Source organism: Antechinus flavipes, chromosome 3, assembly GCF_016432865.1.
Source record: "Antechinus flavipes isolate AdamAnt ecotype Samford, QLD, Australia chromosome 3, AdamAnt_v2, whole genome shotgun sequence".
Classification (NCBI taxonomy): Eukaryota; Metazoa; Chordata; class Mammalia; order Dasyuromorphia; family Dasyuridae; genus Antechinus; species Antechinus flavipes.
In genome coordinates, this window is record NC_067400.1 from 58,621,744 (window position 1) to 58,675,809 (window position 54,066).

At 36.1% G+C, this 54,066-nt stretch overlaps 1 protein-coding gene across 1 annotated transcript; it reads left to right on the plus strand.

The window, feature by feature from the left end:
- Window positions 1–346: 346 nt before the first annotated feature.
- On the plus strand, window positions 347–50,641 carry WDFY1 (WD repeat and FYVE domain containing 1). Its single transcript, XM_051983450.1, has 12 exons — window positions 347–866; window positions 22,829–22,896; window positions 28,033–28,106; window positions 29,720–29,774; window positions 31,660–31,810; window positions 32,894–33,006; window positions 34,621–34,747; window positions 36,927–37,032; window positions 41,094–41,195; window positions 43,332–43,462; window positions 45,679–45,787; window positions 47,335–50,641. The coding sequence occupies exons 1-12, from the start codon at window positions 730–732 to the stop codon at window positions 47,392–47,394; spliced, it is 1,233 nt and encodes a 410-aa protein (XP_051839410.1). The 5' UTR covers window positions 347–729; the 3' UTR covers window positions 47,395–50,641.
- The last annotated feature ends 3,425 nt before the right edge of the window (window positions 50,642–54,066 follow it).

Here is a 54,066-nt window from a genome sequence, read left to right on the forward strand (position 1 = left end):
ATATTATATAGACTTTCTAAAAATGGAAATTCGTTTTGAATCCTTTCATGTTCTGCTGTGCACAGGCAATTTTTTTTTCTGTTTCTATTTTGCTTTTAGGTTTATTTAAGTAAATAAAGGAAAAAAAACCACTAGTTTTCTTAAGAACCTAGTTTGAGAATCTAGAGGAAAGTACAGTTTACTTTAAAAGGGTATATTAAATGTACTAAGTTAGTTATAAAATTGCTCTACTTGTGTCTCCTTCTGAATTACAAAGAACATTGCGTACTTATCAAGCAATTCAGCCCCTCTAACTGCAACAAATACTCGTTTTCTTAACCTAGATTGGGGGGTTTGGGGAAAATATTCGGCTTGTTACTTTAAAAGGGCATGGACGAAGTAGTAACAAAGTTGCCCTATTTGGAATGCCTGGATTTTTATTTTATGTATCAATTTTTTGGGGTGTGGAGGGCATACCCGGTAACTGACTAGCCATTGCCACAAGATCCCTCCAAGAATAGGGTTTTCTAAATATTGTGCCTTGGGCCCCAAGCGCTTCTGGCTCAACCTCCTTTTATCGGAGGCGCGGCTTCCTCAGACAATACGGCGAGGGTGCGGCGGCGCTATTCGCAGATATACGGCCTGAGGATCTCCGGCTGTCAGCTGACGGGCGGTCCGGTTGGGGGGAGGGGAGCTCGCCACCGTGACGCTCCCGTCGCTCCCGACGCTGCTGCCGCCGCCGCTGCGAAGATGGCGGCGGAAATCCACTCACGGCCGCAGAGCAGCCGTCCGGTTTTGCTCAACAAGATCGAGGGCCACCAGGACGCCGTCACTGCGGCGCTCCTCATCCCCAAAGAGGACGGCGTGATCACGGCCAGCGAGGACAGGTCGGGGAGCACGGGGCGGGGGGCGAGGAGCGCGGCGGGGCCGCCCGGCTTCCGGCTCCCGGCTCCCGTTAGCTCTGAGCCCCCAGTCTGGGGCCGCACTCTCGGCGTCCAAGCGCGAGCCTCTTCCCCTCTTATTTGCTTACGCCTCGGTCCTCCAACTTCTCCCTCCTGGGGCCCCCGAGTTCGAGCTGGGCCGGGCGCGTTCTACCGTCCCCTTCCAATTCTCTCGGGTACTTGCCCGCTGGCGGGTGCCCTCCCCTAGAGTCATCTTCTTTCCTTCTCCACTTGCTCCCAGTTGTATCTTCTCCCTCGGCATTTCCCTCCCCTCTCTGTGCCCCCAGCTGAATTTCTTACCCATATTCATTCCATTTTAAAGGTAGATCGTGATAACAATAGCGCGTGTTAGATTTGCCAAGCGCTTTACATTATCCTATTTATCTTGTTTGCAAAGAGCTTATTTTGGATCCTCGCCACAATTCTAGGAGATTGATTGACGGATCCGAAGTAATTTCTCTTATTAATCCCCATTTTACAAATAAAGAACCTGTGGCAGAGGACCTGCCCTGCTAGTGAGGATGAAGCAAGATTTGTCTTCCTGATTCCAGCTCTATCTTCCTCTGTGTAACAGTGTGCAATTAACGAAGTGGCACCTTTTGCTCTCAAGTTTGAGAAGTTCGCTTTTCAAATGCTGTATGAAATGGCCTCCTTTCCAGTTCAAGGGCCAAACTCTGAGGGTTGTCATTGGCTTGGATGTCCTGTGTAATCCCGAGAAAGAAATTAAGGAGAAATAGTAAGGAGGTATGAGATAATACATAGGTAAAGCTCTTTGCAAATCTTAAAAGTAAGAAATGAGATGACATGTTCAGGAAAAAGTAAAGAGTAATGAGATAATATCATTAAAGCTCTCTCCAAAGCGTAAGAGACCAATATAAATGGAAGCTGTTTTAAATATTTCTTTGATGAAGTTTTCGTATAGCCTACAGATGGTGTTTTTTGAAAACAGCAGCAACAGGCTAAACACTTAAAAAAAAAAACCTTTTAAGGTTTCTGAAAGATCAGGAAAAGTAGTGCTCCTCTTAAGACTATTAACAAACCACAACTTTCCAAGTCAGTAACTTGGTACCTGATCTGGATCAAAAAAGTAAAAATAATCAATTCAGTTCCTATTTAATTTCTTGTATTTTTGCTTTGTCTTGTCTTTGTTAATAAGCTAATTAGGGCAGTATGTTAACCTCATAGTCGCACTCTGTAGGAACCCTCTGAGTTTTTGTTGATTGATTTGGAAGTCTATGTAGGAACCCATTGAGTTTTTGTTGATTGATTTGGAGGAGGTCTGTTTGGGGAGAAAAGGGACAGGAAGAGAAAGAAGATAAAAATGATATAATTGAATGTTGATGTCCAAATTGTAGCTGCCTAATTTAGGCACGAGCTGTACTTTGACAATATTTGTTCATTGAAATGTCTTGTTCATAGTTCCTGCCTGTGGGCAAATTTTTAAATATTTGACATTACTAGCTGGCTGCAATAGTGAGAAATGTTTTATGGTGATTGTTTAGTTGAAAAGGAGGGCAGGATATAATTTTCAGGGACATTTATATAAACATTTGACATAAGTGTTTATTTCTTAGCCCAACAACAACAGTGACTTCATGGATTCTGATGTTCTCTCTTTTGTTTTAAATGGCCATCACTTTTTTGGGACAAAAGACAGTCTTTTAATGAACTCTACACATTGGGGATTTGTAACTTGTATCTTGGTGCTCTTTTTCTTTTTAATCTCATTGTCATTGATTTTAGTGCTACTCTTGTTTCATTGACTAATGGTGACATTGGTGAACCACTGACTTTGATCCTCCTTTTAAAACTAGAGAAGATAAATCTGAGAGTAATTGATGTCTAGGCCTCTAAACTTTTTTGTCTTGGACTTTCTTCATTTGCCTCGTCTTCCTTCCCATTCACTTTCTATTTTCTTCAAAACTATATAGCTTTTTTGGATACAACTTCTGTTTCATTGCCCAGAAACCTAATTTATTTATCAAGAAGAATTTTTTTTTTTAAACAAATGCTGAAGGACTTAAGTTATTTGGAAAAAAGGTAAAAGATAATTGTGTTGAGCTTAAAGGCTACACCTTGAACTCTGAAATTAAAATACTTATAGCAATTAAGAAGTGGAAGGGACTTTAGGTCATCAGATAAAACACCCTCATTTTCCAGATGAGTAGAGTGAGGCCTAGAGATATTCACTTGATTAAAGTCACAAGTTTGGTAGTAGAAAAATTAGGATTTGAACTCATATCTGACTACCAGTGCAGTGGTCTTTTGTTTTTCCCTTTTTAAAAAGAAGATCATTTATTAACTTTTCATTAAGGCCCTATTATTTATATATAAAGATGTTAACTAAGATTTGTAACCCATTGTCAGTAGGTTATTCTTTTGAAGTTGTCTTTAAAGCTTATGAAATCAGTTTGGCATTTATCCCTAGGCATTCACCTGTTTCCTATTATGATCACTGGGCTAATCAACTTAGCTAAAACAAAAATACCCTTTTTTTACCCCAGCTCAAACTGAGCAGTGTTCATTCACAGTAGATTATAGGAATTAAATTCTTTTGTACTTGAGGGGGTCATTGGTCATTGTTACCTTGGAAAATGAGACTTATGGGTCCATTAAAAAAATTCTAGGTATAATTAAGCTGATAAGATGTTTGGCTTCAGACAATGGAGTTTTCCTTACATAGCTTTCATTTATATTTTGCCAAGGAAATGTGCTAAACACTTTAGTGTTTATTCTCATAACATGTAGCCACATAATAAGCGCCACATCCTCTCCACCTACCCTCATTTACCTTTTTTTAAAATCTTAAATCAGATTAAAAAAAAAAAAGCTAATTGAAAAGTTCTGCAGTTGACTATAAAAAGAAACCCAAGTAGGAGTTGAATTTTTTTAAAAAATAAGTTAACAATAACTTTACTAATTTAAGTATCTCTATATAACAATTAACCTGGTGCTTATAACAATTAACTTAAGTAGTTGGACTTAGGAATTTAATTGGCTGCTAGATTTTTCTTTTTGTGGAAGATAGTAAACTAGACAGCTCATGCAAAAGTTGGGAAATTTACAAGAATTTACTCCTTGAGTAGCTTTATTTTTTATTTTTTAGAATCTTTTTGTGGTATAATGAGAGATGTCTCTCGAGTTCAGACACTTGGATTCCAGTCCTGCTTCTAACACATTCTGATGTGACCTATGGCAAGTCATTTAACCTCCAGGTGATGGGTGAAAGAGACAGTAAATTAAAATTTGGCGCATCTGAACATATTGATTTATTAAGCAGTGCATGCCAATTGCACAACAAACTGGGACATCTGGGCTAGATTTCAGAAAAGACATGGATTGCTTGAGATGTGTACTCGTGAAAAAACCCTTTGCATCAATCTTTGGGTCTGACTGGGTTTCTGATCAGCATTTACCTGGGGCCTTAATTAAAGGTCTCTAAATAGCAGGTAGAGATGGGTTAGCTTCCCAGCCACCTGGAGCTAAGTGAAAACAGTATACTAAAGTTTTCTCACAAGATAGGAATTGAATTAGACTCATGATTGAATAGAAAGGGAACTGAGCTAACTCTACACTGGAGTCACAAGATGGTCGCTCAATTCCCACAGTTAACCACTTCATTGTCCTAATCCCCTCAATTCTCTTATCTCTTATGTTTGAAATGGATCCCTAGGACTACATGTTATTTTAGAAACTCACAAATTAACAATATCTGTGTTCTGTTTTATTTTTATTTTATTAATGTTAAACATTTCCCAATTACATTTTAATCTGGTTCCCCTAGGGAATATGACACCACTACTTTAGACAACTTCTTGAGACTCAAGTAATAAAATTTACCCTCATCTTCAGTTCCTTATATTAATGAAATTAACAGGTCCTAGAACGAGATAAAATAGATTGCTGTTCATTTAAAAAATATAATAAGAACAGAGGTCTTTTTATGAGGTTTCTGTCAAAGATCTGTAATGTAATCTGTAAATGTAAGCAATCAAATATTAACATCAATAATACTGAAAGTTAAAAAAAATGAAGTAAGCATTCAGGTATTCATTTTCAGTAAGTAGGTAAAGACTTTGTAAGGGAGTATAAGGAAGTTTAAACTGTAGGCCTGTTATTTTGATTAAAAAGAAAAAACAGATTGCAGAAAAAATATCATTCTCGCTGATACTGAAATTGCTGTTGGGGTGTACAGCATGGGCCTAAATTGGTCTCTCTGTAGGAAAGCCAGTTTTGTTTGGCATTAGAGAAATAAAGATTCCATTTGGCTGCAAAATATAAGTGATTACTATATAGAGATATCTTTGAAAATTTTGCAGTTAAAAAACCTCCAGTGGAAACAATGTTAAGAAAAATTAAGAAAAAAAATTGGAATCTCTAACAATGTGATGGTCTGGGAAACATACAGATGTCTTAGTTGTTAGTTTATAATCAGATCCTGATGATTGCTAATATTTTTTGTTTCTCTTGAAACGAATGAAAATGGTATTCAAATTTGATTTAGAAATCTACCAAAAAAAAAAAATTAGGAAAGCAGGAAACCTATAAGAAAATGAGTTCATTTCACCCGTATTTACTTGTAGCCATTTTGTTTTTCCTTTCACTACTTCCTTTCAGGCAAAGCTCAAGATGATTCTGTTCTTGTTTGTTACATAGATCTCTCATAATTTCTCCTTTTCTCTGTCACTGGTTCCTAGTCACCCAAATGCCAAACTCCATAGTCAGTCTCATATTTAGAATCTTGCCAGTTTTTCCTTAGAAATAGATTATGATTTGTCCCTTCTATCATTACCATTACACTTAGGTCTTTAAATGGGTCCAGATGACTCCAGAAACCTAGAAAATATCATGGAGTTTATAGTCTTTTCTCCATTCTAACCTAACCTTCCTGAATGAACTTGATTATATTTATCATGCCCCACCTTCATATACCTTCAATGAATTCCGATTTCTCTCATGTCAAGTATAACCTTTTTTTCCCTCTTCTTTTCAAGGGCTTCTATAATCTCTCTCCTATCCCTATCCTTAGTTCAGATTATTGTCTAGCATATTTCTGATGTGATGCTTCAGTCAAGATAGTTTTGTCTTTCTCCTGAAATCTGCTGTGTTAATTCCTGTTTGTACGTTCCTTTTCTTAGTATGTTCATCTTTGCCAGGACTTCCTTTTTCCACCTATCCAGATCTTCTGGTCTTTCAAGGTCCATTCATATGTTAATATGATTAGTTCTGCAAATACTTATTAAATCCACACTCTACAGATGGCATTCCCTTGAATTTTCCCAAACCACTCAGTCCCTATTCCATCTCCCTCTCCTCTAGGGTTCTATAGCATTCAGTACCTAAATCCTGGATTCTTAAGGTGTGATCTATGGATCCCTAAGAGTCTGAGACGGTTTCAGGTGATTTGAAAGGTCAAATTTTTTCATAGTAATATTAAGATGTTTTAATTTCTAATAAGACAGATATCAGCGATATAATCTTCATCAATAAAAGTTTTGTGTGTGAGACAGAAGTCTTCAGGATATTTAGTGTATTGAGGTCCTAAGACCACAAAATTGAAAACTTATGGCCTATAACATACACTAATTCTCAGATTTACCTTTTCTCAGTTTTAAAATTTCTATATCTATACTGATAGAGCTTCTATCTGATAGGCTGATAGACATGTATAAACATCTGTACTGATAGAGCTTGTGTTGTCCTTTCTAGCGAGCTTGATCCTTTGCCACTATCCATGTTTCTTTCTTGACTGTCAAATGATTATTTAACCCATGTTTTATTCCAATTAGTATTATTCAGTTTAGTATGACTTCATAGAGGTAATGATTATTTTAGTTATATTTGTCTATTAATATATATTTAGTCAGTTGTTGTTTTAGTCAACTTGTATTTAGAAATAATTAGATATAGTTGGCTTCCTTTTGGTTAAACAAATGAACTTATTTAAATTATAGATTATATGGTAACTTGCTTGACCACAGGAAGTTAATTAAAAAATTTCCCTTTTTACTTGATGAGTAAATGATTAAGCCTAGTATGACTGAGATGGCCTAATAATAAAAGTCCCTCAGCTTCTTTTTGTCTCTCTGTCCTGCATCCTCTTTGTCTCTTTTTCCTTCTGTGTGTTTTTCTCCCTCTTTCTCGATCTTCCTCCTTAACATGGGGAAATAATCATGAGCACTTGGCCAGCACTTGGACCTTACCTTGCCCATCCTTGACCATCAGCCCCACCCATTTTTCTCCCCATGTTAGCCATTTTCTACCAGCCATTCTGAAGAGTCAAAGTGTAGCTTTAGCCAATGAGATCCTGTATTTTACTCTGCATCAGCTGTATCATCTTGCCAAATACTATAAAACTAAGGCTCTGGACAAGGGGCATCTCAGATCATGAGGAAGATCCAAGGGCCTATTCATTAAAGGCTGGTTGGCCCCAAGGCTTTCGTGACATCGTGCTGATTTTACCTTGGACAGCCTCTGTCTGAAGGACTGGATGGATCTGCAACAGAGGTTATTCATTTCTGACAACTTTTAATTTGAAGTTGTCATGGCTTTATTCCTCTTCCCTCCCTCCCCAACATTAGTTTGATTTTGCTGTGTATAGAGTATGGGAGGTGGTCCCTTTTTTTCTTTGATCTCTGGGGCATTAACAGCTATTCATCTATCTTTTCCCCTTTAAGATTGTGAGCTTCATGAATCTGGATGTATTATAGCTATCTCCAATTCCCATTTCCTATTACAATGCCTTGCAAATAGCAAGTGCTTAATAAATGTTGAAATGGAATTGACTGATAATAGTGAAGCTATAGAAGCAGGAGGTGATCTTTTAAATGAAAAAAAAAACAAAAAACAAAACTTTTCTGGTAGAAAATTAATTATCCAAGTTTCCTAGAGATATTACAGGAACCTGGGTCACCCACTAATTATTGCTGAGATCATTTAAATATATTTAGCCTTAGAATAATTTAAAGCCAAATATAGGAATGACTCATATTTTTAGGGTGAGTGATTGAAAACCTACATGCAGTGAAATCAGTGACTTCATATTAACTTATTTTTTACCTTTTTGAACTACCTATTTTCTTCTCTTCAACAAAATATAACAGAGAATAGAAATTGAGTTGAGTTTCTTTATTTTCCATTAGAGCATTTGAACTTCCTCTTTCAAAATGAATTTTTTTCTTTTCTTTTTTAAGCATATAGAATCACTAGTTTTTTACTTGATATAAGTCGGGAAGAAAAATCTTGAAAGAAATTGGTGTTTCATGAATTGCACTTGCATGGATGAGCACAGCAGTTTCTATCATTGTATAGCACTGTTTAAGATGACATGTTAAAGAAACCATGAAACTGATGGGTTTGTACAGTCTCCTCTGTGTCCCTGGGAGATAGTGACAGAGTGAGAAAGATCATTTTTTCCTGGTGCAGAAGAGGAAAAAATGTTTGACTAATCAAGATAATTTATAAACAGTACTAAAGATACTAAGAAGAAACCTTATAGAGTAGCACTGAAATAAAAATATGTGCCCAAAGTTTCAAATAAATAAGGCATTGTTCCAGAGATAAATTATATACTTATTTATTATTTCCTTTCTGTTTAGAATTTGCAGGAGGATGTGGAGTGCATATGCTATTAGAAAAAGACTGAATTGTCTTATTTTTTTATCTTAGAATTTGTAGGAAAAGAAATAAAATGTATTGACCCCAAAGAAGATAATTTGATAATTTTTCAGAACTATTTGTGGATCCTTTCAGTTTAACTTCAGCAATCATCTATTAGTCATGGCACGCAAAGCCTTGGGAAATAAAAGAAGACAACTCTTACTCTCAGCTTGGAGGCAATGACATGTCCATTAGTAACTGTGCTACTGCAGAGTTACTGTACATGCTGCTATAGAAAGTGCTCTTCTGGGAGTCTGTAAAGCTGTGTTGCCCCCCGCTCCAGCTCCACTCTGGGATACTGGGCTTCAGCCACTTGATGTGTAAAATGATGGAGTTGGATGCAAAGGCTCTTCAAACCTCTTCTAGCTCTCAATCTTTGACTCTTGAGATACCTTATAATTTGTTGTTTTTCTTCATTATCTTCTCCCCAAATCTGCTCAGATGTGGGCTAGAACAGATGGCCTCTGGGGTCTCTTAGAAGATGATATATTCATTCTGAAAGTTACCCATCTAGACAAACAGAGTACAGCTGATTTAAATGGGAAGTAGTCCCCATTAGTACTTTCCTACTTTTGGCCTGTGATCTCACCGATAAAGGGACAGCCTCCAATATTTGAGTCTGCAGTCCACTAATGCCTTCTCTTTCTCTCTTATTCTTGTTTTTCTATATATTCTCAAGGGTTTGTTCGAGGTTTTCCTATCTCTTAATGTTTTGAAGATATTTTTGGAGCATATGAACTGGTAATTATGTTTTTTATATTACTGGTCTTTCTCCTTTTCCTTTTGTAGATTTTATTTTCTGAAAATAACTTTTTAGGTAATCGTGTGATGGCCTACTGAGGTCTGCCATATAATTCTCTATTGCCCTTTGGGTAATCAGAATTGGGTAATCCAATTTCTAATGCTCATCTAGTAGCACCTGTCCAAGTTGTATTATTGACAAATCTCATATGAACCAGTTATTCATATAATCAATCAATCAGCAAACCTTTATTTGCATTTTCTTTATTTGAAAGGCAGTGCTGTAAAATGAACACAGCTGGTCTTGAAGCCAGGTTTGAGTTGTGCCTCTGTAGGACACTGGGCAGCTCCTTTGACTTTTCCCTCAGTATCCCAGGTGAGTGACATTGATTGTGGTGGACCAAGGGCTGCCTACCACTGCTGATTGGTTGCTTCATCTGGAAGGTCCCTACGTCTGTGAAATCATGGCTTCATTTCCTATCTCTGCTCCTTACTATTTATTTGCTAGGCAGGATGCTAAGTTGTGGGAATTGGAAAGAAGAAAAAAATAGCTCATTACCTCAAGGAATTTAAATTCTAATGAGGAAAAAACAGCATGTAATGTCATTATTTTGTTAGATAAATGCAAGACATATACAGAAGAAATCCAGAGATGTAAAGGTCAAGTCCTCAGGGTATATTTTCTGGTCTTGGTAAGGCAGCTGTTGAGAAGATTTCTGACTAACATGCCTGTTTTGTATTTGTTTACTTTTAATATTCACAGAATCACTAAATAGAACCATCTCTTTTAGTTTTAAGGAAGCTTGGATCATTTAAACGGCTACATGACTGCTTACTTACAAAACCCTTAAGGCAGCATTTTGTTCCACTGTATCCATTGCTTTAAAAAAAAAATTTAGTCAAAAAGCAGTTCTTGTGGGTTCTTGTGTCTGTGTACCTCTCAGTCAGTTGTGAAACTAAACGGAATATGATTTGTAGAAACCTCCCTCCTTTTCAGATCTTCATCAAGTGTGCCCTTGATGGAGATTGTTCTTATAAAGATCTCTTAGATAGGGAAGTAGATACATTATTTGGTATTTACTAGTTTAAAAATTACTCATAATTTCTTTTTTAAAGTAAGTTTTATTAATTATGTTAATTGATGTATAACAGAGTTCTTTCTGGATATACTTCTACCTTCTTTGAGCACTATCTTATAACAAATGAAAAACAGTAAGAAAAGACAATTAACACAGTGATGATGTCTGACAGTTATTTGCTTTACCTCACTATTACCTTCCCTTAGGCTTAGCTCCCTTCCAGTGGAAGGAAAGGTGATAACTTTCACTGTTTGTTCCTTGGGACTGGGACTAAGCTTGGCCATTACAATTATACTGAGGTCAGCCTCTTTTTGGTACTTTGTTTTGTAATGCACATTATTTCAGTCATTCTGTGTTGTGTTCTTGTGATTCTTATTTTATTTAGTCTTGGTTCATATACCCATGTTTCTCTGGATTCTGCATATTTGCCATTGTTTACAAGATTTACAAGAGTATTCTATTACGTTTACACACTACATACACTATGTTCAGCCATCCATATATCAGGGGCTGCTTTGTATCTAACTTTCTTTGGAGTCTATATGTCCAGACATGAGTCGAAGGGCACTATATATAACTTCATATTTTTAGAATGGTTTGAGTAATTCACAGCATCACAAATAATGGATTAGTTATATTTATCTTCCCCCAACTTATGCAATATGAACTTTCTTTTGTCATCTGGACAGTTTCTAACATATCTTTGTCTTTTAGAGGCAGTTGATTAGGTTAAGCTTTCTCAGGAAGTGATTATGCTCTGTGCAAATATTCTTTTTATCCATTCCCTCTTCTTTCTTTTTAAATTATTTTGGCCTCCCCTGCTTCTGCTTACTCTGGCAGATACAAGTCAGGCGTCTTCTATGGGTAAACCATTGTGTTAAAGCTATGGAGATAATAAAGACAAAAAGTCTTTGTGCTTTTTCTATCAGTGATACACACATATATACTCAGTAACTACGAAATTATTTCAAAAAGAAGAGGACATAACTGGAGAAAAGGTTAAATAGGTTGTTGGAGTTGGCTGAATTGCATTCCATGTGTTTTTATTTTTATTCTAATTTTGTAACAATTTTAATATTTGTTCTACTGAGTGGTAGAACATACATTTGATTTAGTACATCCATAAGAATAATTAGGACACTGATCCCATGATATCATTGTATAACTGAGCAATAACATTAGGTATTTACTGTCAACCTAGCAAAAATAACTTACTTAATAACAATTATTAATACCGCCAGTTTTTTTTCCTGTTTAAACATAACCTCTTTGTTTAACATAACCAATTTCTCTATTTCTTTTTGTGTGTGTGATGCTGCTTCATGCTTGTTAGTTACGGCCTTGGAACTCTCTTTTTTGAAAAAAACATTTGCAGTATGTCAGTGTGAAGCCCATATATAGTAGATTAGTGTTTGTCCTTTTAATGCTTACTCCTCCAAATTTAGGGCAGCTGGATAAGGCAGTATATAGAGTTTATATATTTTCTCTCTCTCTCTTTATATATATGTGTATATATACATATATATACATACATATATATATATACATATATATATATATATATAGATATATATATATATATGTGTGTGTGTGTGTGTGTGTGTGTGTATGTATATATATGGAGTTTGAATCTTGCCTCGAACACTAGCTGCCTGACCCCAAGCAAGGTCTTTAACCTCTCTCAGCCTCAGTGTCCTTATCTGTAAAATGGAGAGAATAATAGTACCTGTCTCCCAGTTTGGTTTTGAGGTTCATATGAAATAACATATATAAGTGCTTTGCAGGCCTTAAAGTGCTACAAAAATTCCAGATATCATCATCACTGTCATCATTATTATTGTGTTCCATTATTTTTAGGTGTTTGCCTATTTGTGCCTACCTTTACATTGAAATTGGTTAGGGAATGTTAAAGAATAAGTGGATCTAATCTGGAGGATCTTATTGGATTCATAGGATCATACACTTAGAGCTAGAAGACACCTCAAATGATTTAGCCCAACCATGTATTTTTATAGTCAGGAAACTAAGGGCCAGAACTGAAAAACCTTCCTAAGTAGTTTGGAGAATTTCTTTACTTCATCCTTTGTGATAAATGTTGGCCTGTTAATGCTGCAATGATTTTCATTCTGATCTTTTTATGTATGTTCATCATAAGCAACAAAGCAAACGACCCATTTCACATGACATTTTTCTTGTTTTTGAATACAAAACAATACTTGTTTTACAGTTTCTTTTTTTTACCTTGCCGTGGAGAAGCCATGAGTTATTCTTCCAAATGGTCAGACCACCTTGATTCCCTTGTTATTACTTATGTAACAAGACTCCATTTTTCATCTGTTCTTTTATGCTTTTATCCATTTCTGAAGTGCTTTCCCTCTTCACCTTTTGTCTCTTAGAAAAAACTGGCTTCCTTGAAGACTCAGACAGCATCATCTTCTGGAGGCTTTCTTTTTTGCTCCAGATTCTAGCTCCTTCTGTATGAAGGCTACCTTCCATCTGCTTCGTATTTTTATGTGCCTGTTTATGTCTAGGTTGTCTCTCATCAGAATGTATGTTTTTGTTTTGGGTTTTTTTTTTTTCATGGAGGAGGGATATTTTGCTATTTAGCATACCACATTTGTTAAGTCATTTTTCAGTTGTGTCTAACTCTTTGTGACTCTATTTGGGGTTTTCTAGGCAGAGATATTGGAGTGGTTGGTCGCCATTCTTTCTTCAGCTCATTTTACAGAATGAGGGAACTGAGGGAAACATGGTTAAATGACTTGCCCACAATCACACAGCTACTAAATGTCTGAGGCCAGATTTGAATTGAGGAAGATGAGTCTTGAAGTCTCTATCCACTACTTCATCCAGTTCCCCATTTGCTTAGCACATAGTAAATGCTTAATAAGTTCTTATTGATTGATTCCTGTTATGGTACATGTCAAGATTGACATTACCTTTAGTCAGACATCTGTTCACTTTTCATTGGATAAGGAGTTGACATGTATAGTACTGATAGTTGATTAAAATGGTGTGGTAATTACTACTCCCTGTCCCCGTTTCTTTCTCCTTTTCTCACTGTAGAAGCAAAAAGTTGTTTGGTGAATTCATGGGTTTTTGTGGCTAGTTGTTTAAGGGATAAATTTATTTGCCTTTAACTAGGTTGCTCCTCAGTTAATCATAAACATAATTTCAAGGTTAATTTTTTTTTAAAACCTGGAAAATTAGTATCATCTTTATTTTACAAATGAGGAAACTGAGTAACAGGTTCAGAATTATAAAATGAATCACTAGCATGTGGGGTGGGGATGGGGAAGTATTTCTGCTGCCTAGAATTGGGCAGAAAGGTAAGGTTGTACAGTTACCAAGATTCATGCCTAATAATTCCTCACTATGAACCTTTTCTGCTGTATGTCTTTGGTTGTTGGCTTCTTTGCACAATGGGCAGAGTTAGGAAAAAAAAAACTGGCGGTATTAATAATTGTTATTAAGTAAGTTATTTTTGCTAGGTTGACAGTAAATACCTAATGTTATTGCTCAGTTATACAATGATATCATGGGATCAGTGTCCTAGTTATTCTTAAATATAAAGCATTCACATGAAACAGATGGTATTTCCGTGTTGAAAATTGTACTTAGACCCAACTTCTCTATATCTAGTACTGAAATGATTCTGCTTTAATGAGAGATTACAGTGTCTATTAGAGGAATAGTCAGAGATTGTTTGGGCTGAGAATGCATGATAAGTAGGGGCTCAATTCTTTTTCAGCCACTTGGGTCTATTTGCTTAAGGCATATGAAATAATAAGGAATCTGGAGCTGTTACTCTGGATTTTCTAGAGTGTACGATAGTGCTCATGAGATGGTATTTGGGAAAACCAAATATAAGTAAAGGAGCTTTCATAGTGAACTGCCTGCCTTTTAAAATACTTTTCCTTTTGAACTCAGTCTTCCTGTTTTTTTCTTTTCAGATTCTTTCAAAGCAGAATTAAACACATTTGTTTTTAATAGAGGGCCAAAGGAATTTTTTCAGCTTTCAAGGAATAAAAAAATGAAAAAGAGATAGAGAGAAGAAATAATTAAACTTCTAGGGTATGTGGATTTTCATCCTCAGATGGAGCAGTGGGTCCAAGAGAATGTTGAAACATCTTTTGGAAGGGCTTAGCAAGGGATTTCAAAGTGTATTGGGAGCCAGCTGTATTGGACAGAAGTTTTGATGGCCAGTAGAGTCTAGTCTGATCTTTTTTCTGAACTCTCTTTTTGCCTGAACCCGGAGAGATTATATGGAGCCACGTGTGACTTTTTAAAGGAAGGGATCTATTTCTAGTTTCATTTCTGTTTGTCAGCATGGGATATTCTTCAATCCTCCTGCAGAAATCTCACATTAATAGGCTCATCTTTGGGCAAAATATTCTCCAAAGAGTCAAAACCTGACTAGAATCACTATTTATGATTAGGGACAGCACAAATTAGCAAAGTAACAATACCGAATGAGATGCAAACAAAACTCATCTATTTGTCTCCTAGATTCTGACTTAGTCTGGCAGGGAGGAAGGGAGGAAAGGGGATGAGGGGAGCAATCCCAAAACTGATTTAGCCCTATTTGACATCAACAGTTTCCCTATCAGCAACTTTATGGGATTCTCTAGGTTAGGAATCAACTGTACAGGAAATAGATCTGAAATTGGAACTTCTTTCCAAGATAGGGAAAAACATCTTAGTCTTAATTTACCTCTTCACTTACCCTAGAGATATAACTTAGAACATAGCTGAGAACCAGAATATAACCCCCCCAAAACCCAGAAAGACAAATAAATGTTGTCAGTCAAGAACCCCTAAATTGTACCTAAGAGTCCTTCTAGGCTACATATTGGTTAAGAAAAACACATTTATTATTTCTCTTTTTTATTGACATATCAACTTATGAAAATCAGGAACTACATTTTCATCTGCTTCAAGTCTCCTTTGGAAGGCTTTTGGCCACATGTTTGGTATCTCTGCATTATTATGGCAGAGGATGGTGATGGATTGTTAATAATGGTGACAGTACTCAAGAAAAATTAAGTGGTGTTCTATGGACCATAAGAAGCCAAGGAAATAGCTGATACATGAGAAAAACATTTTCCTCTAAAATGGCTAAAAATTTTTTTAAAGGGTCTTAGTGGACACACAGTATCTTAAGTAGAACATTTTCTATCATATTAAATTTGCAAGATGGTACAATGGGCTTTAACTCTTGCAAGATGCATGAGAAGAGGAAAAAATTTTGCCTCATTTAGAGTTTGTTATACGACATTAGGAGATGCTAGACTTTTTCTAGAACATTTTTGGTAGTTTGATGTAGGCCTTCTTTTCAAACTGGGAAGATATATAAGATTGGATGAGTCTTCTAGGGGGATGAAGAATTGAGGTAGAGGTCTTGTGTTCAAATTGCTCTTCTCATGACTGCTACCTGTGTGACTGGGGATGAGTCTGTTTCCCTGAGGTCTAGTTTTGTCATCCATAACATAAGAGTGTGGCATTGTTTTTTAAATTAATTATTTATTTGTCTTTGTAAAACCTTATATTCCAAATTTTCCTCCCTCCCTTTTCTCCTTCTCCTTTTCCTCCCCAAGAGAACAAGCAATCTGATATGGGTTAAATATGTGAGATCTTTTTCATCATATTTCTATGTCATGTGGTGCAAGAAAAATCAGATCAAAAGGGAAAAAAGCACAAGAAAGAAATAAACACAAACAAAAAGTGAAAATACTATTCTTTGATCCGTATTCAGTCTCCATGGTTCTCTATCTGAATGTGGATCATTTTTTCCATCCCAAGTCTATTGGAATTGGACCTCATTGTTGAAAAGAGCCAAGTCCATCAGAATCGATCATTACATAATCTTGCCGTTGCTGTGTATAATGATTTCCTGGTTCTACTCCCTTCACTCATGAACTGATGTTCATGTAAGTTTCTCCAGGCCTCTCTGAAATCATCCTGCTGATTGTTTGTTACAGAACAATAATATTCCATAACATTCATATACTATAACTTACTCAGCCATTCTCCATCTGATGGGCATCCACTCAGTTTTCATTTACTAGCCACCCCAAAAAAAGATTGCCACAAACATTTCCACAGTTAATTGCATTCAGTAGCAAAGTGAAGTCATGATGTCAACTCTGAAGAGTTCCCCTATTAAAAAACCTAACTACCTCACTAGCCTGTTAAATTCTCTTGAAATTTGGCCCACAAGTCAATGGTGTAATCTGGCTTTATGGAGTCTTTCTCCTTGTTACAGCTAACTCTTTTTAGGGTACAAAATTGCTTTTAGGGTTAGTCCACCAGTCAATGGCATAATCCTCCTCCCCAACATCTTTTCAGAGGCAGTCTGCTAAGAGTCACAATACTAACACCTATTAGAACCCTAACATCTTTTTAGTAGTTAGCAGTAATCACCGATTTGCCTCACCTTAATAGCATCTTCCTTTTCCTTGCTAAGCCTACACATTCTTTGGAGATTATGAAGTAGTGTCATGGATTGTCTCAAAAGAATTTGTAGGCTTAGACCATCTCCAAATCAAGAGACAAAAATGTATTATGTTACTAAGAGCTAGCTAAATCCATAAGGGTTTTTGGCAAGGAAAAGGAAGATTCTATTAACCATCTTAGCCAATCTCAAGTGTGAGGTGGTATCCCAGAGTTGTCTTCATTTGCATTTCTCTAATGAATAATGATTTAGAGCATTTTTATATGACAAAAAATTTGAGTCAGTTCTCTATATATTTTAGAAATGAAGCCTTTATCAAAAACACTGACTGTAAATTCCCAATTACCTTCCCTTCCCCCCCGCCCACACACACACCTCCCCTCCCCAACTTTCTACTTCCCTTTTAATTTTGGCTGCATTGGTTTTGTTTGTGCAAAATCTTTTTAATTTAATGTAATCAAAATGATCCATTTTACATTTCATAAATTGTCTAGCCATTGGCTAGTGTATTAATGAGGTAGTTAGGTTTTTTAATAGGGAAAATATAAACTCAGAGTTGACATCATGACTTGACTTTATTATTGTATACAATTGTGCATTCTGATGGAATTCTGATGATTTTTATCTTTGCCAAGAATTCATCTAAGAATTCTATGGGAGACTTTCACCTGGGGTGGGACTGTATAATAGTCCACTTGAACAAAAAGCCCACTTAAGGTCCAAGATAATCCTGATCAGTGCTCCTCCCTGCTTATGAGCATTCCTAAGTCATTATCTTCTACTATTTGCAAGAAATAATACCCTTCTTTTCTAGGATAGAGCTAAATAGAGCTACCTTTCAAAACAATTTAGATCTTTTTTCAGTAGGATGAATATAACATGTAGTGTTAATAGTGTGGAGGAACATTTTCATTTTTCTTGGATTTTGCAATATCTACTGCAGGATTAGAGTCAAGGAAAATCATCCTTTACCAAGTAAGATTTAAATTAGCATGAAGAGAAAATAAAATAGAACTATAGGCAAGACAACATATAAAGATCAAAACATTAGAGGGAAAATTGAACTGAGGGAAGAAAAACTTAGAGATTTATTTGATCCCTACCACAATCATTTGATATAGAATAAAGGCAACTGACCATGATATACATTTGTAAACCAATAGTTGATTGCTATAATGAATAATAGCTATGATTTATATAGTGCCTACAGCGTGCCAGTGTACAGTGGCCTAAGCACTCTACAAATATTCTTTCATTTGATCCTCACAACAGCTCTGAGAGGCAAGTACTCTTATTACCTGAGGCCACCAGGTTAAGTGACTTGCTTTTATTCAGAAGATGGCAGAACAAGACTTAAAACCCAGATCCTGTGATTCCTCTTTGGTGCTTCTTTCTTCAATTACAATATGGTATATAAGTGACAGTGAAGGAAAGAGAAAGAAAGAAAAAGGAGAGAGAAGAAGGAAGGGAGGAGGTGGCCAGTGCCCTTTGGGTCCCCCAGGAGTTGGCTGCTCCAATTCCTACTTCTAGAGGTTGTGGTTTGTCCCCAATCTTGAAGGGGACCGTGGTATTGCTACCAGGTATCTTGCGTGTCATGCTATCACCTCTCTGATGTTGTGATCCTCTGGGAAAATGAAGGAATAACAAAGGCAAATATGTGAATACCTATTATTTATTGGGTGTTAGGCTGGATGGATGGAGGAATTAGGTCTAGTGGGGGTGTGAGTTTGTTTCCAAAACAGGCACTGGTAGTAGTTAATGTTCCTCAGGCAGCGATCTCATTTGTCTAGTCTGTACAAATCAAATTGTTACACTGGAATTTATCATCTTGGGGAATAGCCTTAATTTTAAATTCCCAGTTCCAATTTTCTGAGGTAGGGTTGATAGCATGAGGGTAGTATGTGGGAGAGGACAGAGGCCTAACTGAAATAAGCTCTGCCATTGGAGAATAATCAGTCTCATAGGTAGAAGGTCTTGAACACTGGAAGCAATGTTTAGATTTGATCTTGCAGCTGAAATGATCCATGGAAAGCTGTAAGTACAGCATGACTTTTTGAAAGTGACTTTTTATGAAAATTAGTTTGGTAGCATTACTCTGAGGGATGATTTAGAGGGGAAGAGATGAATCAAGGATATCACTAGCAAGCTGATTCATTATAATCTGGGAATAAAATGTTGAGTATCTGAAATAGCGATGGTCTCTGTGCGAGAAATAAGAGGGAAAATAAGATCTTGTGACTGTTTAGATAGAGGTTTGGAAAGTCAGCCTTGTGACTAAATAAGAACTTCTTGAAGCTGACCTGGTCTGATTCCAGGCCAGTGAATTGCCTGGGATTGACCAGACTTTGCCATTTTCAGCCTCTATTTTGTAAGTCTCTCAAACTCTCCCCTCCTGAGATCCCTAAACTTTCTTTATGTATGGACATAAATGAACAAAATGTTCAAAATGAACAAAAGTTCATTATGCAAAACAGCTTTCTTTATGAAACTGGAGATGCCCTACCCCTCCCTTCTGTGGCCTAGTCACTCTCTGCCTTACTACTCTGTGAGCCCAGTTTGGAGCTGCCATTCACTTCCCCTGATTAAAAAAGCTTGATTTTGTTGTATTCTTGATAAATTCAAATAGTGGGTGGGCTTTGTCCAAGGAGCTGTTGGATACTTTTCCAATCATCAGGGTACACAGGGCTCTGCACAGGCGTTGAGACTCAGGGAGCTGCTCCAGGCCAACTCCATGTAGTCTTAGTATCCACCCAAGGGAGTGGGATGAGGCTCACATTCTTAATTCCCAACCCAGAGAGGAGGTGCCAGAAGTCATGAAGTGGGGAGTTGTCAGGAAGGAATGGCTCAGGCCATTTTCCAGTCAAAGAGAAAAGCTTCATTATTGCTGCCGGAGAACATTTGGTTCAAGTTGGAGTGAGAGTGATGAGGTCTTCAATGTTGAGAGATTGTACGGAGAAACTGATGAAGATTAATCTCTGTGGCAGGGAGGCAGAAGGCACTAAAAGAGATCAGAAACCTCCCTCTACGGAGGTCATCCACCCTGAAATCCAAGTTATGTCCAACCCCTGAGACCTACCCTGTGCAGGGTCTCAAGCAGGCTCACCTTGCCATACCCTGTCAGAAAGCCCAGTCATGACCCTGAGGTTAAATTTTCCCTATAAAATCTGCTTAGGGGCCATCCCATAGTGGCTGTCCTCCTTTGGGTCAGTGCCATGGCACTCTGCCTCATGGTGTCTTTCTCCTTATCTCTCCTCCCCCTGCCATGTGGTGTCTCCCCCAACTCGACCATGCTTCCCAACCCCACTTCTCCTCCTTACAGCTAATTAACTCTTTTAGGGTCTAAGTCTCTTTCAGGATTTAGCTTCCCAGCTTAAGAACATGCCCCAACTTCATGGTGTGCTCCCTTTCTACTGGCTATTTGTGAGGAACTTGTCTTTCACATACTCTCCCAACTCTTTCATATTTACCTTTCCCAGTGTCTATTGTATCCCTTCATTTTGTTTATACCCTCTTCCCTAAATAAATCTATCTTATGCCAAAGAGAATGACCACTGTGAATTCTTCACATGACCGAATCCCAATTTTTGGTGCCTGCTCTCACCTGGTATCTACATCACCCACATCAGGAACATTTGCACAGAGCTTTATTTCTCCAAAGTGGAAGGGCCTAATAGCATGGGTGACTATTTGGCAATTAGGATCAGAGGGAAGAAAGCTTATATACCATAATTTTGGCTCTAAGCTATGTTAGGAATACTAAGGCTGCTATAAATAGAGTCTTTTTTAGCTTAGCCATAGGATCTGTTAAAAACAGAATTAGAACAGCAACTTGGTTACCTGGGTTCTATTCTTTTTGTGGGCCAAGCAAGTCTAAACATATTTATGTTAGTGATTTTAGAAAATTTTTTTGTTAGTAATTTTTAAAAACTAATCTGGGGTGCTGGTGGTTAGGATCTCGTATGTCCTCTACATTATGACACCATAAGGCAGGCAAAGTTCCCTTGCAGAACATGTGGTTTACAAGGAGAAAGATGCTGTAAGGTGGGCAGGGAGAGGGAGGGAAAGAGGGAAGGAGGGGAGAAGAGAAAAAGTGTCTTTGTATGTATATTGGCAAGATTATTGGCCTTGGTCAGTGGTCAGTCTCACAGGGCATTGTTCACTGGTGGGTAGATTATTCAGGAGACCAAATTGAAGAACATTGCTTAATGACCATAGAATTTGAACAAAGAGGGTTGCATATTCTTAAAATTTATTTGCTTCAGATTCTGATGTAGTGAATTTTTCTTTGGCACTCTTAAGGATATCTGTGATTAAATAGTTTATGCTTTCAGTATCTCCTCTTATAATCAGTAAACACTTAAACCTTATCTTACTAGGTTTTTCTAGGCTCCATTAAATTATGAAAACATTATTGTAGTTGTGTTACCATAAAGTGGAAGAAAAAAAGCTATAATCTATTTAGTTAGTTACATTCCATTCCAGTAATACTTTTTAGATATGTTGACTGAACTTTGAAAATTAATGCTCTTAATTTGTTACTTCTCAGCTTGTAGGGAATCAAAAAATCATATTTAAAATTCAGAATGGTATTTTCTTAAAGGATATTAAAAAAAAGCTCAATCTTATTTTTTAGAATTATAATTTATATGTGTGTATATAAAAAACATACACACATATACAGTGAAATAAGTGTATAATAATAAAATCAACATAAACCCCATTCATTTCACACTCTCCAAAATTCAAAAACCTCGGACATCAGTGGTGTATGTGTGTGTGTGTGTGTGTGTGTGTGTGTGTGTGTGTGCTCACAGATGTGCACAAACACTTTCTATCTCGATCTCTGTCTCTCTCATCTGTCTCTCATATACACAAATAAGGAAAAGGAAGACTAAAAAAAGACTAAAAGACATCAGAGTTCACCATCTCTCTATGGTGTTTCTATTAAAACTTAGATGTTCGAATAGTTAATGACTATAATAATCCAGCATTTGATAAACCCAAAGACCCTTGCTTTTGGGAAAGGATCTCACTATTTGACAAAAATTGCTGGAAAAATTGGAAATTAGTATGCCAGAAACTAGGCATTGATCCACACCTAACACCCTATAGGTTGAAATGGATTCATGATTTAGACAAAGAGTGATATTGTAAGAAAATTAGAAGAATAAAGGATAGTTTATCTCTCAGATCTGTGGAGAAGGAAGAAATTTGTTATCAAAGAAGATAATGAGTAAATTATTGAATGCAAAATGGATAATTTTGATTATATTAACTTAAAAAGGTTTTGTACAAACAAAACTAACAAAGACAAGATTAAAAGGGAAGCAGTAAACTGGGACAAATTTTTACATTCAAGGGTTCTGATAAAGGCTTCATTTCTAAAATATATAGAAAATTGATTCAAATTTATAAGAATTCAAAACATTCTCCAGTTGATAAATGGTCAAAGAATATGAGCAGACAATTTTCAGATGAAGAAATTAAAACCATTTCTAGTCATATGAAAAGGTGCTCTTCTAGACCACTATTGATCTGAGAAATGCAAATTAAGACAATTCTGAGCTACCACTATGCACCTCTCAATTTGGCTAAGATGGCAGGAAAAAATAATGACAAATGTTGGAGGGCATCTCCCTCAGGTTTTAGTACAAGCAGAAAATACAAATGTGTAGTCTGTTTTAGGAATACTCAATTTTTATGCATAATCATTATGTACTGCATTATTAAGGTAAGGTTAAAGATGATAAAGTTAGGCGGCTAGTATTTATTAAGCGCTCACTATGTGCCAGATATCAAAATACTTTTACAATAATATCTTAGGTATTAAAAAAGATCAACCTTCATAGTTTGGTATTCAAGAACCCCCTTCTCTCCATTTCTTTCATTCCACCTTAAGGGATTTTTAGAACAAAAAGAAATGAGACTGTTTTGTATATCACTATCGACTCACCTTCCTTTCTCTGTCTTTACAGAACAATCCGGGTATGGCTAAAACGAGACAGTGGTCAGTACTGGCCCAGCATTTATCACACAATGGCATGTAAGTAAACTTTGCTGCTTGGGGTCTAACATGATACTTTGGGATTGAAAAGACTAATATAGGGCTTCGGCATAAAATAGGAAGTCTGGTTGTTCATTTACCTCTCTTATATATTCGTTAATTGAAATCCCTCGAACTTAACTTGCTGGGCTGCACAGTAGTTACAAAAATAGGGACACTGTGCTTTCACATATTTCACTTAGTGTGTGATAGAATGTTAGAATTGGAAGGAACCAGTCATGTAACACTCCTCCCTCTCCGCTTCTCATTTTATAGATGAGGGACTTAGCCTCAATGAGGCAGAATAATTTCCTGTTTTCAGATATGAAAGAGGTTTAGTTGTAAAGTAAACTTGGGGAATATTTCATTAATCAGAGGCCTAGAAGAGATTATTCCCTTACATGTGCATGCTTTGATAGAAAAGTCCACATAATCTTTTAGTGAGGCCCCGAGCACAGCAGAAAGTTTCTAGAGCATTAAACGCTGGCCCTAATGTCATTTGAATCTGAGAACATTTCCCAGTTTGACTGGGTCCTGACAACCTAGGTAGTCAGTATTGGAAATAGCCAATCTATAGATGTCAGATGCTTTGTAGTTTTGGTTTTTAATTGAAGGCTGTTTTGAGGGGTAACTTTTTAGCATTTTTAAAATATTATATTAAAATGCAGAATTTCCCATGTGTCAAGCAATCTGTCAATCACATTATAATTAGCTCCTTTGATCTTCCCAACAATATGGGGAAGTAAGTGCTATTATTACCCCCAATTTACAGTTGGGGAAACTGAAGCACGTTAAGTGACTTGCCCAGAGTCATATAATCAGTAAGTGTCTGAGACCACATATAAACTCATGTCTTCCTGACTCTGGGCCTGGTATACCCCCTGACCCACTTGTTCACAGTATTTCCAGGAATAAGAAAGGCCTGCATTTTTTTTATGAGGGTTGCTTGACTGGTTTTAGATCTCAATGCTGATCTTGGTCTGTACATGTGACCTGGCTTAGAATCATCATCAATAAAATTAAGAGGTTGCACTAGAAGACTCATAGATCATCCTCTAGATTTTTATGATTCGGGTAAATCTTAAATAATCTAGAGTAAAGTTGAGCTTGTAAGAGTAATTCCAGACTTTATTAAAAAGACAGGAAAAATTTAAACAGATTTCAATATTTAGTTCTAGTCTCCTTCCCAAGCAAATGCCTTCTTTCTCTTTTTCACCTGTTTCTTTTCATTAAACCTTTATTTTTCATGTGTTTAGTGTGGGTCAATCAGCCATGTAAGCTCTCACAGGGTTCTAGGATTTAGAACTAGGGAAGGAATCTCCAAGGTCATCTAGTCTAATCCTCTCTCCTTTGAATGATGAGGAAAGAGCCTCAGGTGACTGTGACTTGGCCCAGAGTTACTTTGGGTGTTATTAGCAGAGGTGAGAGTTGGATTGGATCTGGATCTTCTTATCTTAGATTTATTTCTTGTCCTCTGCACTGGGGAGAAGCTTTGTGTTTGTTGGCAAGATGATTGCCTGTTTTGGTGAGTTCCTACTTTTTATTTGTGCCATACATTCATTGAGACTAAATGGTTATTCTGGATAGATGAATTTCTGAAAACAGGCCTGAAATAGAGAAGAATATGAACAGCACTTCTAGAAAACAAAAGTAAAGCTTGCTCTACAAAATAGAACTGCCCCTCAGCTTATCCTGTAGCTACACACTTGGCTTCCTGCTTTTCTGTTTACATAGTGGTGGGACATATATCCATGGTATGAACATTACAAGGATGTGCTCTGCTTACAATATAACCACAGAAGCTTTTCTGACTGGCTCCAAGAAGTTGGGGGCTCCAAGGTCTGAGCAGGCTTGTTTGTCTCTTTTCTGGAATCTTGGCCTAATCTCATTTAGGCCTCAAAGCTGAAATCCATGCTCATTAGAATGACTTAATCTATTTACACTTCACTTTACAATCTATTACAGTAATTTAGGACATGAAGAGACCCCAGAAATGAACCTCTACTTTTCACAGGGATGGGGTGCAGTGGATAGAGTGATAGACCTGGGGCCAAGAGACCCTCTCCAAACCTACCATGGATGCTCACTAGCTATGGGATCCAGGTCAAATCACCCCCATATTTTTCATCTTTAAAATGAGGAGAACAACAGGAAAATCTTAATCTTCTGATTTACTTATATGCAAAGTACTTTGCTCTCTATATGCTAGTAGTTGTTATGATTATTGCAGATCACGAAAATCCGACAGCAAAGAAAAATTCAAGCACAGGTCCTCTAAGTCCACATCCCTTACTCCCTACTCATTTCTGCTTATCTAACTTTGCCATCGTCTTCTGTCACAGGCAGCTTTGGACTTGGTCCTAACCCAGGGCACTCAAGGTGTAGGACTGGACAGCCAAGTCTTCAGGAAGCACTCTCTTGGCAGATGGTTTTACTTTCCACTGTAAGCAGAAGACAGATTTGTCTTCCTGCTTTTCTCCCAGTCTAACATAATTATTGCAATAGCTAACATTTCTAAACAGAATTGACTTTTGCAAAGCATTTTATAGGCCTTATTCCATTTGATCCTCATAACAACATTGATAGTGTTGTTATTATTATGCTCTTTGTATACCAATAGGGAAAGAAGCTCAGTTTCCCCGAGGTTAAGTGATTTGGTCACAGTTCAGAAGTATATAAGCAGAATTTGAACTCTGATCTCCTCTAACTACTAGTTCAGCCCAGGCTATACATGCATGTATAGTATGGTATAGTATAGTATAGTATAAGTAGTTCCTTAGGATGGAGAGAAAAGTAGTCATATTACCATTTTTATAAAATTATATTACAAAACATATATTATAAAATAATGATAGGCAATAGTATTTCATATTAATAATACTAAGTCAAATTATTCTTCCTAAAAGCAAATCTGACTATTTCAGTCCCCTTATTCAAATAAACTCTAGGGACTCCTTTTCACTTCCAGATGAAATGTAAAAACCTTTCTTTGCTATTTAAAAACCTTTCCAAATCTGGCCCCTTTCATAAGAGGCAATTGGGTGGTGCAATGAATAGAATGCTGGGCCTGGAATCAGGGCAATCTAAGTTTAAATACAGCCTCAGATTGTCTATGGGTACTGTCTGTGGAACCCTGAGCAAGTCATTTAATTGTTCTCTGCCTCAGTTTCCTCAGCTGGAAAATAGGGCTCATAATAACTCCTATTTCCGATGGCTGTTGTGAAGATCATGAATTAAAATGAGATAATATTTGGAAAGCACTTAGCTTTAATAAAATTACTTTTTAAATATTGAATGGTAGGTTTTCCCAGTGGAGACTTCACACAGAAGACATCCCTGCATCCTAACTTAGATAATCAATCAGCATAGTGCTAACATGTTAATAAAAGCCTATTCTTTTCCCCTTCTCCTCCCCTCCCACCTTTGTCCCCACTATGTATGCTGCGAGCCACTGACTTTGGTCTCTTGGTTGTTCCTTCACCTCCTGACTCCAGACAGTTTCACCAGATGTTTCTGTCAGTCAGCTCGCCACTGTCTCCTGTCTTTGTGCTTCCTTTGACTCACGGCTAACATCTTGCCTTCTACCAGAGGACTTCTGTCTCCCTTCATGCTAGTACTGCCCTCTGTTGATTGTTCTGTTTGGCAGCTAACTTGTACATAATTGTTTGATGTTGCCTCCTGCTTTAGATGCTGGGCTCTGTCTTTTGCTTTTCTTTGTACCCCAGGAGTTCATCACCATGTCTGGCCCATTGTAGGTGCTTAATAATTGCTTGTTGACTGCCTAACAGATATCGCTCCAGTGACAGTCTGATCTGAAAATATCATCTTAGGAGTTTAATAGATTCTAGTTGACTGGCAAATATCCTTCATCCTACTTGGATTGAATATATGTGCTAATGGTTGCTTTCTTGTGGCATGTTCAATTGGCAGCTTCTCTGATGACAAAACATAAACAAATGTCAGGCTGGGCGAAGTATTAATAAACAGTTACATAACTGTGGTAAGGCCACTAAGTGAATTTAAAAAAAATCTAAGCCCCAAAGAGGGGAAGAAACGGGAATATATATAAATTCCAGCTGTTTGATAGCCACCCACTAATAAATAATAACTTCCATTTACATGATTCTTCAAAATATCTCATTGATCCTCACAACATCCCTGTTAAGGTAGCTACGTTATGATGCCAATTTTTCAGATAAGGAAACTAAGACTTAGAGATGTTCAATATCACTAGGAGGTCATCACACAGCTGGTAAGTGCCTGGTCTCAGACAGGACACTTTTTAGACTGTTCTTGGCAAATCTAGACATTACCAATTCTTCACGTCATATGTAGTCCACATATGTTTTTGCAACATCACAGTGTCCGTGGCCAAAATAACTTTCAGATGCAACTTGAAATAAGGAAAGATTAGCACTATAGTCTTAACAGTATTTGAATTAGTTAACTTTTTTTTTTTTTTTTTTTGCTGAGGCAATTAGGCTTACATGACTTGCCCAGGGTCACACAGCTAGGAAGTGTTAAGTATCCGAGACCAGATTTGAACTCAGGTCCTCCTGACTTCAGGGCTGGTGCTCTATCCACGACACCAACTAGTTGCCTCTTGAGCTAAGTTTTGAAAGAGATGTTTTAGGACTCTGAGTAGACTTATTTTTTTTAAAAGCGACAGATATATTACGAGACTTTAAAGTTTGCTTTTTAAAATATATTTTTTCTAAACTATTAAAAAAAAAAAAAGGAAAATCCATATAAAAAATAAGTCAATTGCAGAGCCATAGAGAGGTAAATAGGAGTGAATGAAAAACCCTGCTCCCCACCACTATTATATGTATATATATAGCTTGTCTATATTTTAATAAATAATTTGACTAAAAAATATATATGTGTATATATATATTTTTTTCTGTTTGTATCATACAACTGTGTGCCTTCTTTAAAAAAGAGTAGGTTGTTTTTAAGTTTTCTGAACTATCTCCACCATACTTCAGAGGAGGAAAACAAGTTTATTTCTGTTTGAAATTATTTAATTATTCTTAAGCATTTTCTCATTTGCCTTTAGTTTAACTATTTAGAACATGTCAAATGTGAAATGACTCATTTAACTCTGTTATTAATATGTCTTTGGGTTTTTGACAGCTCCTTGCTCAACTATGGCTTACCATCATGATAGCAGAAGGATATTTGTGGGCCAGGATAATGGAGCCATAATGGTAGGTAACTTTGGAAATTTAAGAATATTAAATGCAGATAAATTGGATTTTGTCTGTATCACAAATTCTCTTTATTCTGGCCTCCAAACATTTATTAATTTTAGTAAATGTAAAATTATTATTGTCAAATAGATAATTCCGACTGTCAAAAATATTCTCACTTTATTACAGAGTTTTCTCCATTTATGAATGGATGTATTTCAAAAGTTTCTCTGTAGGAACTTAGAATGCAATTTCTTGTAGAAACAATTGTAATTTGAAGTTTTCCTGACCTGCCTAGAAATGTATTTTGCTCTTAATATACCTGACAAAATATTAATAGTAATTCTAAATCCTGAATCCTGAGAGGCAGTTGCCTGGGTCGGAGGAATGTGTCTGGCCCCAGGGATGAAGCAGGGACTCTAGGCAAGAAACTTTCATGTGAAAGACTCATGTTTCATATGAAAGACTCAGGAGAGAACTGTAATCCTAGAGGTAGCTGTTCTATTTATACATTAGGCTTCTTTAAGTTGGAATCATAAATCCTTCAGGATTAGAAGTCAAAGTTCTTGTTTCTCCATTATTAAAAGTGAGAATAATATCTATCCCTGTGTAAAGGTATTAGTTAGTATTCTGTCTTTCCCATATAATTATTGAGCAGCCAAAAAAAAGAAACCAATAGGATAGTGGGTTTGGATTTGCTAGTAACTATGAAACTGTAAAAACCCTGAAGAGAAAAGATTTGTGTAAGTCAGATTGACAAATTATCAATTGCCTTTATTGTAGCACTGTCTTATACTGAATAGTGTAATAGCACAATGAGGGTCCTTCCCCACCCCCTATTTTATCAAAAGTAATTAATTTCCAAAGTTTAATATATTGTCATTGATAGGTATGTAGATTGTTAAACTATTTGCATCTTTTTTGGAAAAAAGATAGAATTGTTTTTTCCTTAATTTGGTCCATTAGTAGTTCACGCCAGCTTTGTGAGAGAATACAAAGATCAAGCTCATCCAATTAATTTGAAGCTTTCCTTCTTATACTCCTTTGTTGCATTTCCCCAGTTTTTATAAGGATTACTGTTTACCTTCTCTGTGCTTTAAGGATGGGGATGAGCAAAGTACTTTGTTAGAAACAACTCTTGACAGTGTAATTTATTTAATTCATCTTGGGCCATTTCAGTATAGCCAAAACAATAGGACAAATAAATGACACCTTTTGGGTATAGAGGAAGTAGAAGGACACGCTCAAAAAAGATTGACTAGCTTTCTACATTAGAGCATAGTATATATTAATGGGATAGTTACTTGATTTTCTCACTAGACCTGGGAATCTTGACTTTTGTGTTACACCTTTGGCCATGTTGTGAAGCCTATCTATGGCTTCACAATAATTTGTTTAAATGCATCAAATAAAACACATAAGGTTATAAAGGAAGCCAGATATATTGAAATCATTGTCAAAACATTAAAAATTTGTGAATTCTAGGTTTGAAAATTTTCATCTAAAATGATACATATTAGAAATAATAGTTTCTAATAAAAATTGTTTCATAGGCCATATTTGTATTTTTTTTCTGAAATTTATTATTTGTTTAAAAATATAACTTGTTTATTTACTGTGGTCAATTATAGGAATTTCATGTCTCTGAAGATTTTAATAAGATGAACTTTGTTAAGACCTACCCAGGTAATACCATATGCACAATTATTTGCTTTATTCTTTAAAAAAAAAATTAAAATTTGGAGTACCACTTGCATGTTATCCAAATGAAATTTTTGCCTTGAATAACTTGGTTATTATTGGAAGTATTGAGGAGGTTATCAGCCCTCAGAAAAGACAATTCATTCCTGCCATGTTCCCATTCCCACTCTCAGCTTATTACCAGATATAATATATTCATTAATTAAAAGCCTTAACTTTATAGACAATGAACAGAGGTAGTTATCCCATTTTCAGGTTTAAAAAAATTCTCATACTCCCCAAATTTCTTTTAGGTCTAGAAACTCTAGGCCCATGATGATTTTCATGATGCAATTTATACAGTTTTCAGGTACTTCTTAAAGATAAAATTGCTTATTTATGTCAGAAGTTAGGGAAAATATGAACCCATATAATTCTCTTAGGGCCTAAGAGAGAAAGTATATAGTTAAATTTAGACCAGGGTTGCAAAGCAACACCAGATTTAACCATATTCAGATTACCCATTCTGGGAGAGAACATAGCATTGGGTCATTCAGACAATAATCCTTATGAATTTGTCAAAGTTCATGCTTATAGTTGATGGATTTAGAGTTTACTTTTTTCTTTGACCACATATTTCCTCTATGAATTGACAGAGTTAAGGAATCTGGAAAGATCTTTCTATAATCTTAATCATAAGGACAACTTTCCTAAGGCAACTGAACATTTGGGCTATATTTAAAATAAGATAATGTAACAATGGTGGAATAATGTTAATTTGGAGGGTGTCAGTGGTACGTGTTCTTTTTTCATTTTACCAAAGTGATATAATATTTTTCAGTTTTGGATAAATGGACAAACTTTATAACCAAGCAAGGTTACAACTTGCTCAGTTATCATTTGTGCAAGTATCTTTTGAAAGGATCTAGAAGAATGCTTCCTACTTTATTCTAAAATTCTGTCTTTGGGAAGTGTCTCAGGATAATTAGATGACTTTATCTGTATATATTGATCATTTCTTTTTTATATTATGTTTACCTTACATTATTAATTATTATATTTCTCATGTATTTTGATAATCACATTTCTTCTAATTACTATCTCAGGTGATGTTGTCTTCTTTATAAAATGAATAACAACAGTATTACCTCTTTCATTTTTCAGAAGATTTCATTCATATCTTAGAAGTTGATATAATTTCTTAAAGATATATCTGATATGATCTAAGTTCTAGAAAGATACTAAAGTTAATAGATTAACCCAGGATTGTTCTGTGTGCCTATATATCTAGAAATAATGTTAAAAGATTTTTCTATCATTTGCTAACTTTATTAACTATATTTCTGGGTTCATTCATTTAATAAGCATTTGTCAAGTACTTAGAGTATAAATATATATCACTATATCAAGTTCTATGATAGTTCTAGAGGAAAAGACCTTAGGGATCTAAAGATAACAAGATACCTGTGATAAGCATGACGGAAGCCTTTCTGGAATATAGAGAATATCCTGCACCTATGCACAGTATTGTGTTTAAGGTCTTCTTTTTTCACGGCCCTTTTATTTCAGTTATAGCAAAGGTACCAATCATCAACATTTTGTTGATTCTGATTATCTTGGATCCAGGAAGGCTGCTTAGTACCCTTTTCAGGAACAGAGTGGATGAGACCTTAGAGTCAAAGGCTGTTGAGCCCATGATGTGCTGGCAAACCTTGGTCTATTTGAAATCTGCAAATATTCCTGAGTAGGAATAGAATATGGAGGGCGATGAGATGAGGTGTCTGGGCAGAGTGTCAGCGCAGGGCTGAGGTGGAGGAACTGGGCCTCGCCTCTGCAGGGAATGGTGGCGCTCCTAACCCAAAGAGTCCTTGTTGTCTCTGTGCTCCAACAGCTCATCAGAATCGGGTGTCGGCTGTCATGTTCTGCTTGGGCGCTGAATGGATCATCAGCACAGGTCACGACAAGTGTGTCAGCTGGATGTGTACCCGGAGTGGGAATATGCTTGGGAGACACTACTTCACTTCTTGGGCTTCCTGCTTGCAGTATCCTTTAAGAAATTTGAATTCCCTTATTGGAAAGGTTGTTCTTTCCTTCAACAAGCAGTTTGAAAGTCTGGTTTCATAATATAAAAATGTTTCCAAGTTTTGGCCATCATATGTTGAATTTTAAAATTATTGGAGAATTCCTAGATACTTACAGATTTTCTCCTTCACTATAAATCAGTTGAACTTTGTATTTTCTCATAACTGTTTCAAATCACAGCGTTTCCCAATAACCTTTTGATCCCAATGCCTTTCCTTGATTATCTCCAAATTATCCTGTTCAGGTGTTGTTGGTACATAGTGATTTGCATATTTAGACTCTTTAGACCTGGGTTCCTCAAACTACAGCCGCGGGCCAGATGCGGCTGCTGAGGATGTTTATCCCCCTTCACCCAGGGCGATGAAGTTTCTTTATTTAAAGACCCACAAAACAAAGTTTTCGTTCTGAGGGACAGTGAACTGGCCCCCTATTTAAAAAGTTTGAGGAACCCTGCTTTAGATTGAATTCCTCAAGATTACCTTCTGTCTTTTTCTTTTCATTGTATCCGCAGTGTTGTAACACAGCATTTAGAACATAGTGGGCATTATTAGTAATATGCTTATTGACTGACTGAACAGGAGATGATGTATAATTAACTGTGATAGGATGAAGAGGGAGAGATGAATAAAGAAAGATCTAGACAGAGCCCTGAGAAATCTGAGAAAGAAGACTTTTAACTTGGGATGTGATATATATATATATTGATATATATGCTTGGAAAGGTTACATTTAGACAGTGCTCTTGAATGGACTTTGAACAGAGGGAGGAATTTTATTAGATAAAGCCTCAGGCAAAAAGCTAATTCCAGTCTCAAGATATGTGAGAAAAGGTACACACCTGCAGGAAATGTAGGCTCAGAAACTTGAGCTTTGCAGATCTGTTTTATATGTCTTATTACTTGTTGTAATTTTAATTTTTTATATATCTGCTCTTTATTTTTTCTTCTGCATAGCTTTAAGACCAAAGTTGACAGTGGTTTGTTTTTAAAGAAGTAATTTGAGAATAGTAATTTCATTACTTGTCCCTGACTAATTCTATTCAGATATGACTTTGATACTCAACATGCCTTTGTTGGAGATTATTCTGGGCAAATCACACTGCTAAAGCTTGAGCAAAACACCTCTTCAATTATTACAACTCTTAAAGGACATGAAGGTAAATTATTTTCACATAGATTTTTCTACCTTGTTTCAGAACCCAGGCTCTGACCTTTATGCCAAATATTAGTTCCTAATGACTAATTGTAAATTTGAACTTTTGACTAGACCAGTGTAAGGATTCTTAACCTGTGGTGTGTAAACTTTTATTTATTTATTTATTTTTTTAGTTTTTGATGGCTGTATTTCAACATAATTGATTTTCTTTGTGACATAATATATTTTTGTTGTATACACTAAAAAACATAATTCTGAAGAGGGCTTCATATGTTTCACCAGACAGCCCAAATGAACCCTGACACAAAAAAGTTTAGGAACCATTGGACTAAAGGTTATAGATTCCAAAGGATTAATTGGAATTGAAGGAGGATTAATAGGAAGTTTCCCTTTCTTACATTTTTTTAAAATTATATTTTCTTTTTTAATGGCATTATCTATTTTTGATCACATTTTTTTCAAAAACACTGTAAAATTTATGCAAATAAAGGTAAAATCTTTGAAGAAATTGTTTTTTAATTTTTTTTTAGGATTCAAGTCAGTAAGGAAGATTGGATTGTATATTATACTATTAGAGACAATGCATATCAAACAAATCTCAGGGATTAAAGCTAAATAGTGGATATGGAATTTCTACAAAGATGTGGCATTTGGAAATTTCTTTAATATGTTATGGACTTGTATTAAAGCAGGCCTTGTGGTAAGGGCTCTAAAAGTTGGATTTGAAATTGCTTGATGCAATAAATTCATAATAAAGAGTATCCTTTAGTACCAAACTATCCCTTTTTTTTTTTTTTTTTTTTTTTTTTTGCTGAGGCAATTGGGGTTAAGTGACTTGCTCAGGGTCACACAATTAGGAAGTGTTAAGTGTCTGAGATAGGATTTGAACTCAGATCTTCTTGACTTCAAGGCTGGTGCTCTATCCACTGCGGCCTCAAACTATCCCTTTTTGGAAAGGGATAACCTTACAAAACATGATTTTTATAGGATCTCTAAATTAAAAATATTGTAGTCATGTTTGAATTTGAGAGAATTTAGAGTTATAGGTAAAGAATTAACAACTTTTGAAAAAAATGAATATTGTTCTTGGGGACCATGATTTTGCCTTTCTTTGTATTGTCAGTGCTTAGCACAGTCCTTAGTGCTTAAAAGCTTATTGTTGGACTAATTACATCTTTCCTGAATACATCTGTTTCCAGAAGACACTGGAAATACATCCAAAAGAAAGAAATTGCTGAGGAAAAAAGGACTGGGGGAAATTAGTGCTATTAGTGTGGGGTGTTGGATTTGGCAAAATGAGGTTGCTGTTGCTATTGGCTATGACTAGTTGATATAAGTTCCGTCATTGTTTGGTGTTGTCTATAATGAAAAACACCTGATTTTTCTGGGTCAAATTTAGGGGGAAATGTTTTTAAATATTCATATTGTGTAAGAGTTCAGGAAGTAAGTCATTACAACCATTGCTCTTTCTCTTTTTTGGGAACTTCCATCTCCTGCCTTATAACTCATAAGAAGAGGCCTAGGATCCTTTCACTTACCCAGTGGGGGAACTCCATTTTTGTTGTATAACTTAGCTGTCACAGCATGACTGAATGCAAATGTTTTATTATCACAGGCAGTGTTGCTTCATTGTGGTGGGATCCTATCCAACGGTTACTCTTCTCAGGAGCATCTGACAACAGCATCATCATGTGGGACATTGGGGGAAGAAAAGGCCGGATGCTGTTGCTTCAGGGCCATCAGTAGGTGACTTGTTTTAATCTTTGAAGGAAAGTTTGGGGGTCCATGTACTTTTCCAGGAAACATATACTAATGGAATAACTTGATTGACTGCCCCATTCCAGTGTGTACCCTATTCCAGAATTAGACAAGAGCATGACAGAAAATACAGAGAGGTCAGGGTTCTGGAGAACAAGATGGTTGCTGTTTTTGATGTTACAGAGAAGTCATGGAGAATTAGGACTGAGAAGAAACCATTCACTTGTGTGTTGAGAAAATTGATGACTGGAAAACAATTTCAATTGAGAGATGAAGTCAAAAGCCAGATTTCAGGGGAAAAAAGTAGAGAAGAAAGGGAAGGGCTGAGTATCAAACAGCAGAAACAGGAGAAAAGCTCTCTTGGCCAAAGGCATGATATAGGGAAGAGAGGTATGAACCTATGGCCCATGCTCCAGTGCTGCCATTAATGATCTCTGGGACCTTGGCAGCTGACTTCCCTTGCTGGACCTCTTACACTCTGAATTGAGATTAGATGACATGACCTTTAAGGGAAACTTTTAGGAACTTTAGCTCTAAAATGTGAAGATTCTAATTCTAGAGTACTTCTCCCCTTCCCCCCAACACCCCCCTAAAGGCAGTTGGGGTTAAGTGACTTGCCCAGGGTCACACAGCTAGACTGTATTAAGCGTCTGAGGCTGGATTTGAACTCAGGTCCTCCTGACTTCAGGGCTGATGCTCTATCCACTGCACTACCTAGCTGTCCTACAATACTTTTACACAAGGTGAATTCTTAGCCTTGCCAGAGGGCTTTTCTTATGAGCCTTAAGGAAGGATTGAGAGTTGTTTTTTTTCCTTCGTTTTCCCAGTGCCTGACAGAAAGAGAAATGGAACTTATTGTTCACTATATTTCATAGTATAGTTTCTGTATAGTTTCTACCAGAATATTGAAAAGGAAAAAAAAGTTTACCCACACCCTTCAGGACCATCTCATTTTCTTATTTCTTTTTTTTATCTAAGCCTTTCTGGTTGAGGTTAACATAACCAGAAGAGTTTTTTGCCTCCACATTAAATACTTCAGTAGTACTCATTTTGGAAAGCCATTGTGCATGAATCTGAGAATTTTGAAACTCATCTCATGTTCTCAAGTAGAAATATTTACTGCTTTTTAAAAATAATTTTAATTTTTATTATTTTGCACTTATTAAACAACAGTTTACTTGGGCATTTCTGCATACAAAGAACAGAAAAAAGGCATATATAACTGAGAAGCTCTATCATAAATAGCCTTTTTTCTTTTAACAACATAATAAACATTTAAATTCCAAAGCTTTCTTGCTTGTTTGTATCTCCCTCCGCACCGCCTTCTGTTCTCTTGTATGTATGGTATTAATGCTTCATCATCTTCCCGTGACCAATTCCCCTTCCCCCATTTGATAAACAACAATAAAACTTCCCTTGTACCCACTGATTCCTGTCATACAAAACTGATTCACACTTTGGCCATGTCTAAAAATGTATATCCCATTTTGTAACCCAAGTCAATCTTCTCTCTGGCAGGAGGTGAGCAGCCTATTTTTTATCATTGGTCTTTTGGAATTACAAATGTCATTGCATTAATCAGACATCTTTAGTCTTTCAGAATTGTTTTTGTTTACTATGTTGTAGTCAGTGCATAAATTGGCCTCCTGGGTCTGCTCACTTCACTCTGCATCCATTCTTAAAAGTCTGAGGTTTTTCTGAATCCATCTTTTTTGCTATTTTTTCTCAGTTATGTTCATGTACCATAATTTGTGTAACCATTCCCTAATGAACATTTCTCCCATATTTTCCAATTTTTGCTACTATAAGAATACTCCTATAAATGAGTTGATACATGAGGTACTTTCTCTTTTTCTTTGAATTCTCTGGATAGAAGACTGGTCTTTTTTCCACTAAGTCAAAGGAGCGAACAGTTTTTAGCTACTGGTTTGCAAAATTCAAGTTGGTCAACATCTGTAAAGTGTCTCCTGTGTGCCTAGCACGTGGTTGTCAGGGCAGGGCCCCTCATCTCAAAGCTCCCCTTGAAGCCTCTGTATCTTGGGGGCTGTCTCATCTAGATGGGTGTCAAGATGGTGGCTGCCTGCGGTGGCTTCACACTCAGGTCTTGGACCGGCCTGGCTGGGGGAGCAGCTGCCCTTTTACTATGGTGTGTTTTGTTCCCAGTGACCGGGTGCAGTCTCTTTGTTACCTTTCACTCACAAGACAGCTGGTGTCTTGTTCATCCGATGGGGGGATCGCTGTCTGGAATATGGACGTCCGAAGAGAAGAGGTGAGAGGGGCCCCCTCCTATGTTCTGCTCCTCCCCAGAAAAAGATGTTGAGGATATTTGAATGGTGTATGCGCCATAATTATAATGATGAAGATAGTAATAAGCAATTGCATAGCCCTTTAAAATTTGCAAAGTATTTTGTAAATGTTTCATGTTGTCCTCACAACAGCCGGGATGGGGGAGGGGGGTGGAATGGAGGGGAAGGAGTTGGGGAGTGGGGGGGGTTGGGTAGGTACTGTCATCCTTATTTTACAGAGGAGGCAAACTGAAGCTAGGAGATTAGATGGCTGGCTAGGCAGTGTCTACTGCTGGATTTGAACTCGAGACTGTCTTACTCAAAGTCCCATACTCTCTCTAGCACATCACCTGGCTGCCTCTATCTCACTGTCTCAGTAGAGGTTGTCCTCAAAGACATCATGAAGGAAAAGGGAGGATTGTGTGTGCTAGGGAATAGCAGGGTCCTGTCTTTTATGAAATCTTTGAGAAACTCCCCCAAAGTAGGCGGCGTGGAGATCTTTCCCCACAGGGACGCCCATGGGCGCTGCAGATCGTCCTATGCTGGGGATGGTTTCCACCAGTAATCATGTCTCTCACTTTCCTGTTGGGTCATTATAGAGATAGGCCACTTTGTCTTCATTTTTATTATCCGTTTTTTCTTTTTAGTTTAGCCCTGCAGATGTAATATATTTAGTTTATGAAAAAGTAGATTTTATGTACATGAAATAGAATTGCTCAAGACAAATCTGTCTTGATAAATTTATCTATTTTATCTATTATTTATTAAGACAAATCATCCTTCTATCACCATTGTTTATTAATGATCTTATGGGAGAGAAGAAGGGAAAAGATTGAGTTCTTGGGCACACTACCCTTGTAATAGTCAATAGATTAAAAAAATGGAGGGCAGGGATGGCAGTCAGGATCAAGTGACTTGTCTAGGGTCACACAAATAGGAAATATTAGGTATCTGAGGCTAAATTTGAATTTAGATTCTTCTGACTCCAGTACTGGTACTCTATCTGCTATGCCATCTAGCTGTCCCAAACCTTGGCAAGGTGCTCACATTTGGGAATTTCAGAGTTAGCTCTTATATTCAGAGTGAAATTAAAACAATTTGAACTATGTAAATCCTGCTGCTTTAAAAAAAATTCAATTTACTTAATATTTATAACATACCACAATAATGTGCTAAGTATTCTGCAGAGTATTTAGTTACACACTTATCTCAGGTAACTCATAATAATCCCAATTTGAACGAAACCTGACCTGTAGAAAGAAGAGGTGACTAAGCTGAGAGAAGACGAGTAGAGTTCATTGGGACAGACTTGATTTTGACCTATTGTAGGAGTTCCCAATGGTCCTAAATACTGCTGGAATGAGTGGTTACAATGAAAGGAAGGGCATGGTCTCTGAGAACAGGGAAGGGAAAAATATCAAATGCTGATAAAGTATTCTGCAACTATAATTCCCTTAGCTTTTTACTTACAGAAGCTAATCCCAGTTCTGTATCTGAGTTGTGCCATGTTCTGCATGATTCAATTGTTCATATGTCTTCACGGTGCAAAAGTGAGTTTCAAACCAGAAATGAAAGTAAGCAAATTGAACAAAAACATCTTATAAAAGAATAGCCTTTAGACTTAGCTCCTGTCTATGATTTTTATCTCTTGTGATCCTTTTTTTTTTTCTCCTTAAAACAGTTGTCTAAAAATGGATAGGAAAAGTGGGCAACCTATGACTAATAAGTGTCTGATCTAAAAGAGGAATTTCTGTTCCTCTTGAGGAGCCAGCCTGGACACAGGATTACTTAGGTCTTATTTCCATGACTAGTTTGCTTTTAAACTTATGTGGGAAAGCTTTGGGAGCTCATTTCATCTACTAGTGAGCCTGCTCTGTCTGGAGGGTTGAAAGAAAATCTATTCATCATTCTTGAATTAGAGACTCACTCTTGAAATGAAACACTACCTGCATAGAGGGGGAGCACTGCTCTGTCTTTGTTGAGATCAGGATTTAGGGGGGAAAAAGAAGTGGGAGATAGAAGAGTCAGTCTACTGATGGAATGTTGGGTTAATGATCTTTGTGGTTGTTCTCAGAGGATAAGGTGGGGAGATTGAACAACGCACTAATGAAACTTTGTTTCTCTAGAGAGTTGAAATATAGATAGTCCAAAATAGTTTTCAGGTTAGCATTTACTGTTATTCCCAAGTGTTAAAAGAGCAAAGTTTACTGCTCTTAAAGTTCTTTCTTTCTTTCTTTCTTTCTTTCTTTCTTTCTTTCTTTCTTTCTTTCTTTCTTTCTTTCTTTCTTTCTTTCTTTCTTTCTTTCTTTCTTTCTCTCATATATGTATATATTTGTACTATAAAACATATACAACATAGACCAGGAATCATATATACATGTAAAACCCAGTGTCTCTTAAAATATGACTTGCTTTCCATATATAATTTTAACAAATGTAAATTAGTTTCAGTAGAAAGATACTAACAGTTGTAGGATATAGAAATGTCTTATTGTTGAAGGTAATACTTGAGCTATCTCCTAGAGAAAGATAAGAAGACAAAAGTGAAGAGAACATTCTAGGTATGAAGGATGGGCAATGCAAAGGCACCAAGATGGGAGATGCACTGTGCAGTTTGAGGATTAGAGATCAGAAACTAATCAACGCAGTTAATTATTTTTACCAATACATCAGAATCCTAAAAAATTCCTTAAAAATTGTCATAATTTAACACAGCAATAACAAAATCAAATAGGAAATGATAGCAAAAGCAATCTCATTCAAAATAACTACAGAATTCATGAAATATCTGGTTGTCAGCTTACCAAGACACACTCAAGAGTAAATCAAATTATAATAGAGTCAGTCAACAAAAATTTTTTCTAATATATTTACATATTTTTATTTTATTCTTAAATTCCTATTGTGTGTCAGGAACTATCCTGGAATTCAAAGAATGAAAAAAGACAGTGAGTGCTTTCAAGTAGCTCATAGTCCAGTGAATAAGATTCCATGCAAATAACCTTGTAGAAACAAGCTATGTATGGGATAAATTGAAAATAATTTCAAAGGGAAGGTACTAGAATTAAGAGGAATTGAGAAAGATTTCTTTTAGACAATAGAATGTTAGCTGGGATTTGAAGAAAGTTAGAGAGGCTAGGACATAAAGAAATGAGAAGGGAGCATTTTTTTTTTTTTATTTTTACTCAGAGCAGTGATATAAATCATTAACAAATTATACAATAAATGTAAAAAAAGATATAGCTTGCAAATCAGGCAGAGTTCAGGTTAGAGAGGAATTCCCTATGGGTGATAAATTATTCATATGTTTCTGCTTGTAGATGACATTGTATGGAGTGTATCAAGCTCCAGGCTGTGGCAGAACTTCCTGTAGGAATTCCGTAATCACTCAGAAGAGCTTATAATCCAGACACAGAGGGAAGTGGGTGAAGAATGTCGTTTCAACATGTATATGGATAGACATTCTATAGAACTTGGATATAAGAAAAGGAGGAGGAAGTTGAGATAGATCAGTTTGGGAAGATTGCAAAGTCTTTTAATGACTACAAGATTTTCAGGAAACAAAAGCGATTCCTTTTATAAAAAGCCACTGACAATGCTGTTTTGCAAGGGGCAGGAATATAACTGCTTCTGAAGAATTAAAACTGGGTATCACATGGGGAGGCTCAGGGTGGGTATGAGCAGACTGTAATATATACTAGATGAGGAATGGAAAAGAAGCTGATACTCTTCCTTGTTGGAGAGCGCTCCTAAGGCAATGAGATCTCAGATCCATTTGATTAGTCAGTTCTAGTCCCTGGTAAATCGAAGCATTTCCTGATCTGCTATGGGTTTTGGACATCATAGGACTGATAAGCGGGGCTGTGCAGGAATCAAGTAACACCTTTTCTAGAACTAAAGATGTAAATATGCAAAGTCATAATTTAATCTCAGATAATGGGAAGATAAAACAATTAACATTGTCTCTCTTTGCTTTCTTAATGTCTGTAGTAGTTTGATTTCTTATTGAGCAGTCAACTGAAGGTTATTTGTTTTTCCTGTGTAGGCTCCTCAGTGGTTAGAAAGTGATTCTTGTCAAAAATGTGAACAGCCCTTTTTTTGGAACATAAAACAGATGTGGGACACAAAGACGCTGGGATTAAGACAGGTAAGAGGCCAACCTCAGATCTTTACTAGTACTTTTGCTACTGTTGATTGCCTTGGTGATTGTATGTTGAACCTCAGTTTGTTGAGTTCATCTGTTTTTAGTGATTAGTGCTGCTTGGTATCCATCGATGAAATATTAGTTCAGTTCAACAACTGTGTGAGTGGGTACTTTAGGAATTTGGAATCTTAATATGCAAGGCAGTGACCTCACACTTAGAGTACCAAATTCCTTAATAGCTTGTCTTTTAAAAACATAATTGTTCAGAAACTCCGATGCCCATAGTCATAAGTAAAGTGGAAGAGCTTTTTGCAAAAGAGTTATTTATGAGATGATCACAGATCTTAGATTTGGATGTTTGAGGGACTTTGGAGACCATTGAAGCCAATCATTTCATTTATGTGAACTGCCTGAGTTCACACTAGTCAGGGACAGGTTTTGAACTACATTCTTATTTCTCCATATCTAAAGCTTTTTCTACTGTATCGTGGTCTTTAAAAGTGGTTCTATTATCCATATGAATTATATATGTAATATATTACTGAATATGTAAAATATTAGGATATGAGTTAAAATATTTAAGATGCTTCTGAATTTTTCCACACTCTTGGAAGCGCTAGAGAATTTTCAAGGCTCATGATTCAAGTAACAGGCCAGTTTGCTTTAAAATTAAGGACTAAAGAAATAACTTATATTTAAAATAAAATAAAAAAATTAGGTGTTCATGTAATACTAAAATATATTTCTATAGCAGCTTTGAAAGTAGCCACTCACTAAAGGGAAGTATGAATTTTCACTGGTTATGTAATGCCAGAGAAACTGAGGCAAGATAGAGATTAGAGAGTATTTAATAATTTATTAAATGGAGAGATATACCGGGACCAAACGGGTCCATGGTTTGATCCCTGGGCTGAATGAGACTATTGTCTCCAAGAATCCAGCAAACAATGTGAGTTCTCAATGACATATATAACACATGGCTCACACTTGGGGCAGGGGCAGAGTCAAGATGCTGAGAGTGGGAATGGGACTCTGACATTCTGGGTTCTGACAGAGTGAGGGGAGGCATGAGGGATATTTGATAATTGGGATTACAGAGTGGGGAGGCACCCAACATTCTGATGATGCCTAAGATAGAAGGTCTTTCTCCTTGTCTGAGTCATCATGATTAGGAAGGAGGGGTGGTTGAGCAGAACAGTAAGGGAAACTGAGTCAGGATAATTAGGGAAAGTGAGTCAGGACAATAAAAGAGAACTATGGCATAACAGTTAGTAGAATAGAATGTTGACTCAGATTACCAGTATACCTTTCTGGAAAGCTGGTTCAAAGTTTGTGTGAATTGGTAAATTACTTTTTGGTGTTACTTACAAGACTACTCTAGAGAGAAGTGATATTTTAAGATTAGCAGACAATTCAGGAATTACTTCTGTATATAAAACATTCTAATGCACCAAGGAGAGTATCTTTAGCATTCCATAATTAGCCTCTATTCTTATTGCATGCCCAGCAGTATTTTTGATCAGTGTATTGTACTCAAAAGGTAAAAGAACTCCTATTTCTAACTGAAAAAAATTTAAATTTAATTGTGCTTTTCTTTACTAACAACTAGTATGTGTAGAGAGTAGCAATACCTAGTTGCTAAACTTAAAAAGTGGTTCTGGGAAGAGTCACTCGTTGTAAATAGAATCCAGTCATTGATGGTGGAGTTTACCTGAATCTCCTGTTTTAATTTGAGAGATTAAAAATTGAAAACATATAATTTTTTTGATAGCAATATATCAATCAGGAAATATTTCATCAAAATCTTTTTTTAAGTACTTTTTTTTTTCTTTCTGGTATTCTGAATGCATTTATTCTTTTCTAAAAATCTTTCTCTACTATTTGGCCTCATCTATAGATTTTCTTAACTTTAGCACTATATGGCCCCTTTTTGATTACTTAAAAAAAATAATACAGAAGAAAAAATATATAAATGTTTAAAGTCAAGCATTACAAAGAAGTTTGCAAATTATTTTTCCAGGTAGGAATGGTCCAATGTTTAAAGCACATTTGATTCTTAGAATTCATGTTATGTATTAAATTATGTGTATATAAAAATGTAAAATCTCAGAGTTTTTTTTTTTTCCATAACACTTGCAGCATCACTGTAGGAAGTGTGGGCAAGCAGTGTGTGGGAAGTGCAGTACCAGGCGCTCCACTTACCCAGTCATGGGCTTCGAGTTCCAGGTCCGCATGTGTGACTCTTGCTATGATTCCGTCAAAGATGAAGAGTAAGGAGTTTCATATCTTTGTTTTGTTTTCAAATGAAAATTTGGGAAGCAAGATGCAATTTCTTTTTTTCTTTGTATGGCAGTTGGGGTTAAATGACTTGCCCAGGATCACACTGACTCCAGAACTGGTGCTTTATCCATTGTGCCATCTAACTCTGCCCCAAGATGCAATTTCTTACTAAAAGGTCTACTTCATTTTTTCTTTTTTACTTTAAAACATTCTGTTGTCAGCAACCACAAACAACTCCAAACTTGAAAGGAAACTATATAAGAAACTCTAAACTTCTACATTACATGCAAAAAATAAATTACATGCACGTGCATGTCTGCAAACATGGATGTACATATACGATACATGGATGTACATATGGATGTAGCTAAATGGTAGCGTATAATTCTCTTTTTTTAACCCCCTTCTCTTTATGCAAGTCAGCATAAAGTCAGAAAGGTCTGAGTTTGAATTGTGCCTTACACATTTACTGACATTGTGATTCTGGACAAATGCTTTGACCCATCTAAATCTATTAAGTGATGGGGTTAGACCTTTAAGGTTCTTTTCAGATCTAAATCTGTGACCCTTTGAGCTCCATGACCCACCACATCTCTATCCCCACCTAGTGGTTTCTATTCTGCAGTAAAGGGGTCTGCAATAGCCATGTGTGGATTGTGGCTAACTTGTCACTTCATTCTTTTCTTCTATTATATTTGTGTTGATTTTGTAGTTGTGAAACCTTTGTGAAAAGAGTAAATTTTCTTATACAGAAGCAAAACCAATCCAGAGATCTAAATGACTACTAGAAAATCTACTCTAATTTTGTTTTGTGACTTAGAGTGGCAAGACTGCCATCTTCTGGATTACTTGACATAATGATAATGAAATTATTATATTAGTAACTTCAGAGTTTTCTTCTGTTCATGATTCAAAATTCATTTATTCAACAAACATTTACTCGCACCTACCATGTGAAAATCAGAATATTAGGACCTTACATAAATAGAGATAAATAAGACATAACTTCTGAACTCTAGCCACTTAAGTACATCTCATAGTTACCAGGCTATCAATGATTTGAGGAGTTCAGGGAAAGTGGGTTTAGACTCAGAAAGGCTATGTCTGTATATCTGTATCTATCTGTCCATATATATCTGTAGTATATCTGCTATATATGTAGATAGCAAAGAAGTGCATCACAGTTCTGAAGTCCTCTGATTGGAGTTCTCAAAATGTTTTCTATCGGTTTGGTGTGGCCTCCTGTATAGTCTTTACCCATTGCAGACTCTGCTGTCAGCTCTTCCATTTTAAGGGATGTGGCTAGGATGCTGACGTTAATAAGGCTCTTCTGGTCAAAAAAGATAGGATGAAGACCACCCCCTTCTCTTCTTTCCACCCCTCCCCAATCAGTTCTTTCTCAGGTGGCTCTGCCACCCAGCATTGGTAGATGGCTTGGATCTCCCCAATGCTATTAGATGGGCAGATCTCCGAGTCCAGCTAGCTTGATATTTTTATACATGCCTCAAAGGGCATGATCAAGGCCAATCTAAACAGATTTCCTGTTGCATCTAAGGAAGTGTCCAGTTGTATTTTCAACCAATAAATAAAGCAAGGCATAGTATCTTGGGATGGGATGATATTGATTTATTCAGTTGCTTTCCCTCTTATTCTGACACACTTATAGCATTTAAAAAAATAAATGGTTTTTAATATATAATCTCCTGTGATACAACAATTCTTTTTTTAGTGAGTGAATTTGAATTCAGATTTTCCTTACTCTAGGTTTAGCATTCTATCCATTATGTCATAAAGACTTGCACTGTAGCCCATGAAAACTTTGAGGATCAAACTTAAGATGCCCTCCTTCTTTTATGTGAATATGCTCCTTCATGTTTTAAATTTCAGTTTCCCTTTTGCCTTAGAAAATTCATATTTGAATGTTTTCACGCTCCCTGTGAAGAAATAAAAATAAAATGGAAGTTTTTTAAATTTTGTAACTTTGGTTACAAAAGTCTTGTCTTTTAGTTGTGGTCTTTAATTATGAAACAGTTTTTAGAGCTGTCCAAATGTATAAATAATACACTAAATTCTGATTCTCAAATTCTTATTAGTTTTATTCCAATTCTAGGTTTGTTGTGATTTATTTTTATCATTTCAAATTATCCTTTATTTCTAAAGACTATTTGCCAAATGAGTTTTAAATCTAATGTTTTCTCTTTACTAGTCGCACTTCTCTGGCAACCTTTCATGAAGGAAAACATAACATTTCTCACATGTCTATGGATGTTGCTAGGGGACTAATGGTGACCTGTGGGACTGATCGTGTTGTAAAGGTAACTTTTAAAAATTGTTTCAGGTAGTTTCTAGATTTAGAGTTGGCTTTTTGCTTTATTCTATTATTACTATTTCATTGACTTTATGAAATTAAAATTAAAAGTAGTTTGTTTTATATCTTTTGGCATCACAATTTCAAATGTGGCTTCTGTTTTCTGTAAATTGTAAAATATCCATTTAAAAAGCTGAGGCATAAAACAGGATTTTTAGTTCCCTTCATTGTTGGTACTTTCCTGTGAAGTGTCTTTTACTTCAGGTGCATTTCTCTGGACTTTCTTATTATTGCCATACTCTTTCCTCTTCTGTCTTAGCTGAAGAGTTCTATGTTTGTATGTTCATCTTCAAGTTTAGTCTCAAAACAGTCACATTTCTTTAACTTATTCCCCAACTATACAGAATAGCTTTGTCTGCATATATACTTGCTTCTGCATGTTTCCTGTCTAGTCTACTTTGTTTTGTGCCTATCTCCATCATTATTTTTCCTTATACTTACTTTTCTCCTTCTTCTTTGATGTAATTTTCTTTCTTCTTGAGCTTCTGGTCTTCCTTTTCTGGATATCTCATGTATCTATAGAAGGCACATTTATGTTTCAAATTTAAAGCATAACCAAATGTTTTTTAATTGAATACTAGATTTGTGGCAAGTAAAATAATAGCATTTGGCATGATTCTTGATTTATGCTAGTATTTATTTAGGGAGATGAGGTGGACATGAGAAAAAAATGTAGTGGAACATTATCCTGGCATTATTAGGATGGCTTTGAGTCCCAGCCTTACAAAAGACTCTCTCTATCTGCTATCTGAACACTAGACTAGCTAGGTTAGGATGGACTCATGACCAAAAGTTTGTCCATTAGACAGTGCAATTTTTTTTTCTATTTATAGCTATTCATCAATACCATCTATTAAGTTTTAGAGGGATTATAACTTTTTTGGGGAGAGGGTAAGAGTTCTTATATTGATAAAATAACAAAAATTTATATCCTTTTTTCACAGGGAGTCCTGTGGCTGTAGATACCCCCCTTCTCAGAGTGTTTTCAAATGCATAAAATAAAATACTAGGATTACAATGGAAATCAATTATGTAGAAATATAGTTATCAAAATAGATATACATTTTTAAAAGTTCTTGAATTTGGGTAAGAATACATTACCTAGGGAATGTGATCTGAGCAATAGTAATATTGAATCTGAGGCATAGAAAAAGTTTACTGTATTTTGAGATAGAACATAGTTAATAATTATAAGTCAGTTATGACCACTTAATCATGGTCTGGAAATTTTCAGTCTGATCTATACCTTCCATCTCTCCTTTTTGAAATGAATTTTGGTGCCTGTTTTCCTTTGGCCTCAAAAAATGCCCCAGATTATAGGTTTAAGGAGATCTGGGGCTCTTATGAGGAAAGAAGAAACTGGAAGAATCTAGTTTTTCTTTCTAAAATGAATGCTTTTCATTTTTAGCAAGTATGTGTTTTTCCAGAGCTGTCATTTACTATCCTATAAGATGACCAATTTTGCCTTTTCCCACATTCCCTTTTCTCTTACAGATATGGGACATGACACCTGTAGTTGGTTGTAGTCTTGCAACTGGATTCTCCTCCCGCTGACCTAGGACCGGGGCAGTTTATGCACCTTATGTACAGCAACAAGCACCAAATGAAGTCCTTCCTATGAATAGCTCCACAATTTCTGGTTGCTTTGAATATCCAGTGACCATTTAAAAAACACAGTTAAAAAAAAAAAGGTTTTTGTTCTGTAGGACACTCCTGGAACCACCTTGATGTAGACATGCTTTTAAATGTCTTGGTAGGATGGATACAAAGGATTATCTGTAATGTGAGTCCTGGAAAAGTGGACTTTACTTCAACTTAGTTTGCATGTGAACAGTGTGTTAAAATGCCCTAAAAAAGGAATCAGAGGAGAAGGTTAGTAGAAAACATTGAACAGAGACATAAAGGACTTTGAGTAAATGGTTCCCATAGGATTCTAAATCTACTCACAAACCAGTCTAGCCAGATTCCCAAAGCACTTTTCTGGCTATACAGATTGTTGGAGCAAGAAGGAAGGGCAAGTAAGACTCAAAATACCTGGTCTGTCTTTCTTGAGGAGCAGTGACTGAATCTGAAATTCCAGAGAGTCCCGTCCCCTGCTGGGAGTGCAGTCTGCTCTGTAGCATAGTGATGGGTGAGCATCCACAAGCCGGCTCTTCTGCCCGGGCCCCGAGTTAGTCTGTACATTGTTTCAGTCACCTTCAATCATTTGTAGCCTCCTCCTTTTTTTTTCCTGACTCATAGACATGAGTGACTCTTTGTAGATATTTCTAAGTAAGTTGTATACTCTCTTTGTCCCTGAAGGCAGTCCCCACCTCGTCATTTACCACCCAACAGTTAGTTTGCAGACATTTCTATGGTGCTGTTAACATGGGAAACACACTAAACTGCCTCGCTTTTCTCCTTGCGGTGAAGAACGATTGTAGGGGAAACAATGTGTGTTCCATCCAGCAGTCTGGTCCCTGGGACACTTAAGAACCTCTTTCTAGTTCTAAATTGAGAATTCAAGCGATTAGGGGAGCAATGCAATATGCACTTCAAAAGATTGAACTAGTATTTAAATTTTGTGACTTTTTTAGTGTTAGTATTTCTTGGCACTCCTTAAGAGTAGTTGGTGATTCAAGGTTGTAGTTCTAAAAATCAGATTTTGCACTGTAAGCAGTAACTTCCTGATGTGGAATATAACTTTTTTTTTTTAGTTGTTAACCAAGTTTGATGTAGAGGCCAGGTATTGTTGAAACTTTTTAGTTAGGCGTTTTCTGGACGATGTCAGCATTCCATCCATTTTAACATTAAAATATTTATGACTTATTGCCTGTTGGGCTCCAGAAATGGGCATACTTTTTAGCATACTCAGACTTTTTGAAGGAAGAATTTTAAAACAGATGGTAATGATGTCTGTTCCATTGCACTAATATATTTGGATTAAAAGACTCTGCTAGTTTGTGGTTAATTTTGTGGGATTAAAATGTTACAGACTCTGATTTATAGTACTAGTTGAGTGGAATATCAAATTTAGGAAATTTAAATTAGAATTAAACGTTTTAAGGTCCAGCTGATGTGAACTGATAGGGGTTTTGGGGAGAGGGGTATCAAATGTATCATGTTTTGAATTAGCCTTCACTTATTTCTGAACACCAGTTCATTTTTGATACTAAACACAATTTTGTGAGGTTTCTGTACTTGGAAGAGATTTTTGTTTTTGAAAACTTAATGGGTTTTCTGCAAAAACTGCTTAACAAAAATGCAATTTTAAAAAATACATATATAACATGGAATATTAAACATCATATAGTACCCTCTGTTTGAACAAAGATCTTCCCCTATGTTCCGCCCATACTGAAGGTGCTGTTCTTGGGATCTGATTGGTCCTTACAAGGAAAATAGCATATGATTGACTCTGCCGTGTTGAAAAGTGATGAACTCTGGTTTTGTTTTTTCCTAAACTTTTTCAAAATGTCTATTTCTTCACTCTGATAGACAGGACATATTATCAGGGCTTTAGGCAGGACTGTACAGTTTCAAGATACTTAATGAAAAATTCATTGTTCCAGAGAGTGACACATTGTTACTATAGCAACTCCTAAGGTATTGGATTAATATAAACAGGGAAGAAATAATTGTCAAACAAAAATGGGAGTGCAATATCTAGGGAAAGCAAAGGAAAATCATTCATTTTTCTTTTACTTGAGTTTTTATTTTTAAAAAATGCATATTGCAGAAATATCATTATCACAAATTCAGTGATAAAAAAGTGTGAGTAATATTGTTTAGAGAAGCAAATAAAAATTATTTCCTGAAGTTTATTAGTTGGAAAAGGGTACTTGTAAGGTTATATTATAGATACTTCATTAATTTTTGTTTGTGCAGAGCAAAGAGTTATTTCAAATTGTTCATAAATAACAGTTCATTGATTTCTTCATTCCTTTATGCTCACACTCATGAGCATTATTAAGAATTTCAAGCTCATAATACTGGGGAAGGAGATCCCTATGCTAAATATTAGGAGAATGTATTATGATGAAAAAAAAGGCCAATTGCTTATTTAATACAATTCTTTAATTTTCCTGTGTCATTTTCAATGGTGGGCCCAATCCTGTTATCCTTCTTAGCATCACGTAGATCTAGATAATTCATAACTTCAAAAATCTTTCTAAGAGTGTGTCCTAGTTCCTATTTTACTGTCTAGGGCAATTAAAATTATTATAGCACTTTCCAGTACTTAAATTTTCTTCCTGAATAATCCGAGTTGTATCTTAAATTTCAGTTGTTTAAACTTGTCCCAATTGTGGTTTAAAAAAATTTTTTTCTAAAACCAATTTGCATTTAAATATCTGTTTAAGTTATTGATTCTGTTATGTCCAGAAATTGAACAAACTAGTTGTTGCTCTTGGTGAAATACCAATTACTCATAATAAACTTGAGGTTTAACAATGAGTAATGTGTATGTATTCAAGTGTCTATTGCTTTGTTGTTAAATACAAGCAAATTATTGAATGCCTACTGTATTTTCTGCAGTTTACTATAATACCAATTTAATTGTGTGAAAAATTTGTATTTAGGATACAACTTTAGTTTGTTTGTTTGTTTTCTTGTAGAGTCTTTTTTGAATGGGGGAGTGTAGGATCCTACTAAGTAGTGTATTTTAGTCTCTTACTAGTTATGTTTCTGCAAGATGCTGTGCCCTGCATAACTCGGAGAGACTAGATAAACTTTTTCCCTTGCTCCTCTCTATATGTGGGTTTTGTTTTTGTGGGAGTTTTTTGGAATACATGTACAATAAAAAATGTTTCTTGCTTGTTAATATGTTGTTCTGATGTTTTATCTGAATACATTTGAACAAAGTTTAGATTATAATTCCAAATATGTAATCAGTGGATAGCTTTGGAGAAATCCAAAACTATCTAGATATTTTTCATATAGTAGAATTGTTAGAGTAGTATTAATTTCTTTTTCTCTGTCCTGTGTCTTTGCTCTAAGAAGTTCTGCTTTAAAAGAGAACTGGTGTTTAAATTTCACTGAACATCAAATTTGTTTTTATGAAATTATAAATAGCCACAAGTTAATCAGCACTGCAGTATATATGCTGAAAAAAATTAGTTATCATCAATTTATTTTATTTCTTTCCAGTCCCTAGAGACATGATTGCTTATCCTGATCTTATAATCCCCCAGGATCTTTTCAGTTATATTACATGTCATGAAATTCTCAAAATTAAATTATTTCTTTCTTTTTTTTTTTTTTTTAAATAACTTTTTATTGACAGAAACCGTGCCAGGGTAATTTTTTACAGCATTATCCCTTGCACTCACTTCTGTTCCGATTTTTCCCCTCTCTCCCTCCACCCCCTCCCCCAGATGGCAAGCAGTCCTTTACATGTTAAATAGATTACAGTATATCCTAGATACAATATATGTGTGCAGAACCGAACAGTTCTCTTGTTGCACAGGGAGAATTGAATTCAGAAGGTATAAATAACTCGGGAAGAAAAACAAAAATGCAAGCAGTTTATATTCATTTCCCCATGTTCTTTCTTTGAGTGTAGCTGCTTCTGTCCATCCTTGATCAATTGAAACTGAATTAGATCTCTTTATCGAAGAGATCCACTTCCATTAGAATATATCCTCAAACAGTATCATTGTTGAGGTATATAATGATCTCCTTGTTCTGCTCCTTTCACTTAGCATCAGTTCATGTAACTCTTGCCAGTCCTCTCTGTATTCATCCTGCTGGTCATTCCTTACAGAACAATAATATTCCATAACGTTCATATACCACAATTTACTCAACCATTCTCCAATTGATGGGCATCCATTCATTTTCCAGCTTCTAGCCACTACAAACAGGGCTGCCACAAACATTTTGGCACATACAGGTCCCTTTCCCTTCTTTAGCATCTCTTTGGGGTATAATAAGCCCAGTAGAAACACTGCTGGATCAAAGGGTATGCACAGTTTGATAACTTTTTGAGCATAGTTCCAAATTGCTCTCCAGAATGGCTGGATGTGTTCACAATTCCACCAACAATGTATCAGTGTCCTTGTTTTCCCACATCCCCTCCAACATTCCGCATTATCTTCCCCTGTTATTCTAGCCAATCTGACAGGTGTGTAGTGGTATCTCAGAGTTGTATTATAACTTATTTATTTCAACTAAATAAGGAAGGGATACTGTAAAATCTAGGTAATGATAGGATGTCCTGCTTCAAAGACATTCAGAATTGTTGCTCAAGAGAATGGATTTACATCGGTGGCACTGTGAAGAACTGTAATTCTCTTTGTCTAAGAATGGGAAATGTTGACTTCCCAAAACAAAAACATTTTTAGTTTATCAGTTCTGTAGGTCCCAATATCAAAATCTTCTAGATTGTAAGCATCATGGCGGTTGGAATAATTTCTTAATTGTCTTTGCATTTTGCCAGCACTATAGCACAGTACTTTGCACATATTAGATGTTTAATAAATAAATGACTGATGAATGAATAATGAGGTCGGTCAAATCATTGAATAGTTTCTTAAATGTAATATGGTTTTAGAAGTCAAAAACCCCCTTTCCCTTGTTGGTATGGTGAATTGTGCACTGGGCTTGAAATCAAGAACTTCCTTCAGATTTTGCTTCAAATACTTCTGCTGTGGGACATCTCATGCCTGGATAATTGCAGTAACCGGCTGCTTGGTCTGCCTACTGCAAGGCTCTCCTCCTGCCAATCAATCCTCTATTCTGTTGTCAAGTGATTTTTCTAAAGCAGAGTTCTGCATCACCTCCTACTCAACAGACTTCTAGCACTTCCAGAGTCAAACATAAAATCCTATAGATTAAAGCCTTCATAACTTACCCCCTTGTACTTTTCCAGTCTTCCGTCTAACACATCTTATTCATCATTCCAGTGACACTGGTCTTGCTGCTTCTCAGACAAGAACTTCATCTTTGAGCATTTTCATTGGCCTGTCTCCCATTTACAGAATGTTCTTCCTCCTCATCTCTGCTTTCTGGCTCCCCTTGAATCTCAGCTAAAACCCCACTTTCTACAAAAAGCATTTCTCAATGTTTCTGAATTCTAGTGCCTTCCTTTTGTTATTTTCATTTTGTCCTGTTTGAACTTGTGTGTACATATTGGTTTGCATCTTATCTCCCATATAAAGATCCTGAGTTTTTTGAGAATAGAACTTTTACGTTTCTTTGTATCCACAGAGTTTAATAATCTCAGCATGTTATTAAACATAGTAGGCACTTAAGAAATGTTTATTGGCTCTCCCTGGGCATGTCACAAACTCTCTGTACCTCAGTTTTATCATTTGTCTCTTCCCATAATATTAAATGTAATAGTTCCCATAATATTAAATGTAATCTTAAATTTTGACAACAGAATTCTTTTTGATATTTTGAATTAATTGAATTTGAAATACCTAGGATAATTAGATGATAACTTAGTTAATCTTATGAAAAGGAATGCAAAATCTTATGTTTTGTTCAAGATAATTCAACTCAAAAATGGTATCAGAGGAATTAAAACCAGAAGGGCCTTAGAAATTATGTAGTCCCATTCCCTCATTTTACCGGTAAGAAAATAGACTTATAGGTTACAGTGACTTGCTAAAGACCAACTAGATGGTAAAAAGTAATGATTCAAACTCAGTTTTGAGGACACTAAATCAAATGAAAATAAAAATTTCTCACTATTTACTAAATCTGCACCCAGACTAGATATGTAGGGCTTAATAAACTTGAAAGAACAGAATAGTCATTTAAAATCTCAAGTGTTTCAGGCTTCGGTATATTAATGGAGAGTGGCTAGAAATTCTAGAATGGAAATCTGAACTTCCCTTCTAGAATTTCAGAAACTGGGGTTGACCTAAAGTTGAGCTAAGGTCCCCGTAAAATGGGGGTGGGGGAATATGTAAAAACTAATACATCAACCAAACGACTATATATGTGACAAAGAGAGAAAGTCTTGTACTTTTTAGAGAAGAAATTTGCAGTGTAAAGTATAGTGGATTTAGTATCCACTCCCAGGAGTAACATGCATGTCTGAAAAGCTGGCTGATTTTTGTATACTGTGTTCAGATAGCTGGTTTTTGTTTGTTTGGTGGTTGGGTTTAGTTTTTTGGGAGATGAAGGGGTCAAAAGAATCAAATTAGGGGCTATCCTCCGAAATTAGTCATATCTAATAGAAACATCAAGAGAAGGAACTTGGATTCTAGTTATCATCTACCCATGATAGTTGACTTA

What these genes read in the sequence shown, in the direction of transcription:
- WDFY1 (XM_051983450.1), top strand. Translation starts at nt 730, where the DNA reads ATGGCGGCGGAAATCCACTCACGGCCGCAGAGCAGCCGTCCGGTTTTG. An exon ending in AGACGCTGGGATTAAGACAG is followed by an intron (nt 41,196 to 43,331) that starts GTAAGAGGCCAA and finishes TAACACTTGCAG; the next exon opens with CATCACTGTAGGAAGTGTGG. An exon ending in GATTCCGTCAAAGATGAAGA is followed by an intron (nt 43,463 to 45,678) that starts GTAAGGAGTTTC and finishes TCTCTTTACTAG; the next exon opens with TCGCACTTCTCTGGCAACCT.